Source organism: Salvia splendens, chromosome 12 (assembly GCF_004379255.2).
Source record: "Salvia splendens isolate huo1 chromosome 12, SspV2, whole genome shotgun sequence".
Lineage (NCBI taxonomy): Eukaryota > Viridiplantae > Streptophyta > Magnoliopsida > Lamiales > Lamiaceae > Salvia > Salvia splendens.
This window is the reverse complement of record NC_056043.1, coordinates 9450456-9521282: the sequence shown is the minus strand read 5'-3', so window position 1 is coordinate 9521282 and position 70827 is coordinate 9450456. Positions and strand designations below refer to the sequence as shown.

The following is a 70827-nucleotide window of genomic DNA, read 5'->3' as shown; positions in this document are numbered from 1 at the left end:
CTTGGGATGTGGACCCAGCTGGCACGGGCTGAATATCACAGTACCGGCAGAATTCGTCCAGAAAAGCATACGGACATTCCTTCGAAAGGCCATAGAAGTGGGACAAGACGGCCAGTACTCCTGATTTGATGGCAATGGTCCGCATCCCAGGAGTAGCGGTGATGGCATGCGTGGGCTCTTTCTCATCATGAGCATGTAGAGAACCGATCTCCGAGTCGTCGATGACAAAGGCCATCTCTGCTTCCGTTCGTTCTGGTGGTGGTGGTTGTGTTTTCTGCTCGGTGGCTGCTGCTACTTCTAATGCGGCTCTGCGACGAGTGATGACAACGCCGACTTCCTGGACTCTCCACTGAGTGTTAGTTCTTCTGTATATCAAGGGATGATTCCAGTAATCGCCTTGGTGGTACCTTCTCATCAACAGCAAAAACAAAAAATGAGAAACAAAATTATATACACCTACGCACTACGCACAAACATAAAGTAACACCATGCTTCCCCGGCAACGGCGCCATTTTGGAGGGACTAGGAAAGAGATCGAAAACACGAATAGAATGCGGATCAAGTTATATGGAGTGATAACCGAACCGATTGGATCAGTTAGCAAATGTCGTTGCCACTTAATCAATGCACTCTAGCTCTAGCCCTTTCCGCCTTGCCAAAGTAATTTATAACTCCTAATTTTGCACAACTTTAACAGTAAAGCGGCAAGTTCAGGGTCGATCCCACAGGGAAGTTGGTGTGTCGAGTGTGTGAGTAGTGAACAGGGGGGTTGGCTGCTGCCACGCTTTAATTTGGGAGTTTTAACTACTGTTTTAATCTAGACAGAATTTAAACTAGCTAGCTTGATCAACTGAATTCTAACTACTGGGTCAAGTGATTTGCAGGAAACAACAGAAAAGTAAATGCGCGGATTTAAAGCCAAAATAACTTGATTAAACTAAAAACTGATTACAGCGTGAAATTAAACTAAGCTAACACTTGGAATCTAAGAAAGCGGTAAACTGAGAAGAATCTCAGCAGGAAACTTAAGTCACGCTAACAGAAATGAGTATTCTGCAGCGCTCCCTTTGGTCGCCCTGCTAACTAAGCTAGAGAATTAAACTAAACTAAGCTAGAGAGCTGGACTACGCTAGATAACTATGCTAAACTAAACTAGGCGGAAAGTAAAGTGTCCCTCTCTTCTTGTGGTGGCACACCCTCTATTTATAAGCTCGATTCAGCCTCCAGCTGGATAACGATCTTGTCAGGGAATATTTACTCATTATAAGAATGAGCGACTCATTGATTGCTACGTGTTGTTCTTCTAGAATGTCGACGCTTTTTGGTAACAAATTCGTGACTCAGCTTCGTCCTTGCGTCTCATATTCCAGCACGTGTCCCCTTTTAGAACGTCGTCCTTGATAACAGAATGGTGCGCTGTATCCAGCTCATTTCCTCACGTGCTCTTCTTCCAGAAGCCCGTGGTCCCCTCCTAACTGCTTGATCGCCCCCCTTGATCAACTCCCCCGATTCTAAGCCTTTTATCGCCTTTGTACTTGTTTGATCAGGTCGGCCTTGAAGCCATGGTCAAGTGGTAATTCTGCACATTTAACACTTGTTTTACGCGATAAACCGATCAAGTAGCATGTATTTCACCCATAAACCGATGCATGAAATAGGCCCTATCAATGTCAAAGCGCTTGTTTATGCGAATTGTCAACACATTGTCCGCACGTATTGAATTCTTCCAAACAGGTCCAGATGCAACCTACCAGCAAAGTATCACGCCGTTGCAGAAGTGTACGTGTGCCACCCGACAACTCGCTACTGGGCAAACGGCCGACCTCTTCGACGAGTATTTGCATATCGGTGAGTCCACTGGAATCCTTTGTCTAAATAATTTTTGCGATGGCATTCGTTCAGCCTTCGGTGATGAATTCCTTCGGGTACCCACCACCGATGATTGCCAAAGGTTGCTTCGTCTTCACGAATCAGTCCATGGCTTTCCTGGAATGCTTGGCAGCATTAACTGCATGCATTGGAGGTGGAAGAATTGCCCGACTGCTTGGAGGGGGCAACACTTAAGCGGTCACAAAGGCGGCGGCCCAACACTTATCCTTGAGGCGGTCGCCAACTACCGCCTATGGATTTGGCAAGCATATTTCGGCGTTGCCGGATCCAACAACGACTTGAACGTGCTCTATTCTTCACCACTCTTCAATGATGTGATGAATGGTGTAGCACCGGCGATCGACTTCACCATCAACGGAAATACATACCACATGGGTTACTATCTCGCCGATGGTATCTACCCAAGGTGGTCGACTTTCGTGAAGACGCTCAGCAACCCGCACAACCCGAGACGGGTTCTTTTTGCCCAGCGTCAAGAGTCCGCGCATAAAGACGTCGAAAGAGCCTTCGGGGTCCTTCAAGCCCGATTCAACATTGTGAAGGCCCCGGCTCGGCTGTGGTACGTGAATAACATCGCCGACATCATGTTCACGTGTATTATATTACACAACATGATTATAGCCGACGAAGGACTGAGGGCGGCTAGCTTCTACGACGAGGATGAAGCCGGAAGCTCAACTGCAAGGTCTCCCGCACGCCGAGGTGTGCATACGACGGTGGGCCAGAGGATCGAGACAAGGCACACAATGCGCGATACCCGAACCCACATTGAGCTACAAGAAGACCTAATCAAACGCATGTGAGCGAAATTCGGCAATGAGTAGTGGTTTTTTTAATTTTAGGATTTTAATTATGTAATTTTTAACTTTTAGGATTTTAATTATGTCTTTTTAAATTTATTTGTAATTTGTAATGTTATTTCAGTTTTTTTTAATGAATTTTCATATTATGGAAATGTTTTTTGTTTAATTGAATTTTAAATTGAATTGTGCTCATCCTTGCGGAAGAGCACAGCTGTGGGTGTTGTGCTCTTGCCAGAGAGCAAACAGAAAAAATGGGGTCGGACCCACAACCATGCTCGCTGGCAGCAGCACGGTTGTGGATGCTCTAACTGATATCTAATGAACTAAATTGATTAAATGAACTCGAAATGAATTGATATGAGCTTGTTAGGATCAATCATTTTAGCTCATTAATCTTAAACTTGGCCCAATTCATACTAATCAAATAAGGCTAAAATTAACAAGAGCCCAAACCCAACTTCGTCTCTCTCGCTCTCTCATCGATCTTTCACAAAATCAACACCAGAAGCCCCCTTCTCCGGCGACAGTTGCTGCGCTGTCGTCTTTACTGCTAATCTCCTCCTTCTAGCCTTCACATCTAAATCCCTCTCTCACCAATTCACACAACCCCCAAATCTTCCCTCGTTTTTCCTTCATTCCTCTTCCCCAAAACCGATCAATTTCACCTGAAATACGGCGAATCCATCGACCTGCAGCGCGAGCCGCTCGATAAACTGTCAAATCCAATTCGCTGAATTCCGATCCATATCTCCCCTCTCGTTCCTCACCGTCTACGGCTTAAACCGCCGCCGTGATAGAACCCTCGTTTTGCTACATCGAGGTCTTGTTCGGAATATGATACTGAGATCTTAATTAGACACTTCATCAAGTAGCAGTTTGGGGAGAAATTTCGCAATAAGGGATTAATTTCGCTGACCTTTCAAAATTTAGGATTCAATTCGCTGACCTTTCGTAATATGGGATCGAGGCATACCAATTTTTCAGAATGGGGGACTTTTGTGATTTTATCTTCTTTTTTTATTATTTTCCTTACAAAATATATATATATTGACCAAACTATCCATTTATTAAATTTAGCATATCACCCCAGTTTCCCCAAACTCTCACGTTTGCCTTTCCAGAAGCCAAGAATCAGGTGGAGTATTTCTACTTTCCACAACATCAAGTAATCTTAACAATTAGATATTAAGCAGACTTCTAATTTGAAAACTAACCCTACTGATATGTAAGGATATAGTATTGTTGCTCAGTTTCATTCTACTGCTTAAGAATAACAAATACACAGTGTACAATAACAAGATGAGGGTGGGGAATGAAGGGGAGAGAGAAGGCGAAGGAGAGGATGTTATGGGCGAGCTTGAGGTTCAAAATTGAGGATTCATTATCAAGATTAACGATTAGCGTAGGGAAGATGAAAAAACTGATTACAAAAAGAAATCTTATGTGGGATATTATGGTCAATTCATATATTTTATGAAGGATTTAATAAAAAAAGAAGAGAAAAAAAGAGAAAAAAGAAAAAAAAAACCCTCCTTCTGAAAAATTCGCATGCCTCGATCTTATATTACGAAAGGTCCGCGAATTGAATCCTAAATTTCGAAAGGTCAGCGAAATTAATCCCTTATTCCGAAATTTCTCCAGTTTGGGAGGAGGTTTGCTATTGTCTACTCCCAAAATGTTATTTTTATATTTCTTGTAGAATTTTGTTTTATGAGCTAAAAAAGTTGAATTCTAGTCCAAACAACAGGTTAAAGACTGTTGAAGATAACCCCTCCTACATGTTGCATTTTAATTGAAATGAAATAAACACGCCTTTTGCTTGTGAAAAACAATGGCCGTTATTTCTTGTGGATGGACATGGCTTCTTGCGTATGCTTATGCTTATGTTACAGTGTATATATTGAGACTGAGACTTGGATCTCAATTTGAAATGTCTTGTTCTTCTTCATATATGTGACTGCTATTTACCATGAACCATAAAATCTAGATCATTTGTCTTTGAACAAAATTCTAAAATATCGAGCTAACATTCAATGCCATCTTTGCTTAGTCTAAATTAGTGTGATTCATCTAAGAATGTTGTCAATATATTGAAATACGAAGTGAAGGGCTATATAGGTATCCATATTCTAGGACAGACGTTTTCTATATTTTTCTTTTTAATACTGCTAGAACGGATTCTTTCACCTATAACTGAAGTGGCAGAGGTGTTACTGAGAAATGGTGCCCGGCATCTTTAAGGAGTTCTTTTCTCCCTTGCTGGTGCATATCTTAGGAGCGACATCTTGGTTTCTTTGCTTGGAGTATTTATTCATGATTATCTATACTTGAATATATTTTTTCAGAGTAGATACCTTATTCTCTGTTAGATAGCTCTTAATTAGTAAGTAGGAGGAGTATGAAATTGGGAGCTAAGGAAAGGCATCCAGATTGATATGAACTGTGTTCTTTTACGTCTAAAGTGTGATCTAACTGTGAGGTTTCTCTATCCTGTCAGTAGGTTCGGAAGAACCCATATGATTTTATGTTAATTATTTTTAACATATTTTCAACCTATAGTCACAGGCAATCTTATTTTGTTTGCAGTTGTTGCTGCAATATTCCCCTGTGGTCCCAAGGTTATTTGGTGAGTTTTGTTTTCAGTAAAAGTAGATATGCAACACACTGGTGCAAATGATAGCAACCAAAAAGTTCATCCCCAACCAATGGAAGAGGCAACAAATCAGAGCCCTGAAGCTATGGAAGCATTAGTGTCTAGGATATTTACAAACATCTCCTCACTGAAGTCGGCTTACATTCAACTACAAGCTGCTCACACTCCTTATGATCCGGATATAATTCAAGCTGCCGACAAGCTTGTAATATCAGAGCTAAAGAACTCAAGCATTTCTACAGAGAGCACAACCCCAAGCCTGTCTGTGTCTCTCCACAAGACTCTCGATTAGCTGCCGAGATTCAAGAACAGCAGAGCCTATTGAAGACATATGAGGTCATGCTGAAAAAGTTTCAGTCTGAAATTCAGAATAAAGATTCTGAGACTGTTCAGTTGGAGCAGCAGATCCAGGATTCCAGTCAGAAACGAGTAAAACTTGAGAAGATGATGCACTATTTATTAGCACTAAAAATATCTGCAACCATACATGGTAGATCTAGTATAGCTAAAGGTCAGTACCAGATATCGAACTCAGGGAATAAGATTGCAACTGACTACCATATACAAAGCGTCATATACTATCTAGAGACACGTGATTTTTGGGTTGATTAATTAAACTAGACTGAAAAAAATAAACAAATATAAAAACAAAATAATACAAAGCAGGCTAAAGAAAGTAGAGTTTTAGGATCCAAGTACTACGACCTAGTGATGATTAATCTCACGGAACCTTTACCTTTATGTGTCTCTAGGATTATTAGGAAAGTCGCGATTTTCAAATAAGCCCTCTCTCGAGTGCAATTATCCAGTAGATTAGACTCTAACTATCAAAGTCTCCTTCCAATAGATCAGATTCTAACTCCTTAAGTTCCTAAAACTCAAGTCCTCGCAAAGGGTCCCCTCTCTCGGGTGCAGATAAATCTATGTGTTGTACTCGTTTCTTTTACCACGTAAAACTAGCTATCTCTCGATTAATCTAGTTAGACGGACATAGTTCTAAAGTTGGCCAGACAAAAGAAAAATAAAAGCACAAGAACAAGCAAAACAATCACAAGAGCTAGAAAAATGTTCAATTCAATAAATCAAAACATATTCATAATAGTTTTCACCAAAAAAAACTACAAATGGTGTTTAACTACTCATAGACAAGTAGTAAAAACAATAATAAAAGTACTAGACATGAAAGAAATTGATAAAACCCAAGGTTGAATCATCAATCTTCAGTCTTCTCTTACCTGGATCTGCAGAGCTCCGCTCCAATGGAAGATGAATGAATTATGTGTGGAAGATGGAATGGAAGAATGTGTAGAGGGGGAGGATTGGAGGCTCTGAGATGAAGATTATAATTTAGGTTATGGGTATTTATAAGCTAGAAAAAGATTTAGAATGGTAAAAAGTATCCTCCAATTAATTGAAAATATAATATTTTCGAATCTGCAATTAAAAGGAGGGATTTGAGCAATAATTTCTTCATTCCTTGAATTTTCGCCTAATTTCCGTCAGCTTTGACAGCACTGCGCAATGTTCGTAGAATTATCATAACTTTCTCCACAGAACTCCGATTGAGACATGCAAGATATCCACGCGAAGCTCTTTCGAAGACGAAGAAAATGGCATGTAGTAATCACTGACTGGACTTCAAAATCGCTGGCAGAATGGGCTCGAACAGAGGCTGCTGCACTTTGGCCTTTTTTCGCCTTTTTCTATCTTTTTCTATCATTTATCAACAAACACGTCAAAAATACCAAATGTATAACATATTCAATTTAAGAACATAATTTGCATGATTGACATTTAAAACAAGTCAAATCTAGTCCTAAAAAACATGCAAAATCCGTGTTTGTCAACTCCAAAAACTTGATGCACTATTTATTAGCACTAAAAATACCTGCAAGTTTACATGGTAGAACTAGTATAGCTAAAGGTCAGTACCGGGATATCGAACACAGGGAATAAGATTGCAACTGACTATCATATACTAAGCGTCATATACTATCTAGAGACACGGAGTTTTGGGATCCAACTATAAAAACAAATATAAACAAATATAAAAACAAAATAACACAAAGCAGGCTAAAGAAAGTAGAGTTTTAGGATCCAACTACTACGACCTAGTGATGATTAATCTCACGGAACCTTTACCTTTATGTGTCTCTAGGATTATTAGGAAAGTCGCGATTTTCAGATAAGCCCTCTCTCGAGTGCAATTATCCAGTAGATTAGACTCTAACTATCAAAGTCTCCTTCCAATAGATTAGATTCTAACTCCTTAAGTTCCTAAAACTTAAGTCCTCGCAAAGGGTCCCCTCTCTCGGGTGCAGATAAATCTATGTGTTGTACTCGTTTCTTTTACCACGTAAAACTAGCTATCTCTCGATTAATCTAGTTAGACGGACATAGTTCTAAAGTTGGCCAGACAAAAGAAAAATAAAAGCACAAGAACAAGCAAAACAATCACAAGAGTTAGAAAAATGTTCAATTCAATAAATCAAAACATATTCATAATAGTTTTCACCAAAAAAAACTACAAATGGTGTTTAACTACTCATAGACAAGTAGTAAAAACAATAATAAAAGTACTAGACATGAAAGAAATTGATAAAACCCAAGGTTGAATCATCAATCTTCAGTCTTCTCTTACCTGGATCTGCAGAGCTCCGCTCCAATGGAAGATGAATGAATTATGTGTGGAAGATGGAATGGAAGAATGTGTAGAGGGGGAGGATTGGAGGCTCTGAGATGAAGATTATAATTTAGGTTATGGGTATTTATAAGCTAGAAAAAGATTTAGAATGGTAAAAAGTATCCTCCAATTAATTGAAAATATAATATTTTCGAATCTGCAATTAAAAGGGGGGATTTGAGCAATAATTTCTTCATTCCTTGAATTTTCGCCTAATTTCCGTCAGCTTTGACGGCACTGCGCAATGTTCGTAGAATTATCATAACTTTCTCCACAGAACTCCGATTGAGACATGCAAGATATCCACGCGAAGCTCTTTCGAAGACGAAGAAAATGGCATGTAGTAATCACTGACTGGACTTCAAAATCGCTGGCAGAATGGGCTCGAACAGAGGCTGCTGCACTTTGGCCTTTTTTCGCCTTTTTCTATCTTTTTCTATCATTTATCAACAAACACGTCAAAAATACCAAATGTATAACATATGCAATTTAAGAACATAATATGCATGATTGACATTTAAAACAAGTCAAATCTAGTCCTAAAAAACATGCAAAATCCGTGTTTGTCAACTCCAAAAACTTGATGCACTATTTATTAGCACTAAAAATACCTGCAAGTTTACATGGTAGAACTAGTATAGCTAAAGGTCAGTACCGGGATATCGAACACAGGGAATAAGATTGCAACTGACTATCATATACTAAGCGTCATATACTATCTAGAGACACGGAGTTTTGGGATCCAACTATAAAAACAAATATAAACAAATATAAAAACAAAATAATACAAAGCAGGCTAAAGAAAGTAGAGTTTTAGGATCCAACTACTACGACCTAGTGATGATTAATCTCACGGAACCTTTACCTTTATGTGTCTCTAGGATTATTAGGAAAGTCGCGATTTTCAGATAAGCCCTCTCTCGAGTGCAATTATCCAGTAGATTAGACTCTAACTATCAAAGTCTCCTTCCAATAGATTAGATTCTAACTCCTTAAGTTCCTAAGACTCAAGTCCTCACAAAGGGTCCCCTCTCTCGGGTGCAGATAAATCTATGTGTTGTACTCGTTTCTTTTACCACGTAAAACTAGCTATCTCTCGATTAATCTAGTTAGACGGACATAGTTCTAAAGTTGGCCAGACAAAAGAAAAATAAAAGCACAAGAACAAGCAAAACAATCACAAGAGCTAGAAAAATGTTCAATTCAATAAATCAAAACATATTCATAATAGTTTTCACCAAAAAAAACTACAAATGGTGTTTAACTACTCATAGACAAGTAGTAAAAACAATAATAAAAGTACTAGACATGAAAGAAATTGATAAAACCCAAGGTTGAATCATCAATCTTCAGTCTTCTCTTACCTGGATCTGCAGAGCTCCGCTCCAATGGAAGATGAATGAATTATGTGTGGAAGATGGAATGGAAGAATGTGTAGAGGGGGAGGATTGGAGGCTCTGAGATGAAGATTATAATTTAGGTTATGGGTATTTATAAGCTAGAAAAAGATTTAGAATGGTAAAAAGTATCCTCCAATTAATTGAAAATATAATATTTTCGAATCTGCAATTAAAAGGGGGGATTTGAGCAATAATTTCTTCATTCCTTGAATTTTCGCCTAATTTCCGTCAGCTTTGACGGCACTGCGCAATGTTCGTAGAATTATCATAACTTTCTCCACAGAACTCCGATTGAGACATGCAAGATATCCACGCGAAGCTCTTTCGAAGACGAAGAAAATGGCATGTAGTAATCACTGACTGGACTTCAAAATCGCTGGCAGAATGGGCTCGAACAGAGGCTGCTGCACTTTGGCCTTTTTTCGCCTTTTTCTATCTTTTTCTATCATTTATCAACAAACACGTCAAAAATACCAAATGTATAACATATGCAATTTAAGAACATAATATGCATGATTGACATTTAAAACAAGTCAAATCTAGTCCTAAAAAACATGCAAAATCCGTGTTTGTCAACTCCAAAAACTTGATGCACTATTTATTAGCACTAAAAATACCTGCAAGTTTACATGGTAGAACTAGTATAGCTAAAGGTCAGTACCGGGATATCGAACACAGGGAATAAGATTGCAACTGACTATCATATACTAAGCGTCATATACTATCTAGAGACACGGAGTTTTGGGATCCAACTATAAAAACAAATATAAACAAATATAAAAACAAAATAATACAAAGCAGGCTAAAGAAAGTAGAGTTTTAGGATCCAACTACTACGACCTAGTGATGATTAATCTCACGGAACCTTTACCTTTATGTGTCTCTAGGATTATTAGGAAAGTCGCGATTTTCAGATAAGCCCTCTCTCGAGTGCAATTATCCAGTAGATTAGACTCTAACTATCAAAGTCTCCTTCCAATAGATTAGATTCTAACTCCTTAAGTTCCTAAGACTCAAGTCCTCACAAAGGGTCCCCTCTCTCGGGTGCAGATAAATCTATGTGTTGTACTCGTTTCTTTTACCACGTAAAACTAGCTATCTCTCGATTAATCTAGTTAGACGGACATAGTTCTAAAGTTGGCCAGACAAAAGAAAAATAAAAGCACAAGAACAAGCAAAACAATCACAAGAGCTAGAAAAATGTTCAATTCAATAAATCAAAACATATTCATAATAGTTTTCACCAAAAAAAACTACAAATGGTGTTTAACTACTCATAGACAAGTAGTAAAAACAATAATAAAAGTACTAGACATGAAAGAAATTGATAAAACCCAAGGTTGAATCATCAATCTTCAGTCTTCTCTTACCTGGATCTGCAGAGCTCCGCTCCAATGGAAGATGAATGAATTATGTGTGGAAGATGGAATGGAAGAATGTGTAGAGGGGGAGGATTGGAGGCTCTGAGATGAAGATTATAATTTAGGTTATGGGTATTTATAAGCTAGAAAAAGATTTAGAATGGTAAAAAGTATCCTCCAATTAATTGAAAATATAATATTTTCGAATCTGCAATTAAAAGGGGGGATTTGAGCAATAATTTCTTCATTCCTTGAATTTTCGCCTAATTTCCGTCAGCTTTGACGGCACTGCGCAATGTTCGTAGAATTATCATAACTTTCTCCACAGAACTCCGATTGAGACATGCAAGATATCCACGCGAAGCTCTTTCGAAGACGAAGAAAATGGCATGTAGTAATCACTGACTGGACTTCAAAATCGCTGGCAGAATGGGCTCGAACAGAGGCTGCTGCACTTTGGCCTTTTTTCGCCTTTTTCTATCTTTTTCTATCATTTATCAACAAACACGTCAAAAATACCAAATGTATAACATATGCAATTTAAGAACATAATATGCATGATTGACATTTAAAACAAGTCAAATCTAGTCCTTAAAAACATGCAAAATCCGTGTTTGTCAGAAGAACCTGAAACTTAGGGGCATCCAAGGGCAGCCTTGTACCAGGGTTTTCTGAAATTAGCTAAAGTGATCTGGCTTTTGCACCGGCTGGTGCATTCATTTGATCCCCCAGTTAAGAATTTTGAAGTGAAGAGGGGCAATGAGTTTTCAGAGGTTTACATGGAAAATGTTGTTAAAGATTTTGTTGTAGAAGATGGCGATGAGAAGCCCAAAGTCGATCTGATGGTAATGCCAGGATTCTGGATAGGTGGTAGCATCATCCAATCTCAAGTCTACCTAACAGGTATTAAGGTCGCAGAATGACACCTCCTTTCCTTTCATTGCTGCATGATAGAAATCTCAATTTGCACGTAACCCTGTGTCTCAGATACGTAGAAGTAGCAGTTATCGTCTGTTTCATTCGATGAAAAATGCAGGTCCCATCGGGGAAATTGTTGTACTCCTAAATAGAATGGGATGTGCTCTTAAAAAATGAACTTGGAGAAATTGTCCACTGCTTTTTAATAGTGGGTTTGTTGTTAATGACGTATTTGGCCATCTCCCACTTGTTTCAATAGCTTCTTTCATTCTCAATTTGAGTGTGTGGATAAAAACAAACATTAGGGTGTTATTCGCTTGTTATGATTCATTGTCATATGATTATTTATCTAGGATTAAGTTGTGATAGCACTCCTTCCGTCCCAAGGAAGCTGACCTCTTCCTTGGGCGGCACGAGATTTTATGCAATTTTATTTTTTTGGGACGGAGACAAGAATATGCAATCTTTTTTTAGTCCGTCTCACAAAAATATGCACTTTCTAATTTTGGAAAGTCTTTTCTCTTTAATGAGGGGTCTAACAATACTTTAATTATTTTTTCTCTCTATCTCTCTCTAATTTTACCAATTTTACATTAAAATTCGTAGCGAAGTTAAAGTGCATATTTTTTGGGAACAGAGGGAGTATTATTTTAGTTTGAGGGTTAACTATGAGTCATTATTATATAATTATTTTTTTAGGATTAGGTTGAGAGATTAATCTTATTAACCAAATATAATACGACATATATTTAATTATTAGGTTGAGAGATTATCTTATTAACCAAATATAATACGACATATATTTAATTATGAGATACGGCTTACTCTAATTTTTTCAAACCGGCTCCTAGGAATAGTTTGAGAAAGAAAACAAAAAACTTCATATGCCAAAAAGCTGGGCTCAGACATACTCATCTGGGCTCAATAACACTATGCCTAAATAACAAATAATCTGGCTTAAAATAAAACAGTTTTGGGCTTCGTATATACTACAAACTTTTTAACTAATTACTCGTTTGGACTAATTAAATCATATATTCACATGTAAGTTGACTCTTTAGAGAAGAATATACATGTACTGGATATTTTTAAAAGGGTGCACTATCGTATCATTATACAGAAAAAGAAATTGATACGAGACATATCTCCCATATATTAGTAATTAATATCTTTATAATATATTTTGCTTAGTTTGTTAAGATTAGATTAGATTTATTTATTTGAGGATTCCACACTATAAATATGTGAGAATATTTCATAATTGACAATCAATCAAGAAATAAAATATTTTCACACTCTCTTCTCTTTTTCATCGTGCACAACGCACAAACCCTATTTTTCGACGCCAGAGTGATCGACGGGCAAAAGCTCTCGCGACGTTCGACGCGGAATCTATCGTTGAGGAACTTCTTCCTTAACAAGTGGTGCTTTCATTGAGAGCTCATGGCCGAAGTCAATCTTCGTTCATGGCCGGAGATATCGTAAGCATCCGAAGGCTTGCAACTGAATTCAACAGCAGCAACGTTGGAGTATATCCACGCTAGGCTCGCCTGACTCGAGACCCGATTGGTTGAGCATGAGCGCAGGGCAGCAGCAACGCTCCCTCCGTTGCAACCCGAACCTGATCCACCCATGCTTTGCAATGGCAGCAACCACAACGACCGGAGATACACGATTGGCGGTGGCAACAACATCAGCCCTACACGCAGCCGGTCCAGACACGACGTCCAACAAGCTGGGACCCACCCAGCTACTGCTGCCCGCAGACCTTCCACGCCGGTTATCAACAATGGCAGCCGAATTACCATCCGCCGGAAGTGCTGCACATGCAGCCAACATACCAGCCACCGCAGTTCAACCGATCGCTGAGCCCCTGCACGACGTCGCTGCCTGCCATTACCCAGCCACGATCCGGTTCAACGCACCTGCCTCAACAGTCCCGGGAGTTTATTGATTCGGGGCAGCCGCGATATCTCAACAATATAACCAACCTCTTGGTTCGATCGCCCTCTCCTGCCCAACTTGCTGCCGTAAACGATTACAACGAGAACATTGATGATGAAAATATAGCAGCGGAGAACATTGATAATACTCCCACGATGGTATTGAGTGAGGATATTCCCGAAGACATTAACGATGTTTCTAACAATGCTACTCGCAATGATGGTGTTACTCTTGATGTTCTAGACGACGAGCCCTATAAAGAGATTCTTGTGAATGAAAATATGATGCCTCAAGTGCTCGTTGAGGCATATGATGACAAGATTGGTGATGGAATTATTGTTCCAACTCATAGTGAATTGGAGATAAAATATGATATAGAGACTTTGCTTGAGGAGAATGTTGCGGCTATGCGGATATCTATATTCACGTTAAGGGCCTATCTAATAGAATTATTGGAGCAACAAATATTAAGAGCTCAAGATCCCATATAAATATTATGTTCACCAACATAATTGAATCATGGTGTCAGTCTAGCAAGCAAAGTTTGTTCCATTATCGGCACCGACCGTGCACGTTTGATCCAGGAGGGGAGGTCTCGCCAAAGCTTATGTTCACGATGCTCTTCATTGTGTCGTGGTTACCACTTTGAGGACAAGGTGGATTTTAACCGCGGGGGAGTTGATACGAGACATATCTTTCATATCTCCCATATATTAGTAATTAATATCTTTACAATATATTTTGCTTAGTTGGTTAAGATTATATTAGATTTATCTATTTGATGATTCCACATTATAAATATGTGGGAATATTTCATAATTGACAATCAATCAAGAATTAAAATATTTTCACACTCTCTTCTCTTTTTTATCGTGCACAATGCACAAACCCTATTTTTCGACGCCGAAGTGATCGACGGGCAAAAGCTCTCGCGACGTTCGACGCGGAATCTATCGTTGAGGAACTTCTTCCTTAACGGAAATACTCCAGAAAAGAGAAGAAAAAAGCAGCTATTATCATTGTTTTATTTGAAGGCTTGAAATTTCCATGTTTGGATTGGATCAACTTATCTGGTTAGATTTTAATCATAAGATAAGATTGTCGGTATCGTTTAAATTTGAAAAAATGGAAGTGGTTATAAGATGGACTTTTCTGACTGTGTAATTCAAATTAAAACTATGCATGGAGCCCAATTCTTTAATTATTTTACTGCGTAAATATGTGGTAAGCGTCATAATATGCAATTATGCATGTTTCTATTCGAAAAGGGGCCAGGGAATAAACACCAATCATTTACTTGTTTTAGTCCCACTAACATAATATGGAATATTAGTGGTTTCAATACTTTAAATGAATTTAGAGCTGTCAGTCTCTAAGGAATTTCTTTAATATAAAAAATTACTCACATCAATTATTGACTATACATCATATATACCAAAAACGCAAAGATCCAATTGAATCAGAATCAAACGTGGCAAAACTAGTAAACTACAAGATTATAAAAATATATAGTGGGGAAAACAAAATATAATATTTTATTTCTTTTTCATAATTATATCTCAAAGTTATTTTTTGAAACACGTTCAGGTAGCCTAGCGACCTTAATCGAGTATCAATTCGCTAAGCTAGAATTTTTTTTATTCTCTTAATAAAATTGAAAAAATATCATGTCCTATTAAGAAATATTGATGGAATTTGAACACTGGACCATTTCTTCAATATAAGTAAATGCGAAACACCATGTTCAAAATCAACATTCAATATCAATCTTAAATACTATATACTCTTGAAATCTTTAAACATGAAGGTATTTTTCAAACTTATAACTATCATGCTCTTGCTCAATAGTATTGCATGCGAAGCAAAACTATCCACAAAGTTCTACGACGGAAGATGTCCGGACGCCGCCGCCATAATCCACAAATCCATCGAGAAAGCGGTCTCCCGCGAGCCGCGCATGGCGGCGTCCCTCATCCGCCTCCACTTCCACGACTGCTTCGTTCAGGGATGCGATGCTTCCATCTTGCTAGACGAGACCGCTACTATCCAAAGCGAGAAGACGGCAATCCCCAACGCTAACTCCGCTAGAGGATACGACGTGATCGAGGCCGTGAAGCGTGAGATCGAGCACGCCTGCCCTGGCGTTGTCTCGTGCGCTGACATACTCACCCTAGCCGCACGGGACGCCTCTGTCGCCGTAAGTATACAAACTCATCCACGAAAAATAGTTTTGTTTTTTTTTTAATTTTGGTATGTCCATAAAAATTGGTCCCTTCATACTATATTAATTTTTTTACTTTTAATGAGATTGATCTCATTTTCCACTACAACACCTTCAGCTACTTTTTCTTTCTATCTATTTCTTATTATACCAAATTTGCATGAAAACTTATGTCATTTGTGTTGTTCACGATCTAGACCAGGGATGGAGCCAGAAAATAATCTCAAGAGGGGCAAAAATATGTATAGGGAAAGTTTAGAAGAATTAAGAAGGGGCATTTAGTGAATCAAGGATGTAAATTAGCAAAAATCATAGATATGTATATGTATGTAGGAAAATTTGAGGAGGGGCATATGCCCCACCTGCCAATGCATTGGATCCGTCCCTGATCTAGACTATCTCTTGTGGACGGATGTAGTAATTAAGTTAAACGCACAATATTCCCCAATTCAAAATGACATAGAGAGAGAGAGTTGTGCAGGTTGGCGGGCCGTGGTGGAATGTACGGTTGGGAAGAAGAGACTCGACGACGGCCAACCGGTCACAAGCAGAGACCGATCTTCCAAGCCCTTTCGTTGATCTCAACGCGCTCATTCTTGCTTTTGCCATTAAAGGTCTTAATGCTAGAGACATGGTTGCACTATCCGGTGAGACTAATTAATTAATGTACTAAACTTTATTCATCCTAAAATAATAGTCTCAAATTTTCATCTTCATCTGCATCCACCAAAATTAGTCTAATCAATCTAAATTTATTACTCTTTTTTTTTAATCTTTCTTTCTTTTGTACTTCATCCACTTTTATCTAACGGAATAAAATGCAGGGGCCCACACGATAGGGCAAGCCCAGTGCTTCTTATTCCGCGACAGAATATACAGCAATGGCTCAGACGTCGATGCTGGATTCGCAACCACCAGAAGGCGGCGCTGCCCCCGCAACGGAGGCAACGGCAACTTGGCGGCGCTGGATGTAGCGACGCCAGATTTGTTGGACAACAAGTACTTCAAGAACTTGGTTGAACGGAAGGGACTTCTGCAGTCGGACCAAGTGCTTTTCAGTGGGTCCACCGCCGGAATCGTGTCGGAATATACAAAGAAACCGCGAGTATTCGCAGCTGATTTTGGAAAAGCAATGAAGAAGATGGGAGAGATTGAGATCCTCCTAGGTAAGAATGGTATCATAAGGAGGAGGTGCAGCGCCGTCAACTAGTTCATTTCTCATTGAAATCAATAATCGCAAAATGTTTTAAATCCTTGATTTCTAAACATGATTGCTTCTTTAATTTGAGTTGTACGTAACATAATTGGTTCACGACCTATTTCTCTTATTGGGCTTCACTCATTTTTTAAAGTTCCCTTCTTTGTTTATTAGGCCCATACTTGGTCCATTTCAATAAACCGAGATTGAGTAGCGTATTACAAAGCCCATTTCAATTTAAAGTTGAAAAGGATTGATCTTAATTATTTAAGCATGTTATAATTTCATCTCAATTATGTTAACGGACCGGACCTTGTGAGGAAGAACCGGAAGCTACGTCTAGGGCTGAGGAAAATATCGAAAAAATGATATATCGCTCGTATCGTATTGAAAAATATTAAAAAATTATCGATTTTTTTCGATATATCGTAATTTTCGATACGATACGATACCGTATCATAAGTTTTCGATACGATAACGATATAAATTTCCTTATATCGCGATATATCGTTTTATATCGAATATACGATATATATCGATATTTTCGATATATCGTTTTATATCGAATATACGATATATATCGTATATATCGAAACATATTGAAATTCAATACATATTAAAATTTAAAATTATAAATATATATAAATCCATTTAATTGTACTTGGTTGTGTTGTATTTTGATTATGGAGATAAGAACAATATTAATTTTATTGTGTTGAAGTTTTATTAATTTTGTGTGAATTTTAAGTTTTGAAATTATAATTTTCGATATACAGGTATTCGGTACGATATATCGAAACTTTCGATACGATAACGATATGAAATTCTTTCATATCGATATTTTCGATACGATATACGATACAACGTTTTTGATACGATATCTCGTATCGACCCACCCCTAGCTACGTCTGATAAGTGATCGAGGAAGGGGATTGCATCGATTGCATGCACGGACATTAACCTTTCACGATTTTGTGGTGACACACTTCAATTATATTAAAGACCATAAACCTTGCTGGAAAGATATGATACTGCAAGCGATAAAAAAAGATTTGGATGTATTTTAGTGTTCCAATGCTTTTGGACTTTTAGATGACATTTTTATGGTTTGAGAATGTTGGTCATCATTTAAAACCTAGATCTTCCTAATTTTGTAGTTAATCTTTGATCATCTATCAATCTGATTACTACTTTCGGCTATACAATGAGATATCTTTCCTTTTCCATTGTGAAATCATTTCGTTTTTTTTAAATCCAATTAACTACGGAATCATACTAGTAATTTATTAACTCATCATTCGCATTAACTATTTCTATCTTTTATAACAAATGTACAGTAAAACTAAAATATCATGAACGTATTCATATATTGTTCATCTTGTTTACGTTCAATTCTAGTATGTTTTCATCGTCAGATTAACGTTCTAAAAAATTAATCATAAAGACACATAAACTACCTGTATGAAGTACAATTTTCATTTATGTTATCATCAATATAAATAATTACTACTTCTAAACTAATATATATTGGTACTCCCTATAAAGGAATGCTTTTAAATGTATCTGGTCAAAAAGAATTCATCATATGAGTTGCTCAATTATAATGTCATTTGCCCAGCTCAAATAATTAAGAGAACAAATATATTACATTCATTCCTCTCCGAAAAATATGAACATTTTATTTGATACGAGTTTAATGTATATAATTAGTAAATTAATAGAGAAATTAAGAATAAGGTAATAATAGTAAGTTGTAAATAAGATGATTTATAAGGATAATGTATTTAACTATTTCAAAATTATAAAGTTCATGGAGTACTTTTTAGGGATTGACTACTAAACAAATATTCTCTCCGTCCGTGAAATGTTGTTCAGTTTTGTCATTTCGGTGTTGTCCAGTTTGCTTTTATTTTCTATTTTTCGTAAATGGACCCTACTTTCCATCAACTCATTACACCTGTATTCTATTATAAAACTAATAGTATATAAATGTGGGGCATATATTCCATTACCATTTTTCACTCATTTTTCTTTACCTTTCTTAAAATTCATGTCGAGTCAAACATGGATAACATTTTGGGCAAGGAGGGAGTAGGTCAGGATGAAGGGAATAGTAAAAAAAGTGAGGTGCCAAATATGGATAACAAAGAATATCCTGAAAAAAACGAATAATATAGAGGGAAAATGAAAAAGAATTTTAGGTCGACCGACCATGGAACTTCTGATGGGAATAAAGTTGGCGCATGCCTTCAATTTTGTATGGATAATTAGTGATTTAGTGTTATGTAAAGAAGAAGGTGATTGAATATGGCAGTTTGGTTTTGTTAATTTTAGAGTGAGTGAAAAGCGGAGATCTAACCGAGGAGAATGGAAGTATCTAAATAAATACACTTTTTATAACCACCACTTTAGTTCTCCACACGCATCCCTTTCTGCGTAAGCTTCCCTCTCACACATTTTCACAAACACATTGCGATTGCTTGATTCATTTCTGCTGCTGAATTGTTGCAGATTGTTCTGAGCCAAGATGGCGTCGTTTAAGGTTACCCGCGTCCAGACTTCTCCAATTGATGGCCAGAAACCAGGGACTTCTGGTCTCAGGAAGAAGGTTTTGCTTTTGTGTTTTTTTTCCGTTTTTCTGATTCGTGATGATTCTCGTTCTATTCCATGTGGATGCTCATTGTAATTGGAAAGGGCTCTGATCGGATCTATACATTTGCCATTTGCATAAATGTGTGTGTGTTTATTTGGTGACATCGTTGTCTGGATAGGTGTTCTGGTATTTGCATGTTCTGCTTTTATAAAAAGTTGTTTAATCAGTCGACATTTAATCGGTGGGGGGCTATTGTCTAGTGTGATTGTGGAAATGTGCTATAGATCTGATAGGTCTTATGTAAGTGATCGTAATGTTTGAGCTGTAAATAAGCAAATAAATAAAAAATCTGTCTTTGTCCATATGCCAAGGTGTGATAAGTCTATATTTTGAGTTCCCAAATTCAATCAGTGAAGAATCAGGGCTAGGGAACTGATCTGGTGGAAGGCATGGTTTTGCAATTTATGAAACAGATCATAGCGAAGTATCTAGAAACGTCACCAGATGACCTCCCCTGCCTACGCATGAAACATGAAATTTCTTCTGATAGATTTGAAACCAGAATATGCTAATTTTGCTTCGATTATCATTAACTAAATTTGCAAAATATTAGATTCAGGAACGTGGATGCCTTGTTTTAAAAGGTAAATTGGCCCTGTAAATAGGATAATTTTGCTTAATCACATAGTATTTGCTAGGTGCTCTAGAAGCACAAACATGATTCCTTGACTTCTGCCAGTGAGGCCTAAGCCTAATGCATAGGATGCTGTGTCTGTGTAGAAACTCAGATAACTTGCCTGATATGTTTTTCCATGTATTTTTTTAATCTTAAGACTCAGTAGTCAGTAGGTGTCTTAGGACAAGATTAACATATTAATAAGTTGGCATGTTAAAAGGGAAGGACATCTAGATTGTCTCTTTCTCTTTCGCAACAGAAAGATTGAGAAAGCTCTACGTGTTGGCATTACAGTTTTAGGATGTCTGAAAGATTTGAATGTTTACGATGTCAATTTTTCATTTCTTCCAAATAACTTGAGTTCTTCTTGAATCTGAACTGATATGTAAATACTAAATCTTAAATTTCTTTTATTTTGATTTATGAGAAATCACGATATTGACATATTTGTATAAAGTTGAATTTTCTCCACTTTCTGAGATTCGATTTTTGTAACCTGCCTTACTTCTATTCATTTCTTGAAACTAAATAATGAACAAACTTTTCAAATGCGAATTCTCATGACTATATTTTCCGACTCATTATCCAGATACATTATCATTTTCACATTAAAGGGTTTTCCTCTCAGAATTCTGAGTGAAATGAAAGTGAATGCAGGCATCATGACATCAATCTTGCATGAAATGGAGAAAGTCTTGTTTTTGAAATATAAAAACAATATTTCGTTGTTACCCATGCTCTTCTTGTACCAAGAACTATTATATATCCTTTCAAACAGGTTACAATGTGCTTTCCTTATGTGGAAAATATCTTTAACGTGGTCATGCAAATAATTTCTGAATTTTGCAGAATGGGCCTGTGCACATTTATATGTTCTTAGTGGCTTAGAAGCTTTGCAATATTGTTTCCTGTAGTTGATTCTGATTTAACTTTTTGGAATGCATGGTTCAGGTGAAGGTATTCGTGCAACCCCATTACTTGCAAAATTTTGTCCAAGCTACTTTTAATGCCCTTGGAGCTGATAAAATGAAAGGTATATGTTTTAGCATTTTCATGCTCTTGGTTTTATCTAGTAGATAATTGAGATGCTCTCTCACTTCCTGATATGGTCTAATTCCGAAATAAAGATGTACAACTTAATCTTTGATATGATACAAGCAATATTAAGATGGACTAAAGCACACATAATTTATATGCACAAATTACAAAAGTACCTGTGTGTTTGCTTCAAAAAACTCGCATGTTCCAACTTTTATGCAAGATATAGAGAAATCGTAGCTTTGTTATCAATTATCATACCGTGTAATGATACTCTTGATATTAGTCTTGACATTGTACATCTGTATGCATAATATTTGAAACTTTTCTATATAAAGTATCCACTAGTCACTTATAGTTTGCTTGATAATGTCTATGCCACCCTCAGAAGTTTTCAATTGGTAACAATTATAGAATTTATTAGCTTTTGAGATTGATGCTCATGGAACCAAACCATCTACTGAAGGTTATGTCATTTGTGAGAAGTGAGAACCATCTGATTGGATGTCTTAGTATTTAATAGTTGGTGTAGATTTCCATGTACGTCACTACGTCTTTAAACTGATTCTTTATATTTGTTGTTATCGGAATACATTGCCGTGATTTGTAAAGTGAGACATTCTAATCTTGAAAAACAGGCTACATTTTTGTGATTCCCTAATAGATACACCAGCTCTAGTTTTCTCTTTTCCTGTCAAATGTTATTGTTCTTGCTGAAAACTCTTCAGGTGCTACACTTGTTGTCTCTGGTGATGGTCGCTACTATTCGAAGGATGCTATCCAGGTCAGATACCTTGTCACTTGATGATACCGTCATCATTGCTAGGTTCATTAGGGTGTAAAATATGTGCTTGTTCATATTAGCCTTGTAAAAATACAGGAAAATAAGTGAGACTGAGTATTTGAAAGTGATCAAGAAAGTAGTTCGTTAGGTGAAAACTATTTATTTATTGCTCTACATTGTTTGGAATTTGGATGATGGACCTCAACCCTAATTGCTGGACACATAAAGTGTTATAGACTCATAGTAATAAAATTAGCAACAATAAGTATTAAGTAACGTAGGTGGTCTTCAGTTTTGGACTTTCTAGACCTCACTATTGACCCTATGCTTTCTGTTTTGTTTGATCTCAAATATGGTAATAAGTACTAAGAAGTTGTTCCATTGGCAGATCATCATCAAAATGGCAGCTGCAAATGGAGTAAGGCGTATCTGGGTTGGTCAAAACGGGTTGCTGTCTACTCCTGCTGTTTCCGCTGTTATACGTGAAAGAGTAGGCGCTGATGTGAGTACTGACCTTTACTTCCTTAGTAAAATCTTAAATAATGGAACTTTAAACCTTTTCATCTTGAACTTTCTCAGGGCTCCAAGGCAAATGGGGCATTTATACTTACAGCAAGCCACAACCCAGGGGGCCCAAATGAGGTGTGCGCCCGAATTACTTCTTTTCTCCTCTCCTCTGTTCGTCATTATGGGTGTGCTTGTATATGTTCTGCTCCAGTACATCATTGAGTCAGTTTCATTGTGTAGTGATTATGCTTCCACGTCTATCTTTTCTAACAACATCTTTTATTTTTTTATTTTTTTTGGCATCAAGGTCTGTAAGGAACATGTTACCTGGACATTTTTTTTCAGTATCTTCGATTCAATGAATTATCTGTATACATTTACCAGAGAATGATCTGGTCAAGGAAAATATCTTCAGAAGAATACTTCCCTCCTTTCTTTCTTTCTTTCTTGCCTAGGTGGACATGTTATGCTAAAACCAGCTCCTTAAATCAGAATTAAATTCCCTATCCGTCTTCTTTTGTTTGCTAGGATTTCGGGATCAAATACAACATGGAAAATGGTGGACCTGCACCAGAAGGAATCACTGACAAGATCTATTCAAACACCACCACGATTAAGGAGTACTTGATTGCCGAAGGCCTACCTGATGTATGATTAGTTTCATGGGACAGCACATACACGCACTCACACACATATGTATGCATGCATCATATTATGCGCCACATAAGCACACTTGTGGTGGGATCGTCTTTTTTTTTTCCCTACCAATTTTTAAATGAAACTGCAGGTGGACATCTCCATAATTGGATTAAGCAACTTTACTGGTCCAGATGGGCAGTTTGATGTTGATGTTTTTGATTCAGCAAGTGACTACGTCAAATTGATGAAGTATGTATCCCAATAGGAATAGCATATAACTCATTTTCCAATTAAGTATATTTCCCTTGAAAGGAATGACTAGTGCTCAACAGGGTTTTGGCCAACTTTATTAAATAGTAGTGCTACACGACTTTTCTGTCCAATTTAGTGCTGTGCATTTTCTCACTAAGCTGTACTTCACTTTTATCTAACTCATTGCTTTGCAGGTCTATTTTTGATTTCCAGTCTATCAAGAATTTATTGTCATCTTCAAAATTCACTTTCTGGTATTCCTGTCTCCAAATTTCATCCTATTTTTTAAAAGAATTTCAAAGTGATTTGTTTGGATGAGGCCTATTCTGATTGCATAATCTATGCTTTACAAATTCTAGCTATGATGCACTTCATGGCGTTGCTGGAGCTTATGCCAAACGTATATTTGTCGAAGAGCTAGGGGCAAAGGAAAGTTCTTTGCTTAATTGTGTACCCAAGGTAAATTTTTTATTCAAGAAGTTTGTATTTATAGTATTGTTTTTCTGACGTGATTTTTAACTGTCTGTTCTACAGGAAGATTTTGGTGGAGGACATCCTGATCCTAATTTGACATATGCAAAAGAACTAGTAGCTCGTATGGGATTGAGTAAGTCAGGCAACAATGAGGACCCACCAGAGTTTGGTGCGGCTGCTGATGGTGATGCCGACCGCAATATGGTTCTTGGAAAAAGGCTGGTTTAAAAATTTTATACTGATTTTGAACAACATTTTTTTACTTATTGTTCTTATTCTGAATCAGCCTTATTTTAATTTCAGGTTCTTTGTTACTCCATCTGATTCTGTTGCTATTATAGCTGCAAATGCTGTACAGGCGATACCCTACTTTTCTGGTGGTCTAAAAGGAGTTGCAAGGTACTGATCCTGCTTTCGCTTTTCCTGAACATTTTCTCTTTGATGCTCTTAGTTGACACATGTTCTCCAATGTATCTTCTATTCTCCATTAATGTTTTACAAGATACTAGCCATTCATACCTCAATTATATTGTTCTAAATTTATATTATGTACTAGTAGATAAATCTAATATGATCCATTGTTCTCCTCAGGAGCATGCCCACATCAGCTGCTCTTGATGTTGTAGCTAAGAACTTGAATCTGAAATTCTTTGAGGTACTATGTGATATGAATATTTGTAAAATAGTCATGCATTGTTTTAGAGGTCTACTAATTTTTATCTCCATAAAGGTGCCAACTGGATGGAAATTCTTTGGCAACCTAATGGATGCTGGAATGTGTTCAGTTTGTGGTGAAGAAAGTTTTGGAACTGGTAGGATCTATTTTGCATACAGAACCATTGTAGGAAGCAATGTGGTTGAACATTTTTATAATATTCATAAACAGGCTCTGACCACATACGTGAGAAAGATGGAATATGGGCTGTGTTGGCTTGGCTAGCTATTATAGCCTATAAGAACAAAGACAATCTCGGGGGAGATAAACTTGTTACTGTTGAAGACATTGTGCGCCAACATTGGTCCACATATGGGCGTCACTATTACACTCGATATGACTATGAGGTGTGGATGCATGATATAGTTTTACCTCTCTTATAGCGCTTATTGCTTTGAGAAATGTGTTTATTAATTCTTTTTTTTTTCCTATGCAATGAAGAATGTTGATTCTGGTGGTGCCAAGCAACTGATGGATTATTTGGTCAAGCTGCAATCGAACCTAACTGAAGTCAACAAGTAAGCCTCTTGCCTTTTCCATTCTCCCCTTTCTATTTGAGGGAAGTAAAGCTGCTCTCATACTTCTCTGCCACAATAAGAATTTAGTTGCAAGTAAAAGAAAGATCAAACTACTTGGTTTTGACTGCTAACTTGTAGCTTGCGATTGATTTAAGTGAGAAATGAGAATCTATTCTGCCACTTCAGTAGTTTTATTCTGTTTTAATTATAAACATATTTTTGAACAGCATTGTAAAGGGAATCCGGTCAGATGTCTCAAAAGTTGTCAATGCTGATGAATTTGAGTACAAGGATCCCGTTGATGGTTCCATTTCAAAGCATCAGGGAATCAGATACCTATTTGAAGATGGATCTCGATTAGTAAGTTACTCTGTCAAAAAATCTGTACACAGTTTCAGGAAGTTACAATTTAACTTCTTAATTATCTCGTGAACTTAATATGTTTAAGATACGGTATTAGAACCACTTGAAAGTACTTGAGTAATATATGCTAACAATTCACCAGGTTTTCCGACTCTCGGGAACTGGTTCGGAAGGTGCTACTATCCGTCTCTACATAGAGCAGTACGAGAAGGATCCATCCAAGATTGGGAGGGAATCTCAAGACGCACTGGCTCCTCTAGTAAGTACTGGATTATAAAATTGTTTGATGCTACTTATTTATTCAATCCCACCGTTACTCCTCTACGATGCAAACCAAGACGCACAAACTCAACTGTTTGTATTCTTCCTATACAGGTTGAGGTTGCTCTTAAGCTTTCTAAGATGCAAGAGTACACTAGCCGATCTGCTCCCACTGTGATTACATAGATGCTGCAGACACAGTGGTGAAGAGTTTGTTTGTATCTCGATATCGTTTGTTGACATAATTTTGTTGAGAAAAATAAGCAATGCAATAACTCTACCAGTGAGGCATTATATACACAGGCATGAAACCATGTAATGAACATGGTCTGTGTTACCTTGTTATGAGGGTTATGGATTTGATTATATTGTCACCCACATTATTTTGGTATCTGCTTTGTGTTAAAGTAAGAAGGTTTTATTCTGAATCGGAACATAATATTCATATGGTTTATAAAGTTTACCAAATAAGGCAAACTTGTGAATCATGGCTGGTTTCAGTTAAAATGCATTGAATAGATGTATGTTTTTATAATACACTCCCTCGTCCACCAATACAAGAGCATTTTGACTGGGCACGAGTTTTAAAAAATATACTCCTAGTAGAAAGTGAGTTTAAAAGATTAGTGGAAGGTAAGTCTTACTTTTATATATTTCTTTAGTCTGTCATTAGGAGTCCTAATTCACTTTTACTATAAAAGGCAGATAGACTTCATTTTTTAGGGGCTCATTCCATTTATATTATATTATACAACTAATACTATATAAAAATGGATCTCACATTTCATTATCTTTTCTCATTCACTTTCCGTTACATTTCTTAAAACACGTGTCGAACTCAAATGTGACTCTTAATGGTGGATGAAGGGAGTATTAGTTTTATAATTAAATATGAGTGAGATAAAGTTAATGGAATGTGACTAAAAATAGTGAAAAAGCAAATGAGAAGTTTATTGGAGCATATACAAAGTCAATTTAAAATGTTTGCTACGAGACACTAAATATTAGTGTATGAATTAGATGAATGAGTATATGATGACTCGATCTAAAACATAAAATATTTGATTACGCAATAAGAAAATTTAATGAGTATGAAATGGATAGTCCCTCCATCCACGAAAAATAGAGCACTTTGTGAATGACACGAATTTTAATGTAGAATTGGTAAAGTAAAAGAGAACGGAAAAAAGTAAGAAAGAAGTAGTGTTAGTGGAATGTGAGGTCCATATTATTAGTAAGAGAAAAGGAAAAAAAGTAAGAGAGAAGTAGTGCTAGTGGAATGTGGGGTCCATATTATTTGAATGTGGCTATTTTTCATGGACAACTAAAAATGGTAAATGTGGCATATTTTTTGTGGACGGAGGGAGTACCATTTAAAATAAGAAATTGTAAGAAATATCGAGGAATAAAATCTAAACAAAGCTATTAGTCTCTAAAATCATATACTAAAATATTGAAGTTGAAATCAATATCTTTTATATAGGCAAATATAAATCAAAAGCCTAAACAAAAAAAGTTGGATCATGGCTCCACATCCACAGGCACAGCCTTGTGAGCAAAGGTTTCGAGTCTTGCGAGCGCAATGCTGGTGGCCTCCTTGACCTGTTCCACCGGCCGAAAACGTCCGCCTTGAGCGCGGTGTCAGAGACGGCCTCTAAGCTCATCCATATGTTCTCGTTGTCCAACTGGTAGCGCAGCTCCTCCCCGGTCCCCGACAGCCGCTGCATCTGCTTCACCGAGTCCCGCATACTCCGGCTCCAGCTGGGCTTGCCGGGTGAGGTTCTCCACGTACGCGGATATGAACTTGGAGCGGCTCTGGCTGACGATGATTGACACCTTCGCCAACTGAGCGAGGTCCTTATTCACCACATTAGCGTAACGCTTTAGTGATGGGTAGCACAGCTTCAGGTACCATGTGTCCTTGCAATTCGAGGGCGGCGGCCGTGAGAAAGAGGGATAATATTGTTAGGAAAATAAAACGTAGAGATCTCATGGTTGGCTTTTTGAGAGTGTGGTTATTCAATGGTATTGGCATTGTTGGTTTGGGAGTTTATATAGAGAGGCAACCAAGGGTTCTAAATGGCGAGTATGCCCTTTGTATATGGGACATAACGTGGTTGATTCTTGTTTCATAGTAGTATATATGATTGACATAATTTTTCCTTTTTTTTTGTAAATTTCCTTATTAATAGAATTTTTCAATTTACTTAATCACCTTCAATTCCATACTATTAATTAAGGAAGAGATAATAATTAGTGGAGTAGTATTTCCTTAATAGTATAAAATACTCATCTCTAAAAGTTACTTTAAAAAAATATTCACATTTTGAATATTTAATTAAAAAAGAATAGAAGCTAAGAAAGATAAAAAGACATGCAAAAGGAAAATAATACCAAAATAAAAAGACATTTCAAAAGAAAAAAAATAATAGCACAATATGTTTAGGAGGGACAAATTTACAAGAATAGCCAAGGACAGACCCACTACTGTCGTTGGTTCATATATGTATGATAAAAAAGTTGGCATTAATAAATTCTTAAATATTATTCAAAGCAAAAGGAAATTTGAATATTTTGTAAAGTCAAAACATACTTAACATATCTGTGTAGGAATGAGTATTGAGTTAACTACTAAGATATTAATAAATGTCAAAATAAAATCTAATGCACATATTTATATATTTCTGATAACATACATAACGCATAATGAGAGAATACATGTTTCAAACAATGATTTTTCGATAATATGCATAAATGCATAATAAAACTCAATTCTCTTGGCTCAAATAATGAATATATGTTTCAGACAATAATTTTCAATATCATCTACTCCATATTATATTATTATTATTATTTGAATCCCTTAATAACAATATAAGAATTGACAACATTTTAAATTTGATAGATATAGAGAGGGATGCGATCAATTGCTAACTCAACTTTAATTACTAACTATAACTAATTTTAAATTATAAGATTAGTAGAGATCTAGTGGTCTACAAATTGGCACGTATAATTTCGTTTTATTATTATTTAAGTTTAAAAGGTAACAAAACTACCAAAATTAGGGTTTTTGATCAAAAGGTCAATATAGTGTATTAAACATATCAATACGATTCATTGAATATGTCAACACAATTTAGCATTGACATTTTATATGTATTATATTGGTGTATTATGATAGTTATATTGACATTGAACTGCTACCCAAAAAATATGAAAATTCAAGATTTTTTTTCAAATTTTGATATCGGAACATATGCAAGTGAGATCTCGTTAGAATCCTTAGAAAATTATCTTTATTTTGATATAAGTTGTATAAAAAATAATTAAAATTGATATAGTTATAATTATTTAAAGTTTTTGGATGTTTTTTGAAAGTTCGTTATAACTAACTTGTGGTCAATTGAGATAAATACCCCTAATTGACATTTTTATGTGCATTGTATTGATATTTATGGATGGATAATCTTGTGCCTTGATTTCATGATCCAATGTCTATCATTTAGTTATAGTTACCAATTTAGGGTAGTTAGCAATATAACACACCCCTAGATAGAGAGGCGTGATCAATTACTAAATCATTTATTAATGGTTAACTATAATTAATTTAAGATAGATTATACCCCCACCATTCCATAGTAGTAGAGACGTTTCTTTTTGTCACAGGATTTAAGAAAAATTGTGTTAAGTAGGTTAGGTAAAGAAAGAGTAAAGTAGAAAATGAAAAAGGTAGAGAGGTAAAGAGAGAGTAAGGTAAGTGAGAAGAAATTTGTTGACTTTTCTAAAAAAAGAAATAACTCCACTATTATGGAACGTACGAAAATGGAAAAATGACTCTACTACTATGAAACGGAGGGAGTATGATTTTAGATATTTAATGATTTATAAATTGTCATTTGCAATTTTATTTTTTATTTTTAAAAATTAAAAAGATAAAAAAAACTATCAAATTTAGAGTTTAGGAACACACTGTCAATATAGTGTATTGAATATATCAACACGAAGACATGACAATATCAACACAAATTCATATTAATGTTGGACAAGGTTTTTACTTTATTCCAATAGGACTTCAAATGTTTCTGCACATACTTCATTCAAATAGTTTATTACATCATTCCATGTGCTTATTACACCATTAATTTCGGGATTGTCACAGTGTCGACCAGATGGCCATAACGTCTCGGTCCGCCGACTCCTGTCGAGAGAACGAATGAAGACGAGACTGATCACGGCGTTGGTGTGCTTGGAGTCGATTCACAGCAGTGACCTGAGGGTGCTGCAGCGGTGGTGATAGACATTGCAGAGAGAAAGAACAGAACGCGACGGCGAAACTGCATGTACATACTGGAATGAAGTAATAATCCTACTGGAATAAAGTAAAAACCTACTGGAATGAATTAATATATTCTGGAATGAAGTTATATCCTCCTAATATGTTATGACTTATTTGTCGTGGAGCGAAGTGGAATAGGCTTGTGATGAAGGCGGAAATAATTTATACATTTGCGCATCTCATCCATAAAAACTAGATCTAAAATTTGGTCTAGTTCTGCGGTTCTGCAACAAAGAGTGGATTTGCATATAATAAAACTCAATATATACCAGATTTAAAAGTAAATTTTAAAAATATATTTTTGATATAATAATATAATCTCATTAATAAAACTATACTAATTTTAAAAGGTATATACAAAATAAGCATGAATTTAATACTACATAAAACGAAGATGTACAGTACAAAAGAGTTTTGCATCAAATAGGAAAGATTGAACAATAGTACTCTATAAGATAAAATGAATTAATTCAATATATACATGCAAAATGATTATGCATAAAATAGGAAAGATTGTACATGAGTTCGAAAGGAAGATTTATTTGTAACTGGTTTATCTATTATAGGGAAAATTGTAACTAATTTATCTATTGAATATAGCTCAAGATCGTTGCTAATTGGTAAGGAGAATGGAAAAATCAATGTCCTCAATTATAATAGGATACGTTATTGTAATTTATCTCTATCAATTATTTTAATTTAAGAGTCGTAGTTTGTTTGTGAATTCAAAATTAAAAATAATTTGAATGCCATAATTATAGGGATAGATTGTAGTAACTGATTTATCTATTAATAATTTATAAGGATAGATTGAAACTGAATTAGATATAGCGCAATATTGTTGCTAATTAACGCGGAAAATGAAAAAAATTAATATACTCATATATTATACTTTGAATAAAGATAAATTAACAAAAATTGTATAAACAAAATGCCCTTAAAATTTTGAACCGGTTTTTTGTTTGAACCGGTTTACTTAATAACTAATATCCATATACTTAATTATCCTTTTTGTTATATTTGTAAAGTGAAATCACTATTAAATTAGATGGACTATATATGGAAATATAACATTATGGATGATCACTGCAAATCACTATTTTAATAATTAGTATAATAAATTGAGGTAAAATAAATTTTGGTAGCCGATTAGTAGTCTTGCATTATATAGTTTGCCTAGTTATATATTTTATTCCATTTACTTGGAGTTCTCATTTTAGTACATTACTTGCAATTATATCTTATTTAGGGTGTAATTATTTCTGATTCTTATATTGCACTCAAACAATCCTAAATTAATTTCTTATAGAAATTTATGATTTAAAAAATATAATTTGGTGCAAATAATTATGATTGTTTAAATTAAAAAAATATTTAATTTAAAATTTAAAAATTAAGTATATATGCATGTAGTCATTTTAATAATTTGGAATTTTAAAAATTATTTAATAATAAAATATTTGAATGTAAATGTCTATGATATTTTGTTCGATGATAACACTAAGAAATTAATAATAAAAATTGAAAATGAATGACTATGATATTTTGTTTGGTGATAACACTAAGAAATTAGGTATTTATATGATGTTTATAATTTAAAATTTTAAAATTATTTAATAATAAAATAAATCGATGTTAACGACTATGATTAGATTGTTAGATTATAACACTAAGAAATTAAGTATACATCCATGTAGTCGTTTTTTTTAACTTTGAATTTTAACAATTATTTAATAATTAAAAAATTAAATGCGAAATACTAATAGTATTTCTTTGGATGATAACACTAAAAATTGAAGTATATACGATGTAGTATTTTTTATAACTCAAAATTTTAAAATTATTTAAAAATAAAATAATTGGACGTGAATAACTATGATTATCTTATTTGATGATAACACTAAAATTAAGTACATATGCATAGGTCTAATAGTCGTTTATAACTTGAAATTTTAAAATAACTCCTATTTTATAACTAAACAATATGATGTGAATGATTATGCTATTTCGTTTGATAATAACACTAAGAAATGAAGTACATAGCATGTAATCATTTTTATAAACAAAAAATTTAAAAATCATTTAATAATAAAATAATTAGATATGATTGACTGATGATTTCATTTGATAATAACACTTAGGGGTGAGCAAAAAAACCGGAAACCGAATATCCGAACCGAACCAAACCGAAATTTTGAAATTCGGTTTTTTGGTTCGGTTCGGTTTTGAAAATACAAAAATTCCGGTTTTTCGGTTCGGTCGGTTCGGTTCGGGCGAAGAAAAAAATCGAAAAACCGAATAACCGAATTATATATATATATATATTCTATTAATTTAATATATTATATTATATATAATATATAGTATATTCTTTTAATAAATTCTACTATATTATATATATTATATGTATTATTAATTTTATATTATATATATAAATATTCTATTAGTATATATATAAATATTCTATTAGTATATATAAAATAAAATAAATCACACACACATATATATATTAATATTATATTTATTTTTTCAGTTTTTTCGGTTTTGTTCGGGTTTTTCGGTTTTTTAAGTTCGGTTTTCAGTTTTTCGGTTTTGGTTTTTCGGTTTTTGGGTTCGGTTCGGTTTGGATTTTGAACTAAATTCGGTTTTTCGATTTTGGTTCGGTTTTGACAAAAAACCGAACCGAAACCCGAATGCACACCCCTAATAACACTAAGAAATTAAGTATATTACCTATAGTCGTTATTGTAACTTAGAATTTTAAGAATGATTTAATAATAAAATATTTTGATGTGAAATACTATTATTTTTTTGGATGATACTAACACTAAAAATTTAGTATAGATGTACGTAAACATTTTTTTTTATAATTTATGAATTTAAAAATTATTAATAAGAAAATAATTGGATGTGAATCACTATGGTTATTTCATCAGATGATAACACTAAAAAATTAATTATATATGCATGTCGGCGTTTTAATAACTTAAAATTTTAATAATTATTTAATAATAAAATAATTAGATGCAAAATATTTTATTATTTCATCAGGCGATAACACTATGTAAGTAAGTATAATCATGTAGTAATTTTTATAACTGAAATTTAAAAATTATTTATTAATAAAATTGGATGTGAATTAGTACTATGATTATTTTGTTTGATGGTAACATAGAGAAATTAAGTATATATGCATGTAGTTATTTTTATAATTTAGAAAGTTAAAAAATATTTGATAATATAATATTTGGATGTGAATGACTATGATTATTTTGTTGAATTATAACAATAAGAAATTAAATCTACTACAACTTAAAATTTTAAGAATTATTTAATAGATAAAATAATTAAATGTGAAATACTAATATTATTTCATAACACTAAGAAATTTAATATGTATGATATAGTTATTTTTTATAATTAGAAGAAATTATGCAACCAGTGTATGTTATCTACCGAATTGATTGCATAGATGTAGTAAATCATTTCATAAATGTATAAATGTTGATTATGGAAAATTTAATTTTTCCTAAATGAAAAGGGAAGGGTAATCATGTAATGCATTAAATTAATTAATCATCATAAATATATTGTAATTGTAGAATACCTAAAATATCCAATTTTGTACATACAAGTTTTGTTAATTTATCACTACTCTTATACTCTGTCCCAGTTTAAGAGTCCTATTTTGTCATTTCTATGCATCCCAATTTAAGTCTCATTTAGAATTTACCATATTTAGACATAAAATTTAACTTCATTGTTGATGAAATTTACACCCAAATGCTATTACTTTCATAAAAACAAAACAAAACAAAATCCTAAACATACAAAAAGTCAAAAGGATCCCGCTTTCCACTATCTCACTTCAATTATTACACACTCCAACAACAACTACATCACTTCAATTATTACACACTCCAACAATTTATTAAAACTCGTGCCCTAACTAAATTGCACTCCTAAACTGGGACGGATGGAGTGCTTTATAATATAAAGTAAGAGAGAAGTTGTTGAAAACTTTCATTTTTAAAATGTGCTCTATTTTTCGTGGACAACCAAAAATGGCAAATATGCTCTATTTTTCATGGACGGAGAGAGTATATAAACTTTGTCACAACTAAATTGATTTGTATTCAATTTTTTTTTAAGAAATACTGAAAAATAAAATCTGAATAAGGCTATTAATCCCTAAAATCAGTAGAATACTGAATTTCAACTCCATATCTGTTATGACTTATGTAGGCAATTTTCAATAAAAAAACCTAAATAAAAAGGTGGATCATGGCAGCACAGGCCCAGCCTTGTCAACAAGGGTTGCGACGAAGGCGAGCGCAATGCTGGTGGCCTCCTTGACTTGTACGTCCGGCTTGAGCGCGGTGTCGGAGACGGCCTCTAAGCGGTCAGTGCAATCTTCCTGGAAGGTGCGCGCGGCGCTGATCCACGTCAGCACGTTGTACAACTGGTAGCGCAGCTCCTCCCCGTTAGCTGCTTCACCGAGTCCCGCATTTTCCGCTCCGCTTGATCGAAATAGCTGATGCAGTCGCTCGCGGCTCTGGCTGGGCGTGCCGGGTGAGGTTCTCCAAGTACGGGGACATGAGCTTGGAGCGGCTGAGGCTGACGCCTATTGAGACCTTCACCAACCGAGACAGGTCCTTCTTCACCACATTGGCGTAACGCTTCAGTGATTGGTAGCACACCTCCGGGTACAGTGTGTGTTCGCAATTCGCGCGGATGAATTCCGCATTCGATGCGGGAGCGGGAGCCGGGGCTGGGGAGGACGCAGCGTAGGCGGGAGTGAGAAAGAGGGATAATATTGTTACGGATAATATTGTTACGAAAATTAAACGTAGACTCATGCTTGGCTTTTTGTGTGTGTTATTGGTAATGCCATTGGTAGTATTGTTGGTTTGGAAGTTTATATAGAGAAAGTATGAATATTTTGTATAGTGAAAGTATGCCCTTAATAGTATAGTCAAAGTATGAATATTTTGTTTCGGAATCCTTCAAAAATACTCCAAATTTTTGTTTTGTTTTGTAATTTCCTTATTAATAGAATTTTTCAATTTACTTAATCACCTTCAATTCCATATTAATTAAGGAAGAGATAATAATTAGTAGTATTTCCTTAATAGTATAAAATACTCATCTCTAAAAGTAACTTTCAAAAAATATTCACATTTCGAATATTTAATTAAAAAATAGGAAAGAAGCTAAGAAAGATAATAGTGCAAAAAAAATGCAAAAGAACAATAATACAAAAATAAAAACACATACTCCCTCCGTCTCTAATAATTTGTCACCATTTGACCCCGACACGAGTTTTAACAAATGTAATAGAAAGTGGGTTGAAAAAGTTAGTGGGATGTGGGGTCTACTACCAAAAATGATAAAAGTGAAATGTGACAAATTTTTAGGGACATACTAAATTGGAAATAAGTGACAAATTTTCAAAGACGGAGGGAGTAGCTATTTTACAATAACTGCACAGTGCAGCGGCAAAAACGGCGACCCACCGGGTTCGCGTGCAAACGAACCCAGCAACCCTGCCGGAAAATAGTATGAAAATGCGAAAAGAGTCAACTGGTCGCTGGGTTCGCATGCAAACGAACCGGACAACCCTCTGGGATCGTCTGCCTCCTCATTAACGCGCTGAAATTGAACCCTAGGTATATACATACCTAAGGGCGACGCAGAAAATTGTTATAGTAGGGGCTATATATTCTAAATTTTGGATGAGATAATAATTTTTCTATATTTTTTTGTTTTGATAGGGGCTTTTGCACTTTATTTTACACAAAGTACCAACAAAATCATAATATTATATAACTACAATAATTAAAAAAAATACTCCTTAGTTACATGTGTGTCCGCCCATAACACACCTAGGGAACACCTTCCAACTCATCTTTTCACGCTCCCACACTCCAAAACTCAAATTTTCACATTGGAAATAAAGAACGAGCAGATGACGAGTATTCATCGCAAGATTGAAAATGAGTTCTCCAATCCCTCCAAACAAATTCTAGGAGTTTATATGTTTTAGTTTAATCTATAAGATGAGAAATTGAGATTTTAATTTCACACGCACCAATACTAAAAATAAATTTCACACACACCAATACCTATTTATACATAAATGGAGCATGTAATATTTTTAATTTAAGATCACCCATTAATGATCTTCACAATTTAAGAATAAAAATTTATTCACATTTACTTTATTTTCATCGTACAAAAGGTTGAAACCCCAACCCTAAAGGTCCTACACATCCCGGTCCGACAGTATTATGAGGGGTGTTAAATTAGGGTACACAGTGACCTGCTAATGGGAAGGGCCTAACTGACTGTCTGCCAGAAGCCCACCTCCCAAGGCCTCATACTTGTGCCCGAGAGGTGTTGCAACTACACGACAGTAATGAGATTTGATCTTTGACCAATCATATAAATCTGCCTCTCCGGAATCAACCGAGCTACTCCCGCGGACATACTTTATTTTCATATGTATTTATAGTTCTGCCATCCATTTTTTTAACTATATGTACTATCCATCCCTCTCGCAACTTTCTATTTCTCATATCATAGCTGCCGTAGCTATTTTCGATGACGTTGACACCAGAAAAACTAAAATATTGTTAACAAAAATTTAGATTCCATTGTTTATCCCTTAGACTCCGCCACTTGATCACATTGTCTCGGTTTATCTTTAATTTAAAGTATGTTTAATAGGGTAGATAATTCATTCAGAAATAAAATTTTATGAATAAAATAGCATTTTGTTCATAAAATTCCATTCTTAGATGAGTTATATAAATCATTTAGTTTTAATTCACGACAATTCAACATTTCTATTTTGATGCGCACTTTTGCAAAATATAGTTTCCGAGTGAAAAAAAAGAAGAGAAAAAGGGAATCTAGTTTTAAAAAGGTGGACATATATGACGAAGCCCCGTCAGCTAGTAGCCTAGTTATCTACCCGTGATTGTCGATTGCTTTTGTCTCCAAATTTTCCACTTCTTCATTACATTCTTCTTTCTTCTACTCAACTTTTGTGCAAATATATTTAGAATTATTTTTCTCCTCGCTGATGTGTTGTAGGTCCTTTGGGAGCCATGTTCTTTATATTTATGTCTAAAGGCATTCGCTTATTTATAACCTCCCCATTTTCTCCATATATATTATATGACAAAAAGGTATTCAATTTAATATTGCCTCTATCTAGTACATTCATTTCTTTTCGCTACTTAATTTAAGGAAATAATGTTTAGTTAGTTAAATGTTAAAAAAGTTACATTAGAAAATAATGTTCATTTCTTTTCTCCAAGATTCAATCCGTTACATTAGTTTTTCGTACGAAAAAAAGTTAAAAAACACCCGATGTTTTTGGACAAACAATTTATATTATACAGTTATCCAATCTATTTTTGACCAATAATTTTATCCTTAAATAACAATAACTAAACTTGATGGAGTATGGAGTATATTTTAGCAATAACAAATCTACACAAAACTGATTTTCACAGCAGCACCAATATGGAGACCAGTCTTCAACTCTTCATCCCTCCTTTTGTATTCCAATAACACCCTCGCCAACCATAAATAATTTAATTTTAGAAGCACTTGTTTTCCTACAAAGCACCAAAATTAATGTACACCCAAATTATGTCATTGTATTCGAGGTTCTTGTTTGCACATTGCAGCAACCGATTTCCTTTACATGTCTTTTTCTTACATAAACACAAAACACCTTCTTCCAACTTTCTCTTTCTTGGACAACTATACCAAATCCCAATCAATCAATACTCCCTCTCTCTCTAAAAGCTTTGACTGGCAGAATATAGATGAAAACATCATTATCATCAGGTTGAAAATCGAGATGCAGGGAGCTGAAGAAGAGCTGGAGAGGAGAAGCAAGTTCTTGAACAGTTTGATACAGAAGAAGAAGAAGAATGCGGCTGAGCAGAAACAGAACCATGATCGCATGAATGTGCGAGTCAGGGCTTCGGATATGCCTCTTCCTCTGCAAAATCACGCCTTTAAAACTTGTACACACATTCTTGATTCCATGGCTTCTGTCAAGCTCGACAGCAAACGCCTTGCTCTTTCCCTCAAAAAGGTCCCTTTTTTTATCAGTTTCTTTGTTGTTTTCTAACTTGTAATGTTGGTGTAACTTTTTCCCATCTAAAAAGAATGATTTTTTCCGTAAAGGGTTCTGATTTTGTGAAAAAATTCAGAATAATTTATTGGGCTTATGAATGATAATGTGTAGTGTTCAGGAGGTGGAGTGACATTTCTTTCTTTTCACCATTAATTTTTTCTAGGAAAAGCTTGGATAATGAGTTCAATGTTGAATAATGAAAACTTGGAAATGTATAGAAAAGGAAGGTGGTGATATTTGAGATGTGTGATGGTAACAGAATACATTTACATTCTATGATGATATCATTAAAAGCCCTAGCAATCAGTTCTCAATTCAGCAACATGAATGCTTCCTATGGTAATCAACTTTTTGAATAAAAAATCAGTAGTAATATAGGAAGAAACTTAGTTTGAAAAAATCAGGATACAAGAAGGATCTAGTATTTCTCTATGCATTTTCTAAATTAGGGGGTCAGTTCATAGCAAATTCTGAGCTTGTGTATTTGTACTACAAACCCACTCTGTGCTTGTGGAATTGATCTGTTTCATAAAGTAAAAGATTCAGCAGAATGCAGATAATAATAAGGTTAATAGACAGATAGATTTCCCCTCTATATCAAGGTAGATAACTCACGCTATTTCTTGTATTGGCAGCTTGTTTATGTGGATCAGACCTGATATAATTCATATGCATCGAGGTTATTAGTACTCCTTAGAGTAGATATGACGAGCATTTGTGGTATTTGTAGGAGTTCGACTCAACATATGGCCCGGCTTGGCATTGCATTGTTGGAACCAGCTTCGGCTCATATGTGACACATTCCCTCGGAGGCTTCTTGTATTTCTCCATTGATAAAGTGTACGTTCTTCTCTTCAAGACCGCCGTGGAGCCTTTGGAACAATGATCCACCATTTCTTGTTAGTGATAGAAAATGTTGTTGGTTTGTGGAGGAAAAAGAAGAGGGAAAATGATGAGAAGAAAATCACAAAAGGACTTGGTTTTGGTTGAATGTAGTGTGATTCATGGTTTGTTGAACATGGTAATGGAAGTTGCTAGATGCATTTGATTTTTAACCACCTCTATTTCCTTATTTTGTCACTATAAAATAAATAGATAAAAATAAATATCTATGATAAGAAACAAGTGGTCACAATTCATCTCGCACAAATTTAAGCTTAATTTCAACTTCTCCATTTAATTATTTTCTCAAAGAAGAAAGAAAGTGACAATGGCAGACCTCGAAGGAGAAGGATCATCACCAAATGAAGCAATGTTTTTTGCCTTGTCTTATCTTCCTCTGTTTGAGCTATTGACCATGGCTCGAGTTTGCACATCATTCAGAGATGCCATACAGAATGACACGCTTCCGTGGCTGAAAATCGTTGTCGATCGCCCCCTCAACAGCCGCCTCTCCAATGATCGTCTCCTGGAAGTTGCTTCTGTGGCGAAAGGCCGGCTACAAGCTCTTGTTCTCATCAATTGTCTCAACATCACAGACTATGGCCTCTTGACAGTTATCCACCATAATCCTCATATCACCAAGGTATATATATATATATCCACTTTCTGTGTCATATCATATCTACTTCACCATCATCATGTTGCTCCTCCCAACTTTCTGTTCAATCAACATGAAAACCAAGTGTATATTTGAGGATATGTGATGGATAAGAAATGGTTGGATGACATTCATTCCTTCATAATTATCATATATTGGCAGCTTCATGTGCCAGGATGCACAAGTTTATCACCAGGAGGTGTGGTGAGAGCAGTGCAGCTTCTCACAAAAGACAACCACAGACTGAGAAGCCTCAAGATCAGCGGCATCTACGGCATCAGGCCAGAAGACCTGCATACACTACGCGGTCTAATCGACCATAACACGATACAACAGAAGAAAAACAAGACCTTCTACCACCTTCACGGGTTAGAGAGTGATGACTATCCTTGTATTGATGTCGATTTATGCCCAAAGTGCGGTGACGTGAGAATGGTTTTCGACTGCCCCCGACTTCTCTGCAGACAGCAGCAGAGGCACGGGGAATGCAGAGGGTGCAGCTCGTGCATAATGAGGTGCATTGAGTGTGGCGTGTGCATGAAAGGCATTGATCAAGAAGTTGAGGCAGCTGCCTGTGCAGATGCACTGTGTTTGGAGTGTTGGCTGAAGCTGCCAAAATGCAATTTCTGCAACAAGCCCTACTGCAGCCTACATACTGACCAGCAACATACACTTTCAGGCTCAGCAGAATTTATCTGTGCTACTTGTCACTCAAAATTCAATTGAGAACCACAAAAACCCCAATTCATGAATCATTCACAAACTTGATGTTTTGTTACACAAATGAATGAATTAATATTATATCTACCACTACTCCCAGCTACTCATACAAGGATATTCTCACCCCTAACTCTTCTGCAGAGAACAAAATCAGGTGCTGGACTATCTTAGGGTTTGAAGTACGACTTAGTCGGAGACATGAAGCTGGATATATAATTACAAATATACGACACTCCATAACACAAAACCAAGTAGCAGTACTAGAGTGTGCCTGTAAGAATCTTTGCTGCACAAATAGCGCGAATGACCACCAGACACCGTGGTATTGGATGATGGAGCGATGGATGAGGTGTTTGTGAAGGTGCTGTTTCTTCCAGCACTGCATGAAGAGATAAATTTCTAAGAAATTTATATGTTGTGATGAATCAGTACCATCCCGAAAAAATGCAAGAACCATGACCTGCAACATGACAAAGCAGCCTGTTGTTAGATACTCAAGTCATAGATAATTAGCAGCATAGGCTTAAAATTAACATTATCTTGGATTTTTTCATTACTGTTGCAAAAATGTTATCAAGACTAAATGTTTTGATGGACTTACTTGAGTCCGTTGTGGTGATGGTAGCTACGCCATTAAAGTTACAGGTCCCCTCACCCATTGCCATCCGGTGATAGTATACATCAAAAGCATACGAAGCATGGGCAGCAACAGTATCAGGTTCATAGCATGGCTGCCCCTGCAATAAAGGAGAGCAATCAACTTTGCCTGGCCCACATGCCCAATCCAATGCTGCCTGTAACATCTTCCTGTCAGCGCCTTCCCTTGCAACACAATAAGTTTGATTCGTAGTGTCGTTTGCCAACACAGTCCCTGAGCCGGTCAGGCGCAGTATATAAACCGGAACCCCATTGCCATCAAAGAGCCCCCAGTTCTTCTCTGAAATGGGTCCCAGCCTAAGATCCTCATTGTATAGCTCATAAATATAAGTACTAACAGCAATTCCAGGATGTTTTGGGCTTCCCGTGTTATTGAGAATGTGCCTGATGAGGTTACTATTGTAAGTGTTGGCGTTATCGGCAGTGGCATCTGGCTCGGAAGCGTCACCCTTGGAAGGCCAGCCTGACTCGGTCACTACAACGGGAATGTTAGTGAAGTTCAGATTCGATGTTGCAAAATACGCTGCATCAACAACAGCATCAAAGACATTGATGTAGTGAAGGAGCGTGTTGAGATCAACAGCTTCCTTGGTTGGAAGAAGTGGCCGGAATAGAGCATAGTCCAAAGAAATGGCACCATTGGCTTTCATGTAGTCGTAGTAAGGATAAACATTTAGCATAAGATAAGAGTCTGTAGATTGCAAAAACTTGAGCAATGGCACCATGACGGGTTCCCATGAGCGATTAAAGAAAGCTTGAGAGGGTGGGAACGGGTCAAGGATTATGGAAGACGAGTGTGGAGTGGAAACTTTAATGCGGGAGCCAAGATTAGAAGCCATGAGGGCAGAATGAATAAAACTCATCGCGGAGACGAGAACTGGAGCAGCATTGGGAAGTGTGGTTAGAACTTCAGAGCCAACTGCTATCGCAGTTATGTTAGTGGCAGGGACATAAGCAAGAATATTGCGAGAAACCCAATTGGCCGCAGTGGTATTAGACTGCCCGATGCCTAAAAGTTGATCATTAGGCACGGATACAGTAACATGTATACCGGTATTAGCAAGTGCTAGTAGCATTGCTCTGCCGGCATCAAAAAGCCTTACATGTCGGATTTGCTGAGACTTCAAAAGGGCCACCACTTGGGTCGGGTCTGGCATGTTGGAGAGGGCAGTTCCTATGTTTACGCCGATGAAAGCAGCTGCAGATGAGGAACCAACACATTAAGATGATTTCTGATTGCTTTATAAACTCAGATCTTGCCATAACTGCTGAAGTTGCTTGGATCTTATAAACTCACAATTAGCCGAATATAGATATATATTACCATGCTTAGATGATCTTTCTAAACTTTATAAACCAGTTAAAAATTGAATACCTAAACCAAGTCATAGCTTGTGGAGGTAAGAAGCCAATGACATGATTTCGACTCTCACAGCAAGAACAACCAACTTATCAAGCTAACTTCAACCTAAAGAATCAGAATTCCTGACTGCGAAAGAAAGTCATCACACCTCAACATTTTCAAATTCGAAACACGGCTATTACTTGAACCTCGTAACATTAAACGACAGCTACCATTTTATTTCAACCGGGGGTGCTTCCATTCCATGATATAAAATGTCCCAAAAACTGGATTTCTCAAAAGTAACTGATCTCTCCATGTCACACACCATGAGGTGATGATCTATCCAAGAGACATTATCTACAAAAGGAAAGTTGCAACTACTCTTATTACCTAATACTCCCTCCGTCCCCCAATTTGAGTCACTCTTTTCCATTTTGGGCCGTCCCCCAATAAGAGTCACTCTTCCCACTTACCATTTTTGGACATCAAAATTACCCTTCATTACACCAAAAGTCAAAGGGGCCACACATTTCACTACCTAACTCCATTTATTACACCACACATTCAAACTTTTCCTTAAAACTCGTGTCAAGTCAAAGAGTGACTCAAATTGGGGGACGGAGGGAGTAATGCACTAACTTAAAAACAAAACTTGAAAGCAGCTGGCAGACAGTTATGGAAAGCACTAGTTATGAGCGCCATTTAATTAAACAAACTACAAAATCTCAAGTTATCCCTAACCACATGGCTAAACATTAAGATGGGACAATCCAAAGCAACAATAACATGAGTATTCACACATCAATGTGGGTGTGTGTAGAAATGCACGGTGAAATCAAATCATGTGAATTTGGTGTGGGGTCGAGATGACCACATAGAATCTTTGGTACTACTACAGTGCATGTCCAAAAGAAAAGTAACATGAGCTGGTTAGCAATAAAGAAAATTTCCGTTGTGGTCTGAAACAAATTTAATCAAGGATTTTCATTTCATTCAAGAAACAAGATACACCAAATCCAAACAGCAATAAATCACAGCACTTAATCACATAGATAAATGGAACTATATATGAGCTCAAATAGAAATCCATCAATAAAACAACTTTTCAAATAAAAATTGAAAGAAGCTACCTTCTTCATCAGCATAAGTAGCAGAAATTGCCATCAAGATAAGAGCAAGAAAAAATAACCCCATTTGGTGAAATGTTTCAACTGCAAAGCTTCAAACTTGGAAAACCGAGAGCAAAGTGCCCACACTATTTTAGCATAAACCTCAGAGAAATAGGCAAAGAAAATAGGCGGGTAAGAGGGGTTTGCAATTGCTACAACTGTACTAGTAATTGAGTGAGGAGAGTTAGACGTAGGAATAGCCCAGCAATAGCTCAGCCATAGCCTAGCCACTGCCACATCATCAGCACTAAAAATCCTCCTGCCACATCATAAATAGCCCAGACATAGCCTAGCCACATCATAAATAGCCCAGCCACATCAATAGCCACATCACTAATAACAATTATATAAAATGACATAATTAACAATCACACAATATACGGAATTTAATTTACTAGACATATACGGGAAATATTAATAATACGATTAAAAATTTAAAAAGTACAATAATTTAAAAATATTACAATAATTTAAAAAAAAAGTACAATAATTAAAAAAAAGTACAATAATTCACTCCTCGTCGCCGTCGTCGTCTCCTCCGTCGCTGTCGCCACCATCGCCTCCGCCTCCGTCGCCTCTACTCCCGGCAGCTTCCCTCCGTGCCGCCTCCAAATCCTCCTGCATGCTTAGGAGCAATGTTTGAAGCAAACTCTTCTCCACGGGGTCCACCGCCGCCCGCCATTCGGCCATCGTCTTGACCATCTGAGCGCGAGTTTGTTGACGCGCGAAGAATTTGAGATCCGCTGTGGATTGGCCAAGGGGGATGCCGACTGGACCTCCTGTGCCCAACCGGGCGAGTACGGCGAGCAAACGAACGAGGGGTCGGGACCTCCTGGGCCGTCTCAGGGAGGTCGTGGGAACCACCGCTACTGCCACTGAAATCACCGGAATAGTTCAGCCGTTGCTTCTTCGGCCAGCCAGAGTCGACACCTACTCGGAACTTCTCGGAGTCGTTCAGCACAAGATAGCAGTTCCAGTAGGTGAAGTCCTTGTACACCCCCTTCAGGGGAAAGGCTTTCTCCGCTATCCTCCTGCAGTCGTCCTCAGTTTGCCCACTGCTCATCATGCGGAGGGCGTTGGTGTACAAGCCCGAAAATCGGGAGACCGCAACCCTGATTCGGTCCCACGCCTTCCGGCAATCCTCCCCATTGCGTGGCCTCCCCTCCGGGCAAAACCTCTGGTAGGCTGCTGCTATCTTGCCCCACAAGTTGACGATCCTCTGGTTGTTCGAAACGAGAGGATCGTCGCAAACACTCACCCACGCCTTGGACAGCGCGACGTTCTCTGCGTCCGTCCACCTCCTTCGTACCGCGTTGTCGTCCTCACCCGGCTGCGAGGACTCGCCGACCCTTTTCCCCTTGCCTTTCTTCTTTGGGGCGCCCCGACCCCGCCCTGCGCCCCCCGTTTGAACGGGAGCATCCGGAATACCGGAAAGATCTATCCCCAAGTCATCGAAGGAGAAAGTGTCAAACTGGGCCGGAGGCGCAGCCTCCGTTGGCGTCGATGTGTGCGACGAACCAGTCGAAAAATCAACACTGGGGCGATAGACGTCCCCCGGCGTCCCCTGTGTCGCCGGTACCCCCCGGCATCATCTGCATTCCGGGTGCCCACCCCGGCATCTGGACACTGGGTGCCCACCCCGACATCGCCGGAAACGCCCCCGGCGGACTCCCCCCCGCTGGTATCCCGGGCATCATCTGCTGCCACGGGTACATGTTGTAGTATGGGTGCATCTGACTCGGGTGCATCTGACTCCATCCACCTCCCACGGGGATCGGGGGAGTTTGAGATCCGCTACTCCCTGAAGTAGGCTCGTTGTTGAGATCCATTTACCGTTGTTGATCTTGTACAGAAATTTAGATAGAAAGAGTACTCCCGGACGCTGCAATAGCGCCTAGCGGATCGCCTAGCGCACCGCCTAGCGCCGCGGAACCGCCGAGCGCTAGGCGGTTTTTTTCCGCGAAATCGGCTAGGCGGCTGCAATAGTTCGCTTAGCGCACCGCCTAGTGCCGGCGCTCGGCTAGGCGGTGCGCTAGGCGCTATTGTGGATGCTCTTAGAGAGACTGAGAGAGAATCATTTTTATGTTTACAGCAGTGTCGAATCACTGTCTTGGACTTTGTCAGAAATCACAGTATGGACCATGGAGCATTGATTTTCTACTGCGTACTGTACGTACTTGTTTGAATCAAAAATTTTTTATTTTGACCTCGGCCATTTATTTTTCTTTTTATAACAGAGGATTCACTTTCACGAGCAAATGATAGCGGATCTTTATTTTATACTTCATCCGTCATATGTTATTTGCACTTTTCATTTAAGACTATAAATTTGGGGTTGATTTTATAGTATAATTAAATTAAAGTTTTAAGTGTAATGAGACATCACTTGATAAATGAGCTCTTAACTTAATCTAACATACTATTAATTAAATGCATTGATTCTAACTTAAACTATAAATAGTGTAAGGAGTTTGTGACGAGCCGAAAAGCAACAGTGCGAGTAACATGAGACGGAGGAAGTATCATTTTTGGTACTCAGTGACAAAAATAACCCTAGATACCAAACATGTGATTTTTTATGGGGAATATTTTTGGAAATTTTCGTTAAATAGTACCAAACATGTGATTATTTTTTTCTTCTTTAGTTTCTTCTTTCTTTTTTCTTCATTTACTTCTTTCTTTTTAGTATTTTATCTTCCTTTCTTCTTTCTTTTTCTCCTTAGTTTATGTTTCCTCTCTTTTTCTTTTCTCTTATTTTTCTTCTTTCTTTTTAGTGTTTTATACATACATCTAACTGTATTAATAATATAAATCAAGAACAAAACACCTAATTAAATTAATTATTTAAATTATTTAAATTAATTAAATATTTTTTATTGAATTATTTTATAGTTGAAATACCTAACTAAAAATATTCAACTCTTAATATCATTATGAATACAATTCATAATTTTAAATATTTATTAAGGCCATATTGATTAGTTATTAATTTAATATAAAATAATAATTATTATTATTATTATTATTATTATTATTATTATTATATAATATTATGTGATTTATAATTTAAATAATTATACTATAATTATTTATTAATTACAACTAGTTTTAGTACGATAACAATAATATTATTACAGTAATTAAATATAATTATAACTATAATTATAAATAAGTATATTTGAATGATATTAAAAAATAGATTAATTATTAATATATAACATCAAAATAATAATATTAATACTCCCTCCGCCCCCAAAGAATATGCACTTTGGGTTCGGCACGAGTTTTAATGTATAATTAGTAAAGTAAGAGAGAGGTAGAGAGAAAAAGTAATTAAAGTATTGTTAGTGGAGAATGTGTCCAACCTAGTTAGAGAGAAAAGACTTTCCAAAATTAGAAAGTGCATATTCTTATGGGACAGACTAAAAAGAAAATAGTGCATATTCTTATGGGATGGAGGGAGTATTGATTAATAATAATAGTATAAATAGTGAGAAGAATGAGAGAAGATATTATAATATCACTTTTGGTACTTAGTTTTGTGTATGCCCAAAATAACCTCAATTACACAAATGGAAAAATGTATTTGTTTAGAGGGCATTTTGGGGTGAAAATTGCATCAGGTACCAAAAATGTGATTTATAGGTACCAAAAACGATATAAAATAAAGATCAGGTACCATCTATGTGCGAAAGTGAAAGATCAAGTACTATTTATGTAGTTCACTCTTTCTAATAATATAGTACTCTCGTCCGTTGCCCATTACGAGTCTCATTTGAGTTCGACACGAGATTTAAGAAAAATGCAAGTGGATGAAAAAAGATAATGGAATGGGAGGTGAATGAGTTAGTGGAAAGTGGAGTCAATCTACCATTTATGAGAAAAGTAAACCGGACTCTTAATGATGGACGGACTAAAATTGTCAATTGGGACTCCTAATAGCACTGGCAATGGTGGACGATCGCCACCACCGAGCGATCGGCCACCCTATCACCCATCATCAGCCTCCAGTGTGGGGAAGGAGCCGATCACCCAGCCCCAACCCCTCCGCCCTTGCGCCGATCTAGCAGCCTAGTCGATCCGCCATCGCTCCCCATCGGCCGATCTCGGTGCCCATTGTTGACATTTTTCTTTATGTTATTTTATTTTATTCACTTTTTATCCCCTATATAAATCCAATTCCCATCAATTTTTTCAATGTTTGCCTCCTCTTATGTGTGCTTTCGTTGTTTTCTATGTTTTTATTTATCTTTATCTTGTTTTTTTTCTATGTAGGATGTTTTATTTTGTTTTTAATCAAATTTGTTTTTTTTTATTATTTACATTGTCTTTAATTTATATTAATAACTAAATGTGAAATATATAAAAATAGTGCTGATGTGGAAATGAGATAGGCTCTGAGACGGGTTTCCATTGTAGGGAGATATGCTCTTAGATGGGCTGCTGACGTGACATGACCATATTGAGATAGGCTCTTAGATGAGCTCCAGATTTTAGGCCACCACTGTGAGTGCCCTAAGAGCAACACAATGGTGGCCGATCGCCACCGCAGAGCAATCGGCCACCTTATCGACGTTGATCGGCATTGTGGTGTGGGGGCTGATCTCCCATCCCCAACGGCTCTTCCCTCGCGCCGATGCATCGTCCCAGTTGATGCACATATCGGCCCTGCGATGGGCCTCCATTGCAGGGGCTCGGGCCGATCGAGGTGCTGATATCCTTTTTTAAAATTTAATTCATCTCATCTACCCACTATATATACCTCATTTCGCATCAATTCACATTCATCTCTATCCAATCTCAATTTTTTACTTCTCTCTAGCAAAATGAATTCTGATGAGTCCACTAATTCCGCCGATGGAAACCAGTTTGCCGACCAAGGAGGTCAGTTTTCAAACTTGCTTGCGTGAAACCAATTTTTCGGCAGCGGCCAATTTCCTGGGGGAAACATGTTTGGAGTGGGAAACCAATTCTCCAAGTTTGGGATGAGGGGAAACCGGATTTCATGCCAAGGGTCGGCTGTGTCGCTCCTGTTAGACCGATGAACACATCGAGTTCCGGCGACGATGTCTACCGCCCAACGATGTGCCCAAGTGTGTTTGGTACTCCCGGGACTGACGAATCCCTCGGGACTGAGGAATCCACTTTTCAACTTGAAACCCAACTTCTGCACCGACGAGTACGAGATGTCCGGCATGGAGCCATCTCTTCCTAGGCCGAAGGCGAAGGCGGCAAAGGGGAAGAAGAAAGAGAAAGTGGGGGCGACGTCTGAGGGTGGGTGGACGAGGAGTACCTACTCCATAGAGGAGTTAATTGCTCTTGCTCGTTGTTGGGAAGATATCTCTGAGGACCCGGTTGTAGCCAACTATCAGGGCGAGTGCGGTTTCTGGGGGCGTATCACGCAAAGATACAAACAAGTCAGGCTTAAAGGAGCCCCGACATACAAGCCCGGCGATCTACGCAAGCATTGGAAACGCCTGACGTTCGAGTTTGCTAAATTTCACGGTATTTACGATGGCAACTTGAGGGACATGCGTAGCGGAGAGAACGAATTCTCCGTCAGAGAGTTGTCGCTGAAGGAGTTTAAGGCCATTGTCAATGGAAAAGGGTTTAAGTACTGGGAAACATATCATTAACTGAAGACTTTCCCCAAATTCAAAACGGGTATGTCAGAGGCGTTGCAGAGAAGATCGGTGAAGACGCGCTTGACGGTCTCCGGGAGCTACAGAGCTGCGAACCGGACCCTATCGACTTGTCAGAGGACCAAATGCCCAATGAGCCTACTCCCCAGCGTCCAATCGGCGGGAAAACAACGAAGGCAGGGAAAGGGAGGGCAAAGTCTAGCGGGACGGATACCCAATCCGCACCGGTCCAGGACGACAGTGCATTGGGCAATGCCGCCTTCGCACAATCGATGGTGGGCTTCTACGGCATGTACATGAAAGCCAAGCATCGAGCTGTGAAAAAATACATATGGAACACCATCCAAGGGATGAAGAGAAAGATGGGTCTAGTCGAGGAGGACGAGCCGGAACCCGAATCCGATTGATGTGTGTTGCCGTTGTTGTCTATGTTTTTATCTATCTTTATCTTGATTTTTTTAATGTAGGATTTTTATTTATTTTAATGAAATTTGTTTTTTTAAATTACGTTGTCTTTAATTTACACCAACAATTAAAAGTGAAATACTCCATTTGTCCGCCATTAGGAGCCAAATTTCTTGGGGTCACGGGTTTTAAGAAATGTTAAGAAAAGTAGGTGAAAAAAGTTAGTGAAATATGGGTATCACTTATATATAAGTTTTAAATGAAATATGAGTGGAATGAGTTAGTGGAATGTGAGACCCTATTTTCATTTATCGTAAAAGTGAACCGGGACTCCTATTCATGGACAGACTAAAATGGAAAAACGGAACTCCTATTCACGGACGGAGGAAGTATATAAAAATAGTGTTGATGTGGAAATGAGATGAGCTCTGGGATAGGATTTGAGATAGGCTGTCATTGCAGGGAGATAGACTCTAAAATGGACTACTGACGTGTTATAAGGAAATAGAGATAGGTTCTGAGATGACCTCCGAATATAAGGCCCTTATTGTGAATGCGCTAATACTAAACTAATGAAGTAGTACTATACCTAAATTTGTAGAGGTAATGAATTAATGATTGAATTAATAATTTAGTGGTACTCGTTTAAAACAATCCAGTGCTCTGAATTATTGTTGTTAAACCAAACTAAATTTCGGTAGAATAATTATTTTGTAAATTAATTATGATTTTTCATTAACAGTAAATAACTATTTTATTTAGTTTTTATAATTATATTTATAGATCTTAACATTTTTCATTATAATTTATTATAAATTAATACTCCATATATATAAGGAAAGCTCGTACAATATTCTTACAGTTTCATTTACATATCTTAATGTCTGCATTAAATTAGAATAAGATAATTAACCGTAGATGGAGAGACATTAAAAATATTACTCCTTGTACCTTAAAAAAATAGATACAATTGGTATAACACGAGTTTTAATGTATAATTGATAAGTATAAGAGATATAGAAGAAAAAAGTCATTCCTACGTCTCATAATAAGAGTCACACTTGGTGTGGACACGAGTTTTAAAAAAATGTAAAGAAAAGTGGAATATGAGGTCCACTTTTTTATATTGATTATATAATAGAATGCGAGTGAAGTGAGTTAGTGGATTGTGAGACCCACTTACCATTGATAGTAAAGTAAAATGTGACTCTTATTATGAGACAGATCAAAATGACAAAATATGACTCTTATTGTGAGATGGAGAGAGTAATTAGAATACTCCCTCCGTCCCGGACTACTCGCACATTTCCTTTTCGGCACGAAGATTAAGGAATGAGTGTATAGCAAAGTCAACAATTGCGGCTGTAGGTGATAATTTTTACTAAAAATGGAAAGAGTGCAAATAATTTGGGACGCCCAGAAAGGAAATAAGTGCAAGTAGTCCGGGACGGAGGGAGTATGTTAGTGGAGAATTCAGGGGCAGCGTCGGGAATTTATAGGGATGTGGGCAAATTTAAGAATTTTAAGAATTTGAGGAGGGTCATTTAGTAAGAGATTAAAAGAAATAAAATTTATACTCTCTCCGTCCGCAATAGGAGTCCCTTTTTTCAATTTGGTCCATCCGCGAATTGGAGTCCCAGTTCATAATTACCATAAATGGTAAAGAAGTCTCACATTCCACTAACTCATTACACTCACATACTCCCTCTGTCCCATTAAATATGCAACATTTGGTTTTCGGCATGAGATTTTATGTAGTGTTGTTTTGTGAGTTAATGTAGAGAGAGTAAAGTAAGAGAGAAGAAAAAAGTAGAGAGAGTGTTGTTTCCATTTTTAGAAACGTTTCATTTTTAATGGGACAATCCAAAAAGAAAAACGTTTCATTTTTAATGGGACAGAAGGAGTATCATTTAAAATTAATATATACAAGTGAGACCCATTTTCCAATAACTTTTTTTCATCCATTTTTTTAACAAATTTTAAAACTCGTGCCGAAAAGAAATGCGACTCATATTTGCGGATGGATGGAGTAATTAATAGATATACATGTGTTGGAAGATGAGGAGTGACAAATGTCCCACCTATGCATAATGTAGATCCGCTCTTAGGGAGATTGGGGCCACCACATTAAAGATAATGAAGTTGCCAAAAATAGAAGTGAACTATTTTTATTGAATAGACCAAAATGGACATAAAGTATATGAAGACTTTAGGTTATATTATTAGTTCCGTAAAAATTTTTGTAATAATAAAACGAAAATCTAACATTATATAGAAACCATAATTCTTAGCTCAACTTAACTGGATTGGATTGATTTTGTGTCACAAATATAGTCGGAATGTCAATCTTTTGTTAGATTATCTAACAGATGAATAGTATTCATATAAAAATTATACTCTTAAATCTAGAAATGACTGATCAAGTTCTTATATCAAAAAATAAAATTTATGTACTTTCATTCATATTAAAATTATTTGAGTTAAGTACCAAAGGGGTGTGCCGACAGTTGCAAATCCGAGCGAAGCCGAACAGTCCATAACTAACTCGACAACATGTTTGGTTAGTTTTTATCGTTTTTCACATTTTTTTACCAAACTAGGCTACTAACCGTCATCCTAGTTCGAATATATTGGAACTGGACCGATGAAACCGATAAGACTGTTCTAGTTCAAACCGAAAACATAACTGCCATTTCCGATCTGATTACTGCTAACCATGCATCCCTACCCTATACGAGGACATTGAGGAGAAATGTGTAGAGAGAAAAAAAAGTTTAAGCTAGCCAGATCCATCACTGCCACTCAATTTCCACTCAACGACCACCAATTATTGATTGTTGTCACATGCAAAATGTGGATTTATAAATAACCAATGAGCTGTCATGCCTCACTCATTCAACTTCAAAAATATGCATACATTATGAGTTTTATCAGCCACAGTTTAATAGTAGTAAAAAACATAAACAGAATGTATTCGCAATAATTCAACCTAATAGTTCAAATGTGGATCTCAAACACCAAACACTGAGCCATGATGTAGTTCTAGATCATCTAGAGTTGGCATTAGATACAAATAAGGTAGTTTGCCTACCAAGAGTGGCATTTTTTAGAAATAATATTACAACAACTTAGGGAATTATACAACATATATATATATATATATATAGCCAAATTCATAAACGTTAGATCCAGAACCAGAATGCAAGCTATTAATACAAATTTCAGAGTTTATTAGCTACATAAGAGAAGATCTCACATATTACACTCAGTGACCGAACTAGAGAAGGTCGACGTAGCTGAGAATCCAAAATCATTCGACTCTGGCATTTTACAATCCGCCGTCTTCTTGCCCTGGTTGTATGGTGCCGCTGCGCTCACCACCCTTCAAGAAAATGCAACCACCAACTTAATGTTTGTTCACTCAAACCGCAACTATAGCCAGTCCAAGAAGAGAAGGAAAAATAGAAGAAACCAGTCTCTAATGTGCATAAGCAGCATAATTTACACAAAAAATTATCCTACTGCAAAAGGGATATTTAGTGCTGGTACATGAATGTGACTAAACATATTAAGAAAAAATGTTCCAAAGAAAGCAAAAACCTTAAATAGAAAAATGGGAAAAAAGGAATAGTAATACATTTATTGTCTTTCCCCATAAGAAATACTCCCTATGATATAGTATAACGCTAGCCATGTGCATTTGATTTAGGGTATATGTTTGATTTTTTCTTAGGAAAAGAGATTCAACAAAGTTACCTCTCCTTACGCTTCTCCAGAAATCTAGCCAGTGATGCTTTCCTTGCCTGTGGAACAGCTGTGAAAAAAGAACATTTTAATTCATGTACATAGCACTTCTCCATAGGATGACACAGGGAGATGGATAGAGACGAATTGGTAACGTAAAGTAAATTACTGAGCATTTGGTGCAACAATAGTAAACTTCAGGTTCAACAGAAGACGATGACATAGCAATATTTCATCTGCTGAATTTGAATAACATACCTGATGACATTATAGCAGATGCAGCAACAGATGACATCACTCTAGAAGGTTCAGTATTATTAGCAAGGGCGGGTGACATGCCAGCGGTCTTAGAGACCTTGATGTCATCAATGTTAGTACCCGGAACACCACAATGACCAATGGGGTGAGAAGAAACAGACATAGGGCTTGGGAGTCCAGAACATGGTGGAGTGCTCATGGATTGGTTAGCCAATGGTTGATCTACTGCTGGAGCTTTGGAAGCAGGTGCTTGCATGTGAAGTTTCGATTGGGTCATCATAGATTGGGCATACACATTTCCAGCCAAAAGCATGATTGCTTGAGCCTGGATAATATACCCAGTGAGGAAAATCAATTAGTGCACAGCATATCACAGAAATAAACAGAACAAAAGCGATGTCGTGCAGAGAATGAGGAACCTTCTCAGGGGAAATGTCATCAAAGACACACACTTTTCCACCATAAAAAATAGTCATCTGAGCAGGAGCATTAGAAGCCTTAGAATTGATCCTACAATAAAAAGATAACAGAGAACAAGAAGTTGTTTAAACAGGCACATTTACACCACGACACAATAGATGATGCGAATGAAGTACGAGTCAAGACACTGCAGCTCACCATTGTTCAGTTACTCCAGCATGAGTACTTCCACCAAGAAACTGTGGCTTCATGGAAAATGGACTCATAGAATATGCAGGCTGCCCATTCTGCTGCATAGATCAGATGTTAATCTATAAAGGCAGGTTTTACCATGCATAACTTATTTGCTCTTCACGCCGTGGATCAGATGTTAATTTAAACGCTCAAATTTCCATATATAAAGTTTATTCTATCTTTGTTGCATTTACCAGTTCAATAAATGCAGGTGTTTCCCAAGCACAATATTTGCTATCTAGATACTGAAATATCAAAAGGGAGATAACTCCATGAAGATTAATAATCATGCGACGTCGTGTAGTTAAAGGATGGAACAAAATCAATACATGACCCAAACATGATCAGACCAGAGTCAAATACGACTAAAATATATCTCCAAGGGATGCAAGAAGATCAGATTTTACCTTTGATAGCTTCTCTTGTTTGCACCTCGAAGACATAAACTGAGGGAGGCCAGACGCCTTGTTTGCAGGCCCAGAGCTCCTTGCAAATCCTGACCATTTAATTTTTTTGCAAAAAACAAAACAGCATGTTATAAATCACCACTCCAAGTATAAGTCATCCAGTCATTAACTTTTAGATGTATAACAGAGATCAAAGTTTTCAACATAAATTGAACTATTGAACTTGAAACTTAACACAATTGGACAGATCGGAACAACTATTAAAAGCAAAGAAGATTAACTCTCCTCCCCTTTCTTATGTTTTCTGAAATGAAAAGATTAGTAGCTGAACTGAAATTTGGTCAACTCAGTTGGTGGTTCAGATCTCAGGCAAATTAGAGACGGCAAGCATCATTCCGTTTTTTTAACAGATCAAGACATTTCTAAGGAGAAGACATGAATCAAAAGTGATACCATGATTTGTGTTTAACAAAGCTACCAAAAACTCTCATTAACATGTTTATAAACACAGAAACACCAACAATATTTCTTATACACATCTTCAAATAAGGGAAAAACAAAAACGCCAAAAAACACAGAAAACCTTCAGAAATTTGGAACAAACGCTCTAACAAGTACACCGCGTACAGCTGGGGCAAAGAAATCAAACAAAAAGTCTAAAATTCTCATGAATTTGACCGTGAAATAAACGGAATCTTGTTAGAGCATAAACAGGAGAGAGAAATGACCAGATTGTTCGACGACGCCTTGAACAACCTCTTCCTTAACAGTGGCATCTTTGTAAGGGTTCAACCCCATGAAATCTCTCTCCATATCTCAGAATTTGAAGCGACAAAGAGGTATCAGAAATGAGGAGAATTGTTGAAATTATTTACATATGCATAAAAAGCCTTTCTAAAAGGAAAAGCAAAGAAGTGAAGTGAAGGAATGGTTCAAAGTTGTAACTGTAGTAAATGGAACCACAGAAGATTTTCTAGTTGTGGTGATTGGTGACTCGTTGACATTGACTTTTACCTTAAGTTATTATGCATGAAAAATCGGTAGGTATTCATAAAAATATGTGAAAAATTATCTTTAGATTAGATTAAAGTTTTTACAGTGAGACTGAATTTATTTTACCAAAGTAGAAAAGAAAATATTAATGGATGAACAGTAAGCGACTTACCGGCGCACGGGTTGGCCGGTAATTGATCACATGCGATAATCGATGTCATCACAGCCCACATGTCTCCACGATTTAATCTCTTAACTCAATTTGCCACTGTTGTCCAAAAAAAAAGGAAAACTGTTCAAAATAGTAAAATAATTAATGGAAGTGAAGCAGTGTGCCAATAATACATTTTGGCTAGAAAATCCAACTATATTGCAAATTACAAAAATAATCTTTTGAGATTTTTAAATGTTTTAAAGTTTCACGTAAATTGACTAAACCCTATTCGCTCTTAAATTCTTCATCAGTTGTTGTCTTGTTGATCGACGCAACATATGACTCTTTTGAATTCTCTACAACTATTCTTTTGATTTTGTTTTCTCGTCTTCATCCGATATGATTTTAATAACAGAGAAAGCAACCTCAAAAAGTTAAAGAAGTTGAGTTTTAGAGCATCCACAACGGTGGTGGCCCAGCCCGTGTCCGTTCGCGCTGCTGGCACGGACGTGTCTCGCCTCCGTTGCGCTCTTGCCGCTCGATGTCGAGCAGCGCCGTGCCAGCGAGCAGGACACGTGGCGCGCGGCGATTGGGCAACGGCATAGCCGTTGCCTTTGAATTTTTTTAATTAAAAATCGGTTTTTAATTAAAAAAATTGATAAAAAAAATTTTCACTTCCCAAAAAAATTATATCTGTTTATTACCGTTTTTACCACTTTTTAATTTTTTAATATTTTTTCCCCAAAAATACACACTTTCATCTATAAATACCCTCACTTTCACACCAAAAAATTCACATCAAACTACACAATTCTCATCTTCATTCTCCCATATCCATTCTCATCTTCATTCTCCCATATCCATTCTCATTTTCATTCTCTCATACCCTACAACATAACAATGTCCGGCCAAGGCGATAACCACCCGGCCTCTCACGGTTGGAACCCCGAATGGTTTGGTTCACAACCGTTTCCTAGTCCGGAAACGGAATATTCGGCCCCTCCTCAAACCCAAGATTCGGGCGTTCCGGGTGGCTACCGGCCATACCCAATCGACGACCAAGATGCCTCCGAAGAGCGATACGGGTGGACACCGGATCCTAGGCCGACCGCCCCCTCCTACTCGCAGAGTCCGCACACCGTACACTCAGGCGGAGATGGATAAATTGTTCAAGGCGTACTTGGAAATCTCCGAGGATGCGGTGGTTGGCACGAACCAATCCGGCGATCACTTTTGGTGGCGCGTCTCTCGCCGGTACAATGAAAACCGGCCGTCGGGAACGATCGAGCGCAACGAGAGTATGGTGCGAAACTCCATCGACCGAGCCAACGAAGAAATTGGCAAGTTCAATGGCTATTTCCTCCAGGAGACGCGGAATGCCGGGAGCGGCCGGAGCGAGGTCGACATCATCACTGCCGCGCTAAGCACCTACCAATCCATGAACGGCAAGTCGTTCAAGTACCTCAACGTTTGGCAGGACACGCGGACGCACCTGAAGTATATGAGAGGCGTAACATCCTCCTCTAGCGGCTCCTCCAAACGGTCAAGGTCGGTATCCCTATCCGACGTCGGCTCCGAAGAAGTGGCTAGCCAACTCGCCGGAGCTAACTTGGGTAGCCCCGACGCCGGACCAAGTGGTTCCCGACGCCGACCGCAAGGAAGGAAGAAGGCGGCGACCGACCGCCGTCGCGCCGCGACTCCATCTGCCCCCGCTCCCGAACCCGCTCCCTATGCGCCACCTCCACCCCCGAACAACTCGCTGTGGATGCTCTTAGGCCAACTCAATATGGCCGATAGGTCAACTATGACCCCCACGCAACTTCAAACGCACGAGGCCATGATATTGGGTCTCCAAAAACAATTGGGGTTAGTGCTGCCGGATGAGTAGTCTTCCTCGGGTAATATTAGCCAATAATTATGTAATTTTTAATTTTTAGGAGTTTAATTATGTAATTTTTAATTTTTAGTATTTTAATTAATTTTTAGGATTTTAATTAGGTCTTTTTTATTTTATTTATAATTTGTAATATTATTTAAGTTTTTTTAATGAATTTTAGTATTATGGAAATGTTTTTGTTTAATTGAATTTTAAATTAATTGTGTTCGTCCTTGCGGAAGAGCACAACTGTGGGTGTTGTGCTATTGTCAGAGAGCAGACAGAAAAAGTGGGCCCGGGCCCACAACCGTGACGGTGGCAAGAGCACGGTTGTGGATGCTCTTAGGTGACGGAATAAAAGTTTCAATATTTAACTTATTTATTTGCAGAAAAAAAATAATTAAATGATAGCTACTCCGGAGTATTATTTTGTTTAAAAAATTTGGGGGTATAAATGAATCACGCATTAAAATATATATGTTCCGTAGAAAGTGAGATAAATATGTGAGGCCGACAGCCGAATTCATTCACTACATTCGTACTATTTGCACGTGAACAATGCATATACAGCTTTAGATTCTTCTTCTTTGTTACCAAAATATAAAAAAGAAAGATTCATTGTTTTACATTAATAAGCATAACCTGAAACTAATAAAGTACAGTAGATCAAACCTCCAAAGAGAATAAGCACAAGAACAGAAATGTGACAGTTAAATTTGGGATAAAATTTTAGAAAAAATGTCGATGCTATAACTTTACCAAACATGATGGAAACATTCTCATCCTTAAAAGATCTTATACTTAATACTACTCCAAATTAGGGTGCAAGGCCATAAAATATGTAGGTATATATAAAGTCAATTAAACTCTATCTTCCTAATTAAATGACAGATTGACTTTGATTTAAGAATTGCAGTTGTGATTTAAATCTATCACGCCAAAAGCCTAAGTTTGACCTTTTTGGTTGATTATATACTGGAAATATGGCACATTAATAATGTACATATAATTGCTTTTTCTATTATTTATTCTCAAACTGGTGGTGGATTTTAAAACTTACAAAGATAATAGCGAGAAACAAAATACTAATAAAGATTACCTGCATTAATGCATATTTTTACTTTCCTAATAAAAATACTAGATGCTATCCATTCAAAGACAACAAAAATCTAATTAAGATACAATCTCTATACCCACTTCCCAATATATTTTATACCGAGAATAACTAAGAAATTCATTCCTGAAGTCGTATATAGTAGCTGAAGTTAGTAATTTACTAATTTTATAACTAAGAAATCTTAAAGTTCAAATTCCAGACTTCATTTCCAAATATTTTTTCATAAAAAACAAATAAATAGCTAAACGGAGACTCTAGGTGGGCCCATGCGTCAAATAAATTATGTTTTCACCTATACTATACTTTTTAGGGTTTAGAAATTGTTAAATAGAATCATTTTCAGTACATTTTAAACATGAAGATATTTTTGCAGTAAGAGTTATGAACGCCACATTATTTGAGCGGTGCAGAAAAAATCCCTTCTCTCTCCGGAAAATGAAAAGGAAAATATTAGAAATAATGTTTCTAGTACTATATAAACGCAATATAAATGAGGTAAAGTAATAAATATGCATTGTTTATTCAATTCGCTACAACTTGTATCTATATTTGGGACGATAACAAATTAGAAATTTCATTAAGATACAGCTTATAATGAAATAACAACTACTCCTTCCGTCGCACACAGAGTCACTCTTATTATTGGCATGACTTTTAAAAAATCTAAAAAATAGTGAATTGAAAAAGTTAGTAGAATATGAGATCCAATTTTTTATATTAGTTTTATAATAAAATGTGAGCGAAGTGAGTTTGTGGAATGTGAGACCTACTTACCATTTATGGAAAAAATGAAGTGTGACTCTTATTGTAAAATGTATCAAAATGGCAAAATGTGACTTTTATTTTGGTACGAAGGGAGTATATAACGAGCCATAATCCTAGTAAGAATAAGAATGACATTAGGGTGTCCACTATAAGGCGGACACCCCAATAGCCCCACCCTAGTTTTTGTCCATAGCCCTAGTTTTTTTGTCCATAGCCCCAAAATTTTATTTCCGCCACTATGGTGGACACTTCCAATAGCCCCAAAATTTTATAATCAATTTTCATTTTAAAATGTTTTTAGTTTCAATCAAGTATAATTAAAATCATCGCAATGTAAATAATTAGAAAACGAGGTAATTGGGGTCGAATAATCGTTGTATTGCAAAATGGTAAAATTATACAACGAATAATTAAAATAAAATACAACTAAATTTTCGTCGTATTAAAGTAAAGGAAAAATTATACAACGAAAATTTAATCTAGTGCAAATCACAAAGGTGTTCACACTGCGCCGCCACCTCCCCTACGTGCCCACACTTCTTCAATCAAATCGGCCTGGAGAGTGGTATGTGATGTGGTCCTGCACATATCAGCGAAACGTTGGATCAGATATTCATTGCTCCGTGGTACGCCCATCTGTATTGGCGCGGAGGCAACACCGTGACTTATACTTGCGCCCTCTTCCGGTGCCCAGCGCTCTGCCGCAAATCCTTCATCTTCTATTATCATATTATGCAGTATGATACATGCTAACATAATATTCGCGACATCATCTTCGTGCCAAACTCGTGACGGGCACCGTATAATGGCCCACCGCAATTGGAGGACACCAAAAGCCCGCTCAACATCCTTCCTAGCACCCTCTTGTTTGCGCGCAAAATATTGTTTCTTCGGTCCAACCGGTTGGCGGACAGTCTTGATGAATACGGGCCACTGCGGATATATCCCATCTGCCAAATAGTAGCCCCTACTGTACTGCGTCCCGTTGGCTACGAAGCTGATTTCTGGACCCTCCCCCCGGCACTCATCGTTGAAGAGCGGCGATGACTGAAGAACATTGATGTCGTTGTTCGAACCTGCCACACCGAAATACACATGCCAGATCCGCAAACGATAGTCCGCAACGGCTTCCAAAATCATCGTTGGATGTTTGCTTTTGAATCCAGTTGTGAACTGGCCTTTCCATGCCACGGGGCAGTTCCTCCACTCCCAATGCATGCAATCGATGCTTCCTAACATTCCTGAAAACCCGTGGATCGAACCGTGCATATCCAGCAGGCTCTGACACTCATCAGGGGTGGGCTTCCGTAGAAACTCCCCACCAAAAATTTCCCGGATCCCCTTACAAAACTGCCTAAGAACCGTGAGGCCAGTCGTCTCACCAATCTGTAGGTATTCATCGAACATATCGGCTGGTCCGGCGTAGGCAAGCTGCCGGAGTGCAGCGGTGCACTTCTGTTGCGTAGACAGCCCGATCCTGCCCGCGGCATCACGCCGGAGGGTGAAGCACCGGTAACGCTCCGCCAAATTCGTCGCTATATGGTTGAACAGCCGTAGCGACATCCTGAATCTCCGGCGGAATATCTCGGGTGGATAACGGGGGTTATCCACAAAGTAATCAGCCATTAGGCGCTGGTGCGCACTGACGTGGCCTCGTGGGATGGTCCGCCGATGAGTAATCGCACGAGGGATCGCAGCCTCCGCCTCCTCCGCCAAGCGCGCCGCATCCTCCTGTGCGGCCTGGTGTTGCACCTGTTGAATCAGAGCATTCTACGTGTCTCTCCACAAATTGTCCGTTTCTGACCACAAAGTATAGTGAGAGAAATTTTTAGTGATGAAGAATTGGAATGGTGTGAAAATAATGAATGGAATGAGTGTATTTATAGGTGAATTAAATTGAATTAAAAAATAAAAATAAAAAAAATCGCCGCCTATAGCCGCGTCGGACACCGCTCCACTATAGGCGATCCGCCTATCTGCTGCGTCCGCCCCGGAGTCGCAGCGTCCTCGCCCCCGTCGCCGCATGCCCGTCCGCCGCCTACCGCCCCCACACTCCTCGTCCGCCCCGGGGGCGGACAACACCTCCACTATAGACCACCCCGGGACCGCCCCCCGCTGGGGCTATAGGCGCGGCGGTCCCATAGTGGACACTCTTAGGCCAAAGATACATGTACGGTAGTCATCGCCGTGATCCAGACTAATTCACTCAAATTTATTTAACTCATTATGGGGTCAAATACGAGCTTGATTCATTAGACAGTGTAAAGGACACAATTAAATTCAGTTAAACTTCGTTGGGTCTGAACGAACTTAGTTGTTGGATATTGTCAAACTCAACTGTAATTAATCCATCTTATGTTAAAAACGAGTTTAATTTATTAAACACGCCCACGTTACAGTTTAAGAATAAATTAATTCATTCTAAAGGAAATATGGAATTTAAACTAAAGAATTGCTTTTCAGTTGATTTTCTTGCTATGTAACTTACAACTTCAAGGAAACTCCACCGGAAATAAAGGGTTAAAACTATGGCTAATACTTAAGAATAAATAAAATCAGACATAATTAATACTCCCTCCGTCCCAAAAGAATATGCAATTTAGGTTCGACACGAGTTTTAATACAAAATTGGTAAAATTAAAGAGAGGTAGAGAGAGAAAGTAATTAAAGTATTGTTAGTGGAGAAAAAGTCACACCTCGTTAGAGAGAAAAAAATTTACAAAATTAGAAAGTGCATATTCTTGTGAGACGGACTAAAAAGGAAAACGTGCATATTCTTGTGGGACAATAACCATTAACAAACCATCCTCAAACTCTTCGAGCAAGAATATCAACTCCTATATTATACTAAGTATCTATGTTTCAAGTTTCGACACGCAAAAAATTAAAGTAAAAATAGAAATAAAATTGTTTTTATAAACTTCGTCGTTCTATCCACAACTTATACAGTATTTCACAAGCATAAATCTGAATGAAAATCGAAATAAAATGCCAAATTGTGTTGCATGAGAAATGAAAAACAGAGCCACAAACATATAGTCGACGCATGATTTGCAACGGTTGATCGACTACGCATACTATAGGTTCCAACTTTCTCCAGAAGAATTAGCATTGCCATAGTTGAGGGTACGCGTTATGAAGCAGGAACTGCAGAAGCAGAGACAAAGGGTTCGCTGATCTGAAGGAGTTCGTTGGAGAGACCGGTAAAAACAGTATCACCTGTTTCAATAGGTCTGAACTTAATAAGTGCTGCAGGGACCAAATCCTCTTCTTCCAATGTGATTCCTCTCTCTCCTGCCGCTGGATAATGTGGGATCACCCGTCGCTTCACTAAAACTGGATGTAGTAGCTCAAACTCTAAGCTTGGGTCTTTCAGTGCATTGCTCACTAACTAACACAAGAAAAAGAGTTTCAACTCAGTAATATTTTGTGCGCTTATTATCTTTACTCGGCCAAAATAAAATGTTATAGCATATCACACTTTTTTGGCATATTTTTCTGAACAGCATTGGTTCAATATATTCAACAGAAAAATCAGTTGATCGAGTATATCAAAAAAATCAGGAAGTTGACTAAACTGAAAAGGTACAAATGTACAAAACTGTCTGGTATGAGGATTTTAGAGAGGAAATGGTCAAAAAGATGCGAGGGGAGAGTAGAAACTCTTCCCTTAAAAATGAGAACACCCATTTAATACACCCACCATCTGTTTTACAAGTTGCTTTCAATGGAAACCAAACGAACTTGACATCCAGTACTTTTTCATTTTGCAACTAATTGAACGAAACAATGTAAACAAAGACAAATTCTATAACAGATATTGAGGCGTAGAACTTCAATTTTGAAAATTTTATGGGATGGTTGGTTAATTTTCCAAAACATATCAAAATTTCACAGCTAGGCGTGAGATACCTGTTGAGATTGCTTTTTACAGTTTTATTGTAAGCTTTTAAGAGATCATCGCAGATTCTTCGTACTATGCGTGCTTATAAGCTTCAAGGTTCACATCAAAATAAGAAGGTACAGGGATTTCATAAGCTCCAAAAACAAAAGAGTCCTTTATTTTAAGCATAGTGGTAAAAAAAAGACAGCCCTTATCTGCGAGGGGGGGAAACTTGAGCCATGCACAGGTAACAATCACAGCAGGCTTCTCCAATATTGCTAATCATTTAAAAAGTAAAACAATATGGCAAGGACAAAGGAGACAACCCCAAATGCTCAGTTGAATTTTAAATAGTTGTCAATACAGCCAAACTACAACTTATGCCTAAAAAGAAAAGTAAAAGAAAAGACATGCTGCAACTAACATAAAAACTTGTAGTCTATTGAAATATGTGGAACCTTAAGTATTGAGGTAAAAGTTCAGTGTCAAATGTATTGGCATTTGGCAATCCAGGGTATGAAACATAAGTTATCTAGAAATTTACAACACATGAACTCGGTATTATCTATCATCAAGGATATGTTTGTAAGACAACAAAAGCTCATTCCCAGGGTAATAACAAAAAACATAAATCATTAAGTACAGTAAATGGGCTTACTTATTCAATAGTTGCTAAGCCTATAGGCAATATATGAAAGGACTAACCTCGTATAGAGCGCCAGTTTGCTCCGATGGAGAAAATATAGCTTGAAGTACCACTCCATCAGGAAACTGTATTCTAATGACTGTTTTATTATACTGCCTTCTTGCAGCTTTGGCCTGCTTTTCTCTGTATGATTTAGGAATGAGAAGCTTAGATTCCTCTAACTTTTTTCTCCTTGAGTCTGCTTCCCTTTTCACTTCTTCAGCGGAAAGGTTGTAGAAAGAATCAGGTAGCTCGATCCGTGCGGCTACATTCTCGGGGACAGAAAAGAATACCCGGATCTAATTTCAAGAATGAGGAAAAGTGATTAGAATTCATTCTCAGGGAAGTAAAGAGCTTAAGAGCCTGAAAAAGAACAGATAGTGGAAGAGTCATGAAGCCATGAACTGCTCCTAGGTGAACTCAACTCAAAGTGCTGCAGGGAAGAACACTGGAGCAGAAATTATAAGGTGATCAACTTGTGTAGGACAGAGAAGTTATATCAGTAAAGGAGTTACCTATCTTTAACTGAAATAGCACATCACCTTACTTATGTCCAACTACTAACTCTCATAGATATGTGTACACAACGATCCTTTCTCTACCGCATGTGTCTTTGATTATCACATTCTAACTACAAAGCTGTCAGATACAGACTTATGTGTGCTAATTATGTGGACTTATGCGTCTTTGATTATCACATTCCGCATTTGGATTTTACAGACATATTGAAGCAATAGGTTATGAATAGCTTAAGGTTCCTAGTTTCCATCCTAACAAAGCTGAGATGAAACATAAAATAGTAGATGGATATTTTAAGGCGTTTTATGGCACTGTCAAACCACATAATCAGAATATATGGCATATCTATCATTGAACAGGGTATAACATTCATTATGAAATACTTCAATCAAAGAGTTACGGGACACAATAGTTCAGTTCAGTGACTTCAGTCCAACTGGAACCAAATCATGTAATCCCAAAAGCATACAAAAATGTTGCCTGAAAGAAATTGAAATCTAGTTTCTATATTTAATGTGTGGCATTAGCCTTTATGAGTTCTACATTCTCTACCGAATTCAAGAATGCACCAAATACCACTTCCTCAATCGGTAGTGACCCAGTTGATAAATGCCAAGGAATTGCCTGACTACCCAAAATACCATGCAACCATATGAGATTCTTTGGTTCTTTCAGATGATATATTCTACTAGGTTTTCGTCAAGGTTACCGCAAACGCAATTCTTATGAGCCCATAAAGTCATGATCAAATGTCTGCATTAAATCATGCGGTTTCACAAACCCAGAGGATAAGACTTAAAGGCCGTACCAACTAGGCATCCTATCTACTGGTTATTTCTAATTGATACCCCTCTTTTCTGATAATAGACCAAATTTCCAGCAGGATGAAAAAGAAAGCATCACATGTAATGATCAACATCAATGGTGGGAAAATGTTTAATTAGGGGATCCACAAGAATCATATCATGAAATCACTAGACTATAATTTGAAAAGGGAAATACAAGTGTGAAAGTTTAACATAATTGATTGACTTTCTTCACTGTAGATTATGTCTCTCCTAGAAAAAAAAAAGTTATTTGAGGTCGTACTATAAATTCAGAAATAAGATACTTTTTGCAGTACTTTAAAGTTGCAGTGCCACTTGGGCGATTAACCACTATCTTTATCTGGAATCTCTGGATGCTTATGAGAGTTAGCCAAACAAGTTCAGCTGCCGAACTATTGTTTTTATTTTCTGTGTCTCTGTGCGACTGACATATTGTTAGTGAGAAATATAGCATGCAAGGCGAAATACAAATGCCCTTCACATTCATTTATGCAAGTGTCCACTAAATCAGAGAATACAAATACACCAACCCGAAGACGGTTTGTCGCTGTTTTACTTCCCTTTGAGCTTAGTAGTAATACAATTATCTACTGTTACTCCATGTTAAAACTTAAATTAGAATATAAGAACCAAATAACATATGCTTAGTATATCCATTGGAGGAAGCAGAGGTAGTCTCTAGAGCAGAGTCATAAATTGGAACCTGTAGTAAGTAGCCTAAAGTCTCACACAATTTAACTAACTACAAACTTACAAATCAGATCAGACTTTCCACTCTAAATAATATTTATGCAATTGGGGTTACAAGAAATTGCATGGAAGCTGCTATGACCAATTACCAATCAAACAGAAAAGCGAATCGAACCTAATAGGCAGCTACTAATGACATGTGTCATTCATAAGTGATATTTTATATTTATAAAAACAAACATATAATCATCTGATTTTACAGAAAGAGCACACTACCTGAGATATTTTATACCATTCTACATGCCCTTAATCCATTCATAACCAATTTCAAATTCTCCCTTTCAGGTAGCTCCTGCTTTTATAATATATAAGGTTCTTAAAAGAATTTCCTCAGAATAAGCACCTAAAGTTTTCAGCTAGTCTGACCAAAACAAGTCCAACTATTTTTCTAACAACACTCTTCAATCATGACATTCCGAATCAGGAGTTTGAGCTGCACAAGGGTAGCTATCAACTTCAAATATCAAAACATCTAATTGCCAATTGGCCCGTTAAAAGATATCTACATTCAATAACTTCATGAAATTAGGGGAGACAGGCCTAGAGATTTCCACTATTCATAAAATTTTCCTCCGAAGCAGTAACTCTAATATACGTAACTAATTTTTAAAGACCTAAACGTAACCTATTGGCTCATTTGATAGCAAAACAAACTTGACATATGAATCACAAGACCAAGATATGATAGTTCTAAAGCACCAAAAATAGTTCAATGAGACAGTCAATCAATCAGTGAGTCAAAAACCTAGCAGGACTATACCTGTCTATCAACTGGCTTCCTCTCAATAGGTTTATCCAACTTAACTGGAGCCGTAGATGGTAACTCTTCTACCTTCTTCGGCTCCAGCAACAATACAGCATTTTTAACCAAACCAAGCTGCTCCTTAGAAGGCTCTTCCATCACAAACCACATTTCACTACTTTCCTCCTTCAATTCAAAACCAATGCACTCCAGCAACTCCACACCTCCAGGGACATCAGCGATTGCCTCCTTTATCTTCGGATTCCCCATTCTAATCCTCCTGAACTTAGCATTCTCCGGCTCTTTCATCACATTCCTCAAAAGCCTTATCAACACCTCCACCGAGCCATCGCTCGGTTTCCCCGACGTGTACGCGCTTACACAACTCTGCAGCTGATTACGAACACCATCGGCTTCCTTATCGCTACTCCCCGATTCTGCTCTGCTCAAACAGGACTCGACGTGGGTGGAAACCTCTTCTTCAGAGGCGTACCCTCCACCGCAAACCGGACACTCGAAAACTCTCAAAGAATAGCCATTTGGGTTCCTCTTCCCCGTCGTGACCAATGAGTCAAACGGATCGAAGCCGTTTTCCGGCTTCTCGTGTGCCTTAGGGTTCATCCGTGGCCCGGGCTCTCTGTTCTCCGATTTATGTTCGGAAATAGTGTTTACCTTTGGATTAGAGGGCTTTGAATTAGACAGTGATGATGAAGACAACACTGATTTAGATGGAGTCGGCGGCGGCGGCGGAGACGGTGACGACGTAGTGGAAGATCCCAAAACTCTGCCTTGGCCCTTGAATTTGCCCGATGAAGATGATGTGAAGGGGTTGTTGACTTTCTTCATCAGCCCCTTCATTTTATCTTTAACTTCATCCATTCTGCTTCGTATTCAATCAACGATCACTAAAAGTTGTGAGAACAATGCGATTAATGCTACTACGTGTTCGTGGGTATGGATCGTAGTAGGTTTTGGGGGATATTTCGATTCGGCAAGAATTGATGAAATCCTGTAAAAGGTTTTAGGGGGGAGGGATTTGAAGAAAATCAACTGAATTGATGCGTTGAAAAAATTCAATCCACGATCGATAGATACAAAAATCAGGCTGAGAATTCGATTTCTATGGAAGTTTGCGATGAGAGTTGAATGAAGAAATGTTGGGGTGTTGAAAGAAAAATATGTGAAGTATTGGGGTAGAAATGATAGTGTGAAATAATTATCTGTTGGCGCGTTAAGGAATAAGGCCAATGATATGTGATGCGTTAACAACCAACAAAACCGTTTTTTATTTATAACATTTTCTGAAATCTTATAATTATCAATTTATCATATATTATATTTTTTATGAAAAGGAAAGGTATTCGAGAAAATAAAAATGACAAAACAAAAGCTTAATCGACCATAGACAATGGGCGCTTTCTAATTAAATTAATTTATATTCAACTTTATTTAGGTGTCAAATTAATATCACTAAGAGATCAAGATTATCTTTCTTCCTTGTCAAGATAATGGTTTTTATAGTTCTAAATATTTTTCTATTAATACGTTAGTTTAAGTTAAAAGCTCTTTTATCAAGTGGTGTCTCATTACACTTAAAATTCTAATTTAATTAGACTAAAAAATCAATCACAAATTTACGGCCTAAAATAAAAAGTGCGAGTAACATGGGACAGAGGGAGTATAATCTTTCTATACTAGCAATTTTGTTTTTATTTTGTTACGTAGTGAGGGAGTACTCTCTCTATCCCATTAAATATGCAACGTTTGTTTTTGTGCACTTGTTTTGGAAAAATTATAATAAATAACTAAAGCGGTGAAAAAATAAAGTAAGAGAGATAATAATGTAGATGAGAGTCCCCTTTATATTATTCTCTTTTTTATTTTATTTTTTATCCACTTTAATTATTTATTATCATTTTTTCAAAACATGTGTGAAAAAGTAAACGTTTCATATATTTAATATATTTAATGGGACAGAGGGAGTATTATCTTTCTATATTACTTGCTCAATAGGTTTATCTGTTATGTATACAAACCTTGGTTCTGTCAACGTTTGCAAACTATGGTTGCCTGAGATCACCTATTTTCTCTACAATGGGACTGTGTCACTGTGATGCTTGATAACACATCTGATAATCGTGTGTTTGGAGCAGTTAAATGACCTCAACTCTTGGAAATTAACATTAAATAGCTTGTAGATTTTTTTTGTTCTTTTAGGGCATCCGCAATGGGCGGACGATGGCACGCCCAATGGCGCGCATCGTCCGCGCCATCCATTGTCCGCACCCATTGCGGGTGCGCGCCATAGGGCGCGGACGATAGTCGCGCCCTATACTTCGGTCGCGGAGAATAGCGCGGACGATGGCCATCGTCCGCGCCATCGTCCGCCCCATTGCGGCTGTCGCGGATGATGGCAATCGTCCGCGCCATCGTCCGCCTCATTGTGGAGGTCGCGAACGATCAACCGCGGGCGATGGCACGCGGTTTCGTTTTTTTATAAATACCGTTCATTTGTAACATTTCATTTCACTCGATTTCATTTTCAAAACTTACATTTACATAATTACTACGAAATGGATTCAAGCCCCAATAGTTCTACGTTTAGCGCAGGAGCGCATTGGCCGGGTATAGAACCCAGCGATTATTGTTCGTTCGACACCAACACCCATTACGATCCCGATTTCAGTACGGAATCGTATGGGTTGTCTGACATGGAGCCGTCTCCGCACCGCCCAACCGCAGCGGCCGATCCCGACCTCGCCGCGACCGCTTCCGCCCCAGCCAGAAAGAAGCGGAACCGGCAGCGGGCGCAGAAGTTGCCGCCTCCCGGTGATTGCGATGAGTACGCCCCCGGCCGTACAAACTACAACGACGACGAAATTCTCACGTTGGCCCGGTGTTGGGTATATATATCAGAAGATCCGATATTCGCGAACAACCAGCGACAGATCGCGTACTGGGAACGCATCACGGACCTCTACAATTTGGTCAAGCCGCCGACCGCGTACAAGCGCAAGCGTGAGCAACTCCGCAAGCACTGGGATCAAGTCAAGAAGCAAGTGAACTTGTACGCGGCGGAGTTCGAGAAGTTCACGCTATTCACCGGTGTCCGTCCGGCGTCCTCCCAGCGTCAAGGCTGCGAAGGCCAAGGGGAAGGCGACCGCGACCTCATCGTCGACCGCTGCAACCCAAGCTCCGGTCCCGGTAGAGCTCCCGACCCAGACGGTCACCGCGTTTGAGTCGTTAGCAACAGCGTCGATGGCAAGGACGATGTTGCAGACGCACAGGGCCCTCAAGAAGTGTACCGACCCCGACGAAGCCGAATATCTCCGGGCATTACTCAATGAGCTGCGTCGGAAGTTGGGAATTGGTCCGACTTAGTTTTTTTATTTATTAGTTCAATGATGTAACTTTTTTTATTAAAACTTCGCCTTTTGTTATTTAGACCGTTTTTTATTTACTCGTTACTTGTTATTTGAAAACAGTTAAATTAATTAAACAAAACAATAAAATGATGATGTGGCGCGCCATAGGGCGCCCCACTGCAGGTGGGGAGGTAGGAGGATAAAACTGCTTACGTGGCGCGC

General features: G+C 37.4%; 7 protein-coding genes, 1 long non-coding RNA gene and 1 pseudogene across 11 annotated transcripts; 5 read left to right on the top strand and 4 right to left on the bottom strand.

Annotated features, from left to right (window-relative positions):
* The first annotated feature begins 5347 nt into the window (after positions 1-5347).
* On the top strand, positions 5348-11713 carry LOC121757503 (annotated as a pseudogene).
* A 3731-nt stretch (positions 11714-15444) lies between these two features.
* On the top strand, positions 15445-17083 carry LOC121758238 (lignin-forming anionic peroxidase-like). Its single transcript, XM_042153661.1, has 3 exons — positions 15445-15849; positions 16355-16520; positions 16698-17083. Exons 1-3 carry the CDS (start codon positions 15454-15456, stop codon positions 17081-17083), a joined length of 948 nt encoding a protein of 315 aa, XP_042009595.1. The 5' UTR covers positions 15445-15453.
* A 2195-nt stretch (positions 17084-19278) lies between these two features.
* Positions 19279-26282, top strand: LOC121759552 (phosphoglucomutase, cytoplasmic-like). The gene is made up of 19 exons (XM_042155183.1): positions 19279-19507; positions 19583-19679; positions 21292-21373; positions 22107-22162; positions 22551-22664; positions 22742-22804; positions 23198-23317; positions 23457-23557; positions 23755-23814; positions 23920-24019; positions 24095-24252; positions 24338-24433; positions 24626-24689; positions 24765-24846; positions 24921-25096; positions 25191-25267; positions 25495-25627; positions 25773-25889; positions 26006-26282. Exons 2-19 carry the CDS (start codon positions 19599-19601, stop codon positions 26075-26077), a joined length of 1752 nt encoding a protein of 583 aa, XP_042011117.1. The 5' UTR covers positions 19279-19507; positions 19583-19598; the 3' UTR covers positions 26078-26282.
* Positions 26283-37870: 11588 nt separating this feature from the next.
* Positions 37871-39443, top strand: LOC121756843 (dynein light chain, cytoplasmic-like). The gene is made up of 2 exons (XM_042152250.1): positions 37871-38346; positions 39119-39443. The coding sequence occupies exons 1-2, from the start codon at positions 37948-37950 to the stop codon at positions 39272-39274; spliced, it is 555 nt and encodes a 184-aa protein (XP_042008184.1). The 5' UTR covers positions 37871-37947; the 3' UTR covers positions 39275-39443.
* On the bottom strand, positions 38602-39144 carry LOC121756844. Its single transcript, XR_006041120.1, has 2 exons — positions 39004-39144; positions 38602-38909 (listed from the first exon to the last, which is right to left on the bottom strand). It is a non-coding gene; the product is annotated as an uncharacterized LOC121756844 (long non-coding RNA).
* Positions 39444-39526: 83 nt separating the features above from the next.
* On the top strand, positions 39527-40735 carry LOC121756842 (F-box protein SKIP28-like). The gene is made up of 2 exons (XM_042152249.1): positions 39527-39913; positions 40091-40735. Exons 1-2 carry the CDS (start codon positions 39599-39601, stop codon positions 40652-40654), a joined length of 879 nt encoding a protein of 292 aa, XP_042008183.1. The 5' UTR covers positions 39527-39598; the 3' UTR covers positions 40655-40735.
* A 129-nt stretch (positions 40736-40864) lies between these two features.
* On the bottom strand, positions 40865-43920 carry LOC121756841 (glucan endo-1,3-beta-glucosidase 2-like). Of its 3 annotated transcripts, XM_042152248.1 has the most exons (4): positions 43781-43920; positions 41250-42503; positions 41081-41108; positions 40865-41027 (listed from the first exon to the last, which is right to left on the bottom strand). In XM_042152248.1, the coding sequence occupies exons 1-4, from the start codon at positions 43842-43844 to the stop codon at positions 40865-40867; spliced, it is 1509 nt and encodes a 502-aa protein (XP_042008182.1). In that variant the 5' UTR covers positions 43845-43920. The 3 variants fall into 3 exon arrangements, with proteins under 3 accessions (XP_042008182.1, XP_042008180.1, XP_042008179.1); XM_042152246.1 differs by lacking the exon at positions 43781-43920 and adding an exon at positions 42817-43717 and having other exon boundaries at positions 40889-41108; XM_042152245.1 differs by lacking the exon at positions 43781-43920 and adding an exon at positions 42681-42807 and having other exon boundaries at positions 40889-41108.
* Positions 43921-53002: 9082 nt separating this feature from the next.
* LOC121756831 (protein TIFY 7-like) lies at positions 53003-55889 on the bottom strand. Of its 2 annotated transcripts, none has more exons than XM_042152231.1 (7): positions 55658-55889; positions 54930-55018; positions 54487-54578; positions 54288-54378; positions 53869-54193; positions 53623-53680; positions 53003-53248 (listed from the first exon to the last, which is right to left on the bottom strand). In XM_042152231.1, the coding sequence occupies exons 1-7, from the start codon at positions 55740-55742 to the stop codon at positions 53119-53121; spliced, it is 870 nt and encodes a 289-aa protein (XP_042008165.1). In that variant the 5' UTR covers positions 55743-55889; the 3' UTR covers positions 53003-53118. The 2 variants fall into 2 exon arrangements, with proteins under 2 accessions (XP_042008165.1, XP_042008166.1); XM_042152232.1 differs by having other exon boundaries at positions 54487-54575.
* A 6829-nt stretch (positions 55890-62718) lies between these two features.
* Positions 62719-68478, bottom strand: LOC121759601 (plant UBX domain-containing protein 2-like). The gene is made up of 3 exons (XM_042155252.1): positions 67259-68478; positions 64423-64701; positions 62719-63225 (listed from the first exon to the last, which is right to left on the bottom strand). The coding sequence occupies exons 1-3, from the start codon at positions 68117-68119 to the stop codon at positions 62968-62970; spliced, it is 1398 nt and encodes a 465-aa protein (XP_042011186.1). The 5' UTR covers positions 68120-68478; the 3' UTR covers positions 62719-62967.
* Between the last annotated feature and the right edge of the window lie 2349 nt (positions 68479-70827).

Bases quoted from the DNA above. Each gene is read 5' to 3' on its own strand.
- LOC121758238 (XM_042153661.1), top strand. From the start codon at position 15,454: ATGAAGGTATTTTTCAAACTTATAACTATCATGCTCTTGCTCAATAGT. The intron at 15,850-16,354 runs GTAAGTATACAA...AGAGTTGTGCAG, and splicing joins CACGGGACGCCTCTGTCGCC to GTTGGCGGGCCGTGGTGGAA. The intron at 16,521-16,697 runs GTGAGACTAATT...AATAAAATGCAG, and splicing joins AGACATGGTTGCACTATCCG to GGGCCCACACGATAGGGCAA.
- LOC121759552 (XM_042155183.1), top strand. From the start codon at position 19,599: ATGGCGTCGTTTAAGGTTACCCGCGTCCAGACTTCTCCAATTGATGGC. The intron at 24,847-24,920 runs GTAGGATCTATT...ATTCATAAACAG, and splicing joins TGAAGAAAGTTTTGGAACTG to GCTCTGACCACATACGTGAG. The intron at 25,628-25,772 runs GTAAGTTACTCT...ACAATTCACCAG, and splicing joins TTGAAGATGGATCTCGATTA to GTTTTCCGACTCTCGGGAAC.
- LOC121756843 (XM_042152250.1), top strand. From the start codon at position 37,948: ATGTCTTTTTCTTACATAAACACAAAACACCTTCTTCCAACTTTCTCT. The intron at 38,347-39,118 runs GTCCCTTTTTTT...TGGTATTTGTAG, and splicing joins TTGCTCTTTCCCTCAAAAAG to GAGTTCGACTCAACATATGG.
- LOC121756842 (XM_042152249.1), top strand. From the start codon at position 39,599: ATGGCAGACCTCGAAGGAGAAGGATCATCACCAAATGAAGCAATGTTT. The intron at 39,914-40,090 runs GTATATATATAT...ATATATTGGCAG, and splicing joins ATAATCCTCATATCACCAAG to CTTCATGTGCCAGGATGCAC.
- LOC121756841 (XM_042152248.1), bottom strand. From the start codon at position 43,844: ATGGGGTTATTTTTTCTTGCTCTTATCTTGATGGCAATTTCTGCTACT. The intron at 41,109-41,249 runs GTAAGTCCATCA...GTCATGTTGCAG, and splicing joins CATCACCACAACGGACTCAA to GTCATGGTTCTTGCATTTTT. The intron at 41,028-41,080 runs GTACTGATTCAT...CTCTTCATGCAG, and splicing joins TCTTGCATTTTTTCGGGATG to TGCTGGAAGAAACAGCACCT.
- LOC121756831 (XM_042152231.1), bottom strand. From the start codon at position 55,742: ATGGAGAGAGATTTCATGGGGTTGAACCCTTACAAAGATGCCACTGTT. The intron at 53,681-53,868 runs GTATGTTATTCA...CTTTTTTCACAG, and splicing joins ATCTGCTATAATGTCATCAG to CTGTTCCACAGGCAAGGAAA. The intron at 53,249-53,622 runs GTAACTTTGTTG...ATTTTCTTGAAG, and splicing joins CTGGAGAAGCGTAAGGAGAG to GGTGGTGAGCGCAGCGGCAC.
- LOC121759601 (XM_042155252.1), bottom strand. From the start codon at position 68,119: ATGGATGAAGTTAAAGATAAAATGAAGGGGCTGATGAAGAAAGTCAAC. The intron at 64,702-67,258 runs GTATAGTCCTGC...TCTTGAAATTAG, and splicing joins GGAAGCCAGTTGATAGACAG to ATCCGGGTATTCTTTTCTGT. The intron at 63,226-64,422 runs GTTAGTCCTTTC...TTCTTGTGTTAG, and splicing joins AAACTGGCGCTCTATACGAG to TTAGTGAGCAATGCACTGAA.